The sequence below is a fragment of the Podarcis filfolensis genome, assembly GCF_964270895.1.
Source record: "Podarcis filfolensis genome assembly, chromosome: 13".
Taxonomy (NCBI): domain Eukaryota; kingdom Metazoa; phylum Chordata; class Lepidosauria; order Squamata; family Lacertidae; genus Podarcis; species Podarcis filfolensis.
The window spans coordinates 25731028-25803116 of NC_139615.1; the positions used below are offsets into that span (position 1 = coordinate 25731028).

Sequence of the window (72089 nt, forward strand, 5' to 3'; positions counted from 1 at the left end):
AAGGAGAAGATGATACCCACCCTCATTTCATGTAAAAAAGCAAATTGGACCATTAGTTGAATCTTACTTCTGAATTTTCAATGAAATAGCATTGTCCACTGCACCTGAAGACCAGACCTATTTTATAAGGTGCATGGTGGGCTACATGAGAGAAATAGCCCAAGTTTCAGAAGGAAAAGGCAGGAGTTGCTGACCCAAATTGATAGCTTTTCTGACAGTTCTGTATAGGGCCTCCTTGACATGTCTATTTCTCAAAAGAAACAGTCAATTTCGTTGAGGCCACAGAAAGATAGCTGCAACTCTAGAGAGGTTATGATGGTGTTACTTAGAAAACCACTTATCCAGGAGCTACAAATAGAGCCTACCATTCATGAGAGAAATGTAGCACAGTGGCTTGCAGATTACTAAATATCGATTGTACGACATCACAGCCAGGAGATATAAATATTCATTAATTCATAACAAAAAATTTTTTTTCCTTCCAGTAGCACCTTAAAGACCAACTAAGTTAGTTCTTGGTATGAGCTTTCGTGTGCATGCACACTTCTTCAGATACACTGAACTAACTTAGTTGGTCTTTAAGGTGCTACTGGAAGGGAAAAATTTTTTTTGTTTTGACTATGGCAGACCAACACGGCTACCTATCTGTAACTCATTAATTCATTTGATTCATATATCCTGCTGTTTTGTTAGATCTGTTTTGTATTTTTTGGCAGGGCAGCTACTGCTGCCAGAAAGGAAGAGCTGAAGAAAGACCTTTGCAAGCTTGGGATTCCATATAATGAGGCAGGAATTCATTTTGTGTGTCTGCCTCAAAGGAAGGAGTGCAATGGGGCTTATTTTCAGACAAGTTTGTATACAGTTGCAGATTCAGACTTTTTGCCACCTCTCTCTGGTATTAAGCTGTAAATATGTTAGCATGTAAAGCATCAGATATTGGAAACACTAAATGAAAGGACTGTGAGCTCAGGTCATTTCCAGTATCATAAAAAGTTTCCTACTCTCAGAGGCACCCTGTTCTTTCAATCCTGGGCTCAGAATTCTTTAATTCTAACTGTATTTCTATGTAACTGGCTCTGGTTGGCAGATCTTGGGGATCTAGTAAAAAACAAAGAAGATACGACAAGTCTAAAGTCTGTCTGTGGCTGCATTAGAGAATGGTTCACAGAGAAAAAACTTAAAATGCATTTTAGGCAGAACAAAAGAAAGCAAATCCCCCCAACCTTCCTTCAACAGACATTCCATGCCTGCACTACGGTAACAACAACAACAACAACAACAACAACAACAAATATTTATATGCCACCCATCTGACTGGCTAATCCAGCCACTCTGGACAGCTTCCAACAAATTAAAACAGTAAGACATCAAACACTGAAAACTTCCCTATACAAGGCTGCCTTTTGTTGTCTTGCCATACATCCAGGAAATTCCAGACATGTACAGAAATTGGACGCCTAAAATGGCATCCAGGAGGATTTTTTTTTAAATGTTAAGAGATATCCAGAGTTTCCCAAACATTTGGCAACCCAGGTTTTTATTGGTTTTCTGCCCCCCCCATCCCCCGTTTTTGGGTGTTTTTTAAAAAAAACTTTTCCAGGGGAGGCCATGCCCTGGCAGCTGTGGAAGTGATGAAAGGTCACTTCCCTTGGCTGGAGGAGGGGGAGAGCGAGGAGATGGGGAGAGGGGAAGGTGATGCAGTGGCCTAGCCACCCCTAGCATGTTGAAAAAGAGACCCCGTGCCAGGGGCATCACGCAGGCAGTTCAGTTGTGGCGGCAGTGAGAGAGGGTCTGCAGCTGGGTGCTCAGGAGCTGCCAGTGTGGCCACCTCGCCTGAAGAAGTTGAGGTGGCAGTGTTGGTTCAGCTTGCCCACCAGCTACACCTGCGGGCACTTCCTTGTGTTGCCAGGGTGGGCTGCAGTGGAGATGGGGGGCACGCAGGTAATAGGGGAGGGTGCACAGGAAAGAGTTAAAATGAGACCTGGATAGGCCTGGATAGGGAGGGCAGTTCAACAACTTTGGGGGTGCCAAGAATTTAACTTTTTGAAATATGGTAAGCCTACACAGGGCAGTCAGGACTACAAAGAAGGCCCTCTACCTGGTTCCCTGTAACTTCACTTCACGCAATGAGGGAACTGCCAGAAGGCCTTCAGAGCTGGATCTCGAAGTCCAGACTGAACAATGGGGGTAGAGACACTCCTTCAGGTATGCAGGGCCAAAACCATTTACGGCTTTAAAGATCAGCACCAACACTTTGAATTGTGCTCAGAAACATGCTTGGAGCCAATGTAGATCCTTTAAGACCGGTGTTATATGGTCCAGGCGGCCACATTCAGGATTAAATGGATGTCTGCTGCTTCTGCTGCACCAGCTAAACTCGCCAGTGTAGGAATGGGCTGATTAGAAGGCACTTTGACAAGTCTCTCCACCCCCCCAAAAGGAGATAGCCTTGCACAGAGAAAGCTTTTAGCCCAATCCTAAAACCACAGAGCCTAGGACTTGTCGATCAGCAGGTCAGCGGTTCGAATCCCCGCGACAGGGTGAGCTCCCGTTGCTCGGTCCCTGCTCCTGCCAACCTAGCAGTTCAAAAGCACATCAAAGTGCAAGTAGATAAATAGGTACTGCTCCGGTTGGAATGTAAATGGCGTTTCCATGCGCTGCTCTGGTTCACCAGAAGCGGCTTAGTCATGCTGGCCACATGACCTGGAATCTGTACGCCGGCTCCCTCGGCCAATAAAGCAAGATGAGTGCCGCAACCCCAGAGTCAGTCACGACTGGACCTAATGGTCCCTTTACCTTTAAAGCCCAATCAGAGTAAGAATAATGTTTCCTGCCCTTAGCCTCCTGGTTAAATATAAATTGTGTTCACCATCAGCCAGATCGATGCTAACTTTGCCCCACTGTTGCATCTCCACTGTGAGATATAAAATGCAGGTCCCAAGATTCTGAGTCCTGGGACCCCTTCAAAATAAAACCTGAAGAAAATTGGTGAAGCAACAAAGAGTTTATTGCTTACACATTTTTAAAAGGATAGGTGTCCAAAAGCAGGCACACCCAAGTTCAGTAAAACACAAGCATATATTTCCTTCAACCAAGTGCAAGGTCCCTCCTCTGCCTCCCCGTTGGTTGTGGGCGTACAGGGCTCGCATCTTATCACGACCGCCTTATTAAAATACTAAATTCTCTGCCTCTGTTGATATCTCCCATTCCTCTGAATTCAGGGACCATCAGCCTTAATTACTTTTGGCCAAATAAGGAAGTGTGTTCCTATGCTCTTACACATTTACCCAAGTGATAAAGCCACTTCCCAACGGCCTCTTAGGCGGACATGAGTTCTGTCCTGCTGAAGTATGCTGAAATGTCCAGATAAACCACATTCTAGCAGCAAACCACCCTGTTTCCAGGCATTCTAACCGCATGCCAGTAAAGGTAAGCTTCTAAGCGACGTTGCGGTTACTTAGCTGTCACAACCTTTTCCTTAGCTATTGCAACTTGCAACCTTTGGGCCTTTTATGAAAAAGTGACGTTTTCATTCCTTACATCCACCCACACAAAATTGCTCAAAACCTTACAAAAATGTAAGGAATGCATGTTGTGGACAGGGTGGTGAAGCAGTGTGTGTGTGTGTGTGTGTGTGTGTGTGTGTGTGTGTTGCCTCTTCATTTAGCTTAACAGCCACTGAACTGGTAGTCTGAAACGTACATGAATATCAATGCAGGAGTTAGGTATGCATATATCATTTGCTCAGTCCCTGTCCAATGTGCAAAAATCAGGTGTTTGTAGTTGTGGGAGGAAGGAGTGGCCAAGAGGGTTTTATAAAGAGGGTAAATGAGGCCACTCTGCATTCCTATGCCTGTCAAGCTGCCTTAAAGAACTAATGGTTTCCATTATAACCTGCCTCTTGTACAGCTGGGTTCTCCTACCTTTGATCACAGCAAGCGAAGGTAAGGAATGCTCCGTGTATAATTTCTGATTCGTTCAAGCTGGATTACTATGCAGTATTGGTGATTTCCACTTTCAGCAGATTTTATGTAGACCTGGCTTGCATAAGCTATGTTCCCATCCAAGGCTAGAAACGCAGTGAGTTAATTCCTCCCGCTGCATTTCAAGCCACATTTGTGGCAGAGTTGTTCACATCAGAGAGAGGATGGGGATGTCTGCACCTGACACACATCATCTTTAGCTGTGATTTCTGCATTTCAGGGGGTTGAACTAGATGAGCTTTTGAGTCCCTTCCAATTCTATGATTCTATGGTTGCCCTGTCCCAGCAACCCCACCTGTGCCAGTGTGATGGCTGTTAGGGTATGCAGTGGTACCTCGGGTTAAGAACTTAATTTGTTCCGGAGGTCTGTTCTTAACCTGAAACTGTTCTTAACCTGAAGCACCACTTTAGCTAATGGGCCTCCCGCTGCAGCTGCCACATGATTTCTGTTCTCATCCTGAGGTAAAGTTGTTAACCCAAGGTATTACTTCCAGATTAGCGGAGTCTGTAACCTGAAGCGTTTGTAACCCGAAGTGTTTGTAACCTGAGGTACCACTGTATTCACATTAGGGTAGTGGTAAAACGGGATATCAAGTCCAAGCTTCTCCTCCTCCTCCTCCTCCTCCTCCTCCTCCTCCTCCTCCTCCTCTTCTTCTTCTTCTTCTTCTTCTTCTTCTTCTTCTTCTTCTCTTGCATACCCTCCAACATTTCTCCAATGAAAACATTTCTCCCTGCCAACTGACCCTCCTCAACCACCCATTTATTTCACCCCACAGCATTTCCTATCAGAAGAAGGGCGAGGGCCACCACTAATACACCAATGGGATGCAGCGCATACACCCTCCACTGTCCTGAGAAAACTCCTTAATCCCAATTTTATTTTATTTTATTCTTTTGTAGATTTACAACAAGGAAAACACAAAGCAATAAATAAATTTTAGAAAGAGGCAAGATTAGATGCTGACCCACAAAGCATTTTTTAAAAGAAATATAAAAAATCTAGATTCCTTGTGCTCCGCTCCCCCTTTCTTCCTACCCAGGGCAGCCCTACCTTCTGCCTGCCCCTCAGAGCCAGAGCATTGTATGAGGCTGGGCCTCAGTGGTGGCAGCTTCTCCTCCTCCTTGCCTGCTCTCCAGCAACTGCAATGAGCTGCCCGAGGGAGGAGTCCAGCAACCATGGCCATGGAGAGTCCATGGAGGGGCAACGGGATGCTGTCCTGCAGCTGCCACTGCCTTCATCTTCATCACTCAGGACAAGCACCGGTTCAACTTCCTCCCCAGGGAAAGTGGGATATTCTGGGATCAAATCAGAGCTGGGATGGCTTTTGTGATTCCAGGACTGTCCATGGAAATTCGGAACACTTGAAGGGTATGCATAAAGTGAGCTGTGGGTGTGTGAACTGACTAGTGCCAGCCACCCCTGCTGTTCAGCCAGCAGTGCATGCCAGATCCCTAGAGCACCATATCAACCAGCCTCCCAAGCTGGGAGGAAGGGGTTAGTGAAGGGTCCTTCACCCAGCCTAACCCTCAGGTGCTGACCATGCCCTAAGTCCCTTACCTGCCTCCACTAAATACCAATGAGCTTGGAAGGATCTCTCCCCAGCCCAACCCAGCTGTGCTGCTATTCATCTCCAAGACTGCTGGGTGGTTTTCCATGGTGAGAAGAGAAAGCATGTCCTAAAGGAAAGTACTATCCAAAATAGGTAAATTAAAACTCTTTTTCAATAAAAATGAAATATCTTATAGAAAAGCCACCATAGATTAGGGTTGGATTCTGATATGATTGTAAGAGTAGGTGATTAGCTTTTCCCCATTTGTACAGACAATTACAAACACATTAAACCCTCACATCTGTGTGAGAGGCAATTGCCCTCTAAGGACACCATCCCTATGGTTTCTTTTCCCCTTGAAGGAATGCCAACAGTGCTGCACTTAAAAGAAAACCTTGCCTACACAATACTTTCTTCTTTCAAGTAGCTGACGACATTGCTTAGCTTTAAATACAGATGTGAAGATTTCAGAGAAGGAGAAAAGGAGAGAGAGAGAGAGAGAGAGAGAGAGAGAGAGAGAGAGAGAGAGAGAATGAGAGAGAATGAGAGAGAACGAAATATTTGGGAGATGTTGTTATATGCTATTATTCACTTAAGATTCCCAAGGTCCAGTACAGTCAACGTACAGCTCTTTTGAAGATTACCTGGAGTGTATAAAGGATTGTACATGGTGATCTCCAAACCCAGAAATGGGTGAAGGAAGTACCCACATCACTCACCCTCCAAATGGAATCAACTTTGAGGTAAACCAATTTTGTACAATAGTTCTTCCTCCTCCCCCCATCCAACCTGTGGAGAGTGAGATTCCCTTTTCTATATATTTGAGAGAGTGTGACAATCACACCAATTGACTTGTACCAAAGCTGCCTAATGGGACCTGTTGTTTTGACGGTGACCATCTGAGTCCTGTACCAAAGCATATAATCAAATTGTTTAAACAGCAGCAACTGCGCTTTTAGATGTCTAATTAGCAGCCCATAAAGAAGAGACATCCATTGTGATGCCCTCAATATATTATGGACCATTACGCCGATCAGCCCTAGCCAGTTTGGTCATAGGTCAGGGTGGTGGGATTTGTAGCCCACAACATCTGAAGGGCACTATAAAGGGCTACCCTTGCCACAAATAATTTGTACCAAAAAGAATTTTTAAAAAGAAAGAAAACGCCCACTACTTGCTATCTAAGTTATATGCTGCAATGGAGAAAGAAACCACATTTGTATGGCCGGTCACTCTCTCTTTGATCTTCTGTGTAATACTGTGTTGATAGATAGTTGGACTTCATGAAAGAGCTTGTTCAAATCTGGGACTGATCACGGTTTATTTCAGAATGCATTTCTACCCTGCAAACCTGCAAATCTAGATAATAAGAGTGGCCTTCAAAATCTGTTATGCAATATGGTTTTTAACCTATTCATATGTACTGTAGCTGCAAGCCGCTGCTAGAGAACGGGGGAATTCTGCATACAAATTGCTTGCATGCAATTGAAATGGGTTGGTGGTATCCAAACATATCCATGTTAAGAGTACACCCATTGATATCAATAGGAATTCATTGTTGCTATGATATCCTTACCCAGTTCTTTGTAATGTCTTGCAATAACATAACCTTCAATATTTATGCAATGAAAATAGGGACATCCCATTCCATAATGATAATTTTACTATTTATACCCCACACACTGGTTTTCCCCATCACTCTGGGCAGATTCCAACATATATAAAACCGTAATAAAACATTAAACATTTTAAAGCTTCCCTATATAGGATTACCTTCAGATGGCTTGGGGGTTGGATAACTCCATACCCTCCAACATTTATCCAATGAAAATAGGGACATCCTAAGGAAAAGCGAGACATTCCTGGATCAAATCAGAAACTGGGACGACTTCTCTAAATCAGGGACGTTCCTGGAAAATAGGGCACTTGGAAGGTCTGCAGTAATGGTTGCTCCTGACATAGCAATGCAAGCATGCTAATCTCAGTCAGCTCTGGATACTAGCTCAGTTGCAAAGAATGTGATGTTGCACAACTTCTGCCATTGATGTTGACCTCTCGATTCTCAAGCTAAAGTTCTGCACAGTAAGCTACTTAAATCTCATTGGGACTTTAAGCAATCTGTGTGCAGGGCTGCATCCCCATTCTCTAGCAGTGTGGCTCTCAAGAAGAGCCCATAGGTACAGAATAGAGACCTTCTTGCTAATGGTTGCCTTAAAAAATCCAAAAGTTAATCTCCAACATAGTAAGTTCTACAGAGTTTTCATTTCCAGTGAGAAATTGAGTGGAAGTAACACAAGGAATACCAATAGCTAATAGTTTGGCACACACACCCTGAGGGGGTGGGGTATAATGGCATTCCTATATGAAGCAGAGCCTTTAGTTCATATGAATAAGAATTGCCTTGCTACAGCAGACCAGCTCAACCATCACTTTATTTTCAAGATTGGACAACCAGATGCTTCTTCAAGCTCTCAGAAGGAATCAATATGATGATGACCACCGCCTGTTTATGATGTCTCTAATATCCTGTTACCAGGGCTGTATATATTTTCCACCAAAAGATAATTCTCAGCAAAGAAAAATCCTTGCATTTCAGAGAAAATTATAGTATTTACAGATTCACTATGGAAATAGTAGGTTAAGGCCATGGAAGCAGTAAATACCGGTACATGTTATATTGAAAAAATAGCTAACATAATACCTACCCTTCAGATGTTGGGGACTACAAGTCCTTGGGTACCATCCAAAATTGTCAGTGGCCAGGGATGATGAGTGCCAGATTTCTGTAGCTACCTGCAACATTTAGCTTGACATGAAGTAGGTCCTCTATTATTCTATTGTTACTGCTGCTCTTTTACTTTTGCTGCTGTTTTCCATTTCATTCTTTTGTGTTTTAATTATTGGATTACTGATGCTGTTATATTTACTTTTTATTTGTAAGCTGCTTTGAGCAGAAAAGCAGAATATACAAATCATATGAATCAATGAATAGTTATAAATCTGCTCTTTGTTTCATAACCTCCTTTCTTTTCCTGCAGCAACTGCAAAACAGAACAAATCAAACTACCATTGCCAAATTCATTCTTCTTGGATTGGTTGATCATTACCCAGAACTGCAGCCTCTTCTCTTCCTGGCTTTCCTAGCAATCTACTTTATTACCATGGCTGGGAATCTCCTCCTTGTTGTGCTAGTTCTGGCTGATCTTCACCTCCACACTCCCATGTACTTCTTCCTAGGGAACCTGTCTTGCTTGGAGATCTGTTACACATCAACCATTCTTCCCCGGATGCTTTTCAGTCTTCTAACAGGAGAGAGATCCATTTCTGCTAATGGCTGCATTGCACAATACTATTTCTTTGGTTCCTTAGCATCTACTGAATGCTATCTCCTGGCTGTGATGTCGTACGATCGATATTTAGCCATCTGCAAGCCACTGCGCTACACCTCTCTCATGAATGGTAGGCTCTGCCTATGGCTTATTTGTGGCTCCTGGATAAGTGGTTTTCTAAGTAACACCATCATAACCTCTCTAGAGTTGCAGCTATCATTCTGTGGCCCCAACGAAATTGACCATTTCTTTTGCGATCTGGCCCCAGTGCTGAAGCTTTCCTGTAGTGACACCCATGTGGTGGAACTTGCAACCCTCATCCTGGCATCCATGGATACCATACCCCCATTTCTACTTACCTTGATCTCATACATGCTTATCATCATCAATATCCTCCAGATCCAATCCAAAGGCATGAGGCAAAAAGCCTTCTCCACTTGTTCTTCCCATCTCATTGTAGTGACCCTCTTCTTTGGGTCTCTCATCAGCATCTACATGGCTCCCACAACTGACATACTGAAGGAACTTCATCAATACTTCTCTCTCTTTTATACAGTCTTAACCCCCATGGTCAATCCCCTCATATACAGCCTGAGAAATAGAGATGTCAAGGAGGCCCTATACAGAACTGTCAGAAAAGCTATCGGTTTGGCTCAGTTACCTTAACCTTTACTGGGTGGCTTTTTATGTCTGTTTCCGCTAACAAGGAAGTAAGGAGCTGCAGCAAAATCTTTGCACAGCATGACAGTATTACATAGGAAGCTGCCATATACTGAGTCAAACTACTGGTCTGTTTACTCAATATTTCCTACACTGAGTGGCAGTGACTCTCCAGGATTTCAGACACTACCGAGCTTACCTGGAGATGTCTGGGGTTGAACCTGGGACCACCTGCATGCATTGCATTCCCACCAACCCCTCTTTGTAAGTCACCATGGAAGCTGTTGAAAGTAATGGTATAATTTACTAAAACAAATTTTAAAAAAATAATCTCTTGTTAGTACTTGTGCCACAGCTAGAGAAGCTGAAGAATTCCAATGGAATTCCATTGCCTCTTTCTAAAATTTATGTATTGTTGTGTGCTATCCTTGTTGTAAATCTACAAAAGAATAAAATAAAATTGGGATTAAGGAGTTTTCTCAGGACAGTGGAGGGTGTAGGCAATGTGTCCCATTGGTGTATTGGTGGTGGCCCTTGCCCTTCTTCAGATAGGAAATGCTGGGGGGGGGTAGGCCTCATTCACCACTTCCCTGGAAGGTAAGTGGTTCTTCTAACAGCAAACACATTCTTAAAGTGTGTGACTTTGCTTAGTCAAAATGGCAACTTTCACACACAAGAGGGAGGTAATAGCAGACTTAAGGGAGATTGCAGAGACACAAAAATGTGTTTTTTGGGGGTGGGAATAATTTGTATTAGTTTTCAATTACATTCTAATAATAGCCTCATTATAACAATGCCAAATTATAATACAATTAGTAATACCAATCATTCAAATACCAAATTATATGATTTAAGTGCCCCCCCACATGCTAGAATTGATGGTTGGATGATTTATTTTATTTCTGCATTCCAGAATCTTATTAATTTCAGTTACACTCCCGTCAAAATAACAATCCCTTATACAACAACTGCAATATTAACAACTTCCATTCTTATTGACACATTAAATAATATATAAATCTACAAGTGAGGCATTCAAACTGTATCCTTGTTCTTCCTGTGTGTGGCAATCTTTCTTCCATGATGTTTCTTCCTGTCCTTGTAAAATATTATGTCTGTCTTTTCCTGGGAACCAAGATGGCGACGGAGACAGCAGCCTAATCAGACTCTTCTGCTTTTAGTTAAGCTTTTAAGTAGTTTTTAGCCACTTTTTGGTTTTAAACTCTCAGTTTTAACGTCTTACCAGCTGTTTTATCACCTCCTCGCTTCTCTTTGCTTTTAGTTTATTGTTTTATTGTTTTACTGCTCAATCTGTCCTATTGCAACAACGGATGTCTGATGAAGCCTGCTGATGTGAATGACTTGCTGTTTTCTCTGCTGGCTAAAAACTTGGATTAATACATTGGTGCGGAATTACTTCCCTACCTTGGAAGTAGTCTTGCGGAGAACCCTGCTGCGACCCCCGACGGGCTAATCTAACCGAGGTGAGATTTTTACCAACTTGACTTTTACAAGATAAATAATGGTGACGACCAGGAGCGCCTGTGGAACACCGGGCTTTTATCGGAGTGATCTAAGACCTCTCTCTAAAAGAGCTACCCTAAAGGGAGCACAAACAAAAAGCACTCGGCCCTTTAAGAATAGGGGTAAAGTCAAGCCGAGTGAGAACCAGCAGGAAACTGAAACTCCTCCCTCCTGCACTGAAGGGCCAGCTGTGCAGAGAGAGGATTGTGTAGAAGAATGTCACAACAAAGGGACAATAAAGCCCAAAGTAAATCCAAACATAATTGGTACAGTCACCGAAGTACTCCCAAAACAGAGACTTAAATCTCAAGCTTCTTCTGAACCATCCCTAGTTCGTGAAGTGGAAGAACTAATGTTAAAACAAATTGCAGAGATGTCTTCGGGAAACCCTAAAACATCAAGAGACTCCTGCTTCCAACTTGAGACAAATGAGGATGAGGATTTATCAGTTATCAAATGGCTTGTGCTTTTAACTGAGGATGTTGAAAATATAAAATCTCATCTGGCCACCTGTACAAAAATCCTCACTATAATGATAGACACCTGCAAAACTCTCTGTAGGGAACCCAGCGGGATGACTGTAGAATTGGAAAGTAACAACAACTTCCTTCCTACCACCTGCAAAAACAGATCACCAAGGAAGGCCAAGAGATCTTGTAGGGCTACTGCCTTGAAAAGGAGGCCCAGAAGGGGAAAAAAGCGTAGAAATGTTAAAAAATTTAAGGCAGTGCGTTACAAAAAAATGGACTTTAAAAAGCTCTTTAATCTTCTCAAGAGTATCCCAATAACCGAGACCAGTGGGAACACTGAGAAACTTCTAACCAGGAAATCTTCTAAGCAAGAACGTTCTATAAACCCTTGTCCTGACGCTGCGATGGATTGCTTAGAACCCTTAACACCTACCCCAACACCTAACTCCAAGCAAGACATTTTGATCCAAGATCCATGGTCTTACATTCTATCTGTAGATGAAACCAATCCCTCTAGGAAGAGAAATCTGACAAATCTAACAAATAAAAATTGGAATCTGGTGCTCCAGAGAAAATCTGGAGATGAGTGGTATAAGAATCTCAAGGTACTTTAAAAATGAAGCCCCTCCAATTCCACTTATCCCCCATATTGTAAATTTGCCAAAATCTCAACATGAGATTGACCAACACGTTCTAATTGATATAAACCCTGCGGAGGATATCTCCAAACATCCTACTGGTCTGGCTGCCAAGGACTCTCAAAAGTTGGACTCCCTTGGGCCCAGGTATGTGGAGAATCAGGGAATCGTCCTTGATAGCTTTGATAATAACTTACTTCACTCTTATAGCGTTCTCCCGAAAGAAGTTCAGAAAGAAATACTTCACAAAGTTGATACCCTTTACTTCTGCCTGACAAAAGTGTCGGAGGAACAGCTGAGATTACCTAAACAAAATATGCCTGATAGAGACTGTTTTTCAGATTCTGTTCCATGCTTATACCATAAAGAACTGGACCTGTGGGTTAGGAAGGCACCCACCCCTACCAGCCAACAGGTTGTTGCGGAGATGAATCCACTCTTCCATATTCTGGAGGCGGAAACCCCATCACCAGACCCATCTACCATGCATCCCATCTCTGAGGCAAATATGGCTACAACATCTGCCTGGGACAAAATGAGGGAACTTAACGAATCTGAATTAGGCTCTCCATGTAAAGTGCCAAATATGGGTCCACTTACTTGTAACTTTATTAACCCACTTTCTTCTAACGTGTGCAAGTTGAATAAATCCATAGATACCATCGAACAGGTAACAGAACCAGCTGAACCAGACCAACAAATGAGAGATGACCCCATTTTACTTTCAGCCCCGAAGAGTGATCTGGTTGAAGACCCGACAGGTCGTATTAACAAAACTATCCAAACAATTAATGATCACTCAACTAGTGGCACGATACCTGTTGACTTAATTTCGCTCTCTTTAAGTAATACCCCCCTAATTCTACCATCTGGCTCTGAAAAGTCGACTATCATTGGCCTAACATCTGCCTTTAGCGAGACGAGTGGCACGACTTCACAGCCAAACCACCCCAATAAATCTAAACAGTTGGGTTGTATAGCACAATTGCCACCTTCTCAAAGGAAAATTACTGATTTTTTTTGAAGCTGAAACTCCCTCAAATTTAGAATCCCATTCCCACATGATCTGACTACCTAATGACCAACCCAGCCACTCCTTGATGTCATTTTTATGCTGGAATATTGCGGGATGGAGGGGGAAGAAATCTGATCCAGACTTCTTAAAATTTGTTAATTTATTTCAAGTAATTCTCCTACAAGAAACTTGGGAAGAGGAGGTGATTGATATAAATGGATATGATACCATTTTGCTTCCAGCTAGCCCCTCTCTTAAAGGTGGACGCCCTAGGGGAGGTTTGGTAATAGCAATTTCCCTTAAATTGCAAGCAAAACTTACACTTATTAAATCTTCCTCTCCTTATGCGATTACAGGATTGATTTCAGGAGGGAAATTTGAATTACTGGTAACAAATGTTTATTTCCCCCCTGGGGGGCAGGTAGCGGACCTCCATTCCAAATGGGAAACACTCGGCCGCCGAGACCATATAACACCGGTCTTGAAAGACCTACATTGGCTCCCGGTACGTTTCCGAGCACAATTCAAAGTGTTGGTGCTGACCTTTAAAGCCCTAAACGGCCTCGGTCCAGTATACCTGAAGGAGCGTCTCCACCCCCATCATTCTGCCCGGACGCTGAGGTCCAGCGCCGAGGGCCTTCTGGCGGTTCCCTCATTGCGAGAAGCAAAGCTACAGGGAACCAGGCAGAGGGCCTTCTCGGTAGTGGCACCCGCCCTGTGGAACGCCCTTCCAGCAGATGTCAAAGCGATAAACAACTACCTGACATTCAGAAGACATCTTAAGGCAGCCCTGTTCAGGGAAGTTTTTAACGTGTGATATTTTACTGTGTTTCTGGTTTCTATGGAAGCCGCCCAGAGTGGCTGGGGAGGCCCAGCCAGATGGGCGGTGTATAAATAATAAATTATTATTATTATTATTATTATTATAGAAGAACACCTAGCTTTCTGTTACACTAAGTTCCCAAACATTTCATCAGTCATGGGAGGTGATTTTAATGCTCGTATAGCTGCAAACTGGGAAGCGCTAGGTAAGGCCAAATGGTGGGTCATACCTGATCACCAGAACTTGGATTTCTCCCATATACTTCCCCCATATACAGAGAAAATCGAAAGATAATAGGGTTAACGAAGCGGGAACCCTTCTTTATCAGCTGATTTTACGTTTGAATTTGATAATTTTAAACGGAAATTGTCCCCCGGATATTCCGGGTGAGTTTACTCATTTGAGCACACTTACAAATAGTGTTCTCGATTATTTTATCGTTTCCAGAGATTTATTCCCAAATTTTTCTTACTTTAAAATAGAAAACGTCCAAATGAGCAACCATCTCCCCTTGAGTGCCAAGCTTTCCCTAGACTGGCAGTCTATTAAGTCTAGACACCCCATATATATGGCAATAAATACTGCAGAACAAGTGAGAGGAATAAAATGGTCAGTAACTCAAGCCCAAAAATATATGGAATTTTACCAACAAGAGATAATTCAAACCCATGTTGTCTTAGATTTAGACTTAGATCTGTATGGGCATGAACAAATTATTAATTCATTCTCTCTGCTTACAGAAGATCTTATGTCCTTTTTTACTGTACCAGCTATCCAACTAAATCAGGCCCATTTTAAGACCGGTGCCCCTTGGTTTAACTTAAAATGCAAACAAGCTAGACGACATCTCTGTGCCATTTACAATGAATATAAATCTACTGGTGCTTTAGTATTACCTAGGAATTATCAAGAAGCAAAAATAGCATATAAGGAAGCCCAGAGAATGGCTAAGCAAGAGTGGCAACAAAATCGCTGGCAGGCGCTTATAGTCGCCTCTAGCTCACCTAGCTCACAGCAATTTTGGCAATTGGTTAATAGAAGATCAAGGAGATACCCCTTAACAATAATTCCTGCCCCGGTCTGGGAATCCTTTTTAAGGAAATATTTTGCGTCACCAGATTTCAATACCAACGCTCTTGATGATGTATTTGATCATCTCCCCCATCTGGTCTCCTACTGACCCTGATGAAATCTTGAATTTAATCTCTAAACTTAAAACCGGCAAAGCCCCTGGGCCAGATTTGGTTCTGGCGGAAGCCATAAAACTACATTCCGACTGGTGGGCAAAAATCCTGGCTGTTACTTTTGATGCTATTAATGCAACTGGAAGGGTGCCAAAAATATGGAAGGACGCTATTATAATTCCAATATATAAAAAAGGCTGCCCAGACGATCCGGGGAATTATAGGAATATTAGTCTATTGTCAATAGTTGGAAAGATATATGCACGTTTTCTGCTGAATAGACTTACCCAATGGGCTGAAGAAAAGAAACTGATAGGCCCTGAGCAAGCAGGATTCAGACCGAACCAGTCAACTACTGACCATGTTTTAGTCTTGCACCATCTAGCCCGAAAATATTCATCTTCAAACCAAGGCCAACTTTGTGCTGCTTTTATCGACCTTAAGGCTGCATTTGATAGCATCCCCAGAAGGTTACTCTGGGAAAAGTTGGCCCAATGGGGAATTGATAGAAGACTCTTATGGTTAATAATCCAGCTGCATGAGGGGTCGGCTGCTAGGGTGAGAATAACCCCAGCTGGCGATCTCACAAACTCTGTGCCCATCAACAGAGGAGTCCGGCAAGGATGTATCCTAGCTCCTTTTCTTTTCAATTTATTCATTAGTGACATGAGGACACCATTGGCTGAATCTCAGAAAATTATCCATGCCCCCCGTCTCGCAAATTATCGTTGCCCATTATTACTCTATGCTGATGATGCTGTGATTTTATCCTTCTCAAGAATTGGCCTCAGGAGAGCATTAAAAATCTTTGTTTCATATTGTAAAACAAATTTCCTCACTATAAAACAATCTAAATCAAAAGTACTAATTTTCTCTAAAAGTCGGAAATCCTATAAGTGGCAATTAGATGGAAAACCTATCGAACAGGTCTATAAATTTCAATACCTGGGAGTTTTTCTCCAATATAATCTGGGTTGGAAGGCGCATATTGCACATATTTTAAACAAGGCCAAGGCCCTATCCTTTGCGCTTTTGCGCTTTTTCTTTTCGGACGGGGCTCTTCATGTTCCATCTGCCTTGAAAGTATTCAAAGCTAAAGTAATTGCAACATTGGCATATGCTGTTCCTTTATGGGGGACCGCAGTAAACTTGATGCCCTTGAAGGTAATTCAAAATCAATTTCTAAGACGATTGCTAAAACTTCCTCAGTGCGTTAGCAACGCAGCTATTCGCTTAGAATTAAAAACTACATCCTTAGAAAATACTCTTTGGAGGCGCAGCCTTTGTTACTGGTTGTCCTTAAGGCATAGGCTCCCGAATCTGTATCTGATCCACTGCCTCTGGAGAGATGATTTTCCTGTCCTAGGGGCAAAAGAGATCCATTTTAAAGTAGTGACCTATGGATTGTCTCTATCAGAATTATTGGAATTGGACCTAGCCACAGCAAAAAAAACCCTCACTCAAAAACTTGAGGAGATTGACCTACAACAAAACATCACCTTGGGTAGTGGCACTTGCTCACCATTAAATCTTGGCATAGTGCCCTCACAGCAGATACCATCTTATTTGACTTCTTTGTCTGTAGCGGCCCACAGATATGCCTTTATTAAGGCAAGATTTAATGCCTTTCCTTCCAATGTCTTGAATAATAGATTTTCCAATGGTCAGATCTCAGCGGTGTGTGTATGTGATAATAGATCTATAGAATCTTTACAACATATACTATTCTGTTGTTCACTACATTCAGTTTCTCGGATCAGATTCTTGTCCCCTTTATTATCGGAAATCCCAGGTGACTCCTTGGAAACACAGCTAATATATTTATTGCAAGATTCTGATCCGAGTAGGTCCCTTTCTGTTGCCAGATTTCTGATAACAGTATTAGCTTATAAGAGGAAAAATGGATTACTCTATGATTATTGATTTTGCTCAAATAATATTGATATATATTGATAATTTGATACTTTAAGTGCTATATTGTTCTTATTTTAATGGAATTTAGAAACTTACGGTTTGAGATGTACCTGATTTTAACGTATTTTAATTTATTAATTTTATCTTGTTATACCTGTTTGCTGTATGATGTATTGAATATGGGCCTATGGCCGTAATAAACTAAACTAACATGTCTTTTCCTGGTTGTTGCTGTTCTCTATCATGCCTTGGGTGGAGCTAATATCCCATTGTTGTTTCAGAAATTCTCCATTGCTCCGTCCCATGGTTCACTGTTTTGCAACTTTAACAGCAGCTGCAAAATTCACACTGTCCCAATACATAACCTGTCTTCACCATTTTCCCTCTCAGCCTGGGAAGGAGAGTGGTCGGTCAAACTACAAATAACTCAGTAATGAACCTTATCAGTTCCTTGGCAAGCTTGCAGATTCCTTTCATCCCTCTGTTTGGCCAGAGATAAATGTGCAGTTGTACTTCCAATTAAATTAAATTCCAAGTACTTTTAGCATCATTCAATTCAGTCCGCAAATAATAAAGGATAGGGAAGAGTCAGCTCTAAGTTTCCAGCGTAAACCTTTTGCAAAATAGAGCTTCCCTTCCTTTTTCCTTTTTCTTTACACACACAGTTCCATTCAATGTTATATTCCATATCTGCAATCCACTTTCATCTCTCCTCACCTGTACATACATAATTTGAACTAGCATTCAAAGGAGGGTTACTGAATCATAAATATAGAAAAGAAAACTTTATATAAAGAAGCCATAGGCTCCCCTCCCCCCCACCGTCTTTTGCACCAAATGAAGTCTCTCAATTTCCAATCTTAACGACCTTGCAGCTGGTTTAATTCCACAGTTTATGATCTCATCTCTTCTAGCACGTGCATGTAAAGGTAAAGGTAAAGGGACCATGGACCACTAGGTCCAGCTGTGGCCGACCTTGGGGCTGCGGTGCTCATCTCGCTTTATTGGCCAAGTGAGCCAGCGTACAGCTTCCGGGTCATGTGGCCAGCATGACTAAGCCGCTTCTGGCAAACCAGAGCAGTGCACGGAAACGCCATTTACCTTCCCGCTGGAGTGGTACCTATTTATCTACTTGCACTTTGATGTGCTTTCGAACTGCTCAGTTGGCAGGAGCAGGGACCAAGCAACGGGAGCTCACCCCGTTGTGGGGATTCGAACCACCGACCTTCTGACCAGCAAGTCCTAGGCTCTGTGGTTTAACCCACAGATGATGAAAACAGGGACATCCTAAGGGGAAGTGGGATATTCCAGGATCAAATCAGAAACCAGAAAGGCTTCTGTAAATCGGGACTGTCCCTGGAAAATAGGGACATTTGGAAGGTCTGCTAATCTTATCTATCAAAACATTGTGAACCTATGAAACCCTGTTGCTGAATCTTCTGACAGTTTTGAAAAGCACTTCCTTCACTTCTCTGTTTCTCAAACTGTATATCAGCGGGTTAAGGGTGGGTGTTAGGACGGTGTAGAAAAGGGAGAAGGTTTTGTGTAGTTCACTTGGTGTTACTGATTCAGGAACTATATAGACAAGAAATATTGACCCATAGAAAAGTGTCACAACAATCAGATGGGAAGAGCAGGTGGCAAAGGCTTTCTGCTGAGCAGCTTTGGATTTAATTCGCAGGACAGTGAGAAGAATGCAGATGTAGGAGGTTATAGTTAGTAGAAAAGGAGGACCTGTTCCCATAAGCCCTAGAATAAATGTTACAAGTTTTACTTGGTACGTATTGCTGCATGAGAGGTTTGCCACTGGATATATGTCACAAAAGAAATGATCAATTTCATTGGGTCCACAGAATGTGAGCTCCAACATAAAAGAAGTAATTATAGTATTGGTCACTAGGCCACACATCCAAGACGTGAATGCTAACTGGAGGCAGAGTCTACCATTCATAATGGTTGAATAGTGCAGAGGTTTGCATATTGCCAAATACCGATCATAAGACATCATGGCCAAAAGATAGCATTCTGTGGCTGCACAGAAACCAAAGAAATAGTATTGTGTGATGCACCCCTTAATGGATATGGACCTATCCCCAGTAAGGAAACTAGCCAGCATTCTGGGTACGATGGTTGAAATGTAGCAAGTCTCCAAACAGGACAAGTTCATGAGGAAGAAGTACATGGGAGTATGAAGATGCTGGTCAACTGCAACCAGTAAAACAATTAGGAGGTTTCCAACAAGAGACAAAGCATAGATTGCAAGGAATAATACGGAGAGGAGAATTCTCAATCCAAGGAAATTGCCAAATCCCAGAAGGACGAATGTTGTAGGGCTTGACTGGTTTCCTCCCAATGCTGTTTGCAGATGAATCTCAAAGTCATTCTGAAATGCAATTTGATTAGTGTTAGCTTAGTGACTCTTTCTTTCCCCTCCCATTGACAGTCACAAAGCCAGCCAGCCAGTATGGTCCTACCAGTACTGTTCCACTTAGTAATGGAAGTTGAGTTTTGTATGTTTTGAATGCTCTGACACATTTGTTTGTTCTTGTTTTTAAAACTCAACCCTCCTTTACACGTAGTTGTATAACACCATGATAGGAAGCCTTCTCATAAATATGCTAGTTCCCTCTGTACAAAGCATTTTTTTAAGGGGAGAGGCAAGAAGCCTCCCACTAGCATCACTTTTATCATTGCTACTACTACACATTTATGCAGCATTAATAATGTGCAGTGCTGTATACATTTCACCCATGTCTCAGTCCTTCCCCCAGTCTGACAATTTGCAACAAGTGAAATACAGTGATGAATGGAAGTAACAGGAGGTAGATAATGCAGGACAAGTTTGGATCAGGAAAAAGATGATGATGATGTTGGTGATGATGATATAGCATAAGGACAAAATAAGAGCCCTGCTTCATAAGACCTAAGCTTGATGAACAATCCCAACCCAAACATATCTGCTCCGAGGTCAGTCTCACTGTATTCAACAGAGCTTATTTCCAGGCAAGTAGGCATAGGGCTGCAACCTTAGTCCAGTACCCAAGATTCACCAGCTGCCAACCATTGGGAAGCTGTTAAGCAAGACATAGGAGCAATAGTCATCTCCTGTTGTTGCTCTCCAGCAGCTGACTGTCAGTGGCCTACTTCCTCTTGAAGCCATGAAGACAAGAACATATGAGGATCCTTGCTGGATCAGGCCAAAGACCCATCTAATCCAGCATCCTATTTTCACAGTGTCCAGCCAGATAACCTAGGAGAATTCCACAAGTAGCTCATGAGCACAACTGCACTTTTTTCACTTGTGACTCCCAGGCAGCAACTAACATTCATGATATACATTGCTTCATACATTCTCCTAATTGTCATGACTAGTAGTCACTGATAAATAGAAAATTCTCCATGTCAAATTCCATTTTAAAGCCATTTCATCTAATGGCCATCACCATGTTAACTCAAGACACTGAACTCCTTACATTAAATTTATGTTGTATGACTAAGTACTTTTTTCTGCCTATCCTGAATCTCGTCCCCGTCATTGTTCTGCCCGGACACTGAGGTCCAGCTCCGAGGGCCTTCTGGCAGTTCCTTCACTGTGAGAAACCAAGTTACAGGGAACCAGGCAGAGGGCCTTCTCAGTAGTGGCACCCGTCCTGTGGAACGCCCTTCCACCAGATGTCAAAGAGAGCAACAACTACCAGACTTTCAGAAGACATCTGAAGGCAGCCCTGTTTAGGGAAGTTTTTAATGTTTAACAGACCACTGTATTTTAATATTTTGTTGGCAGCCACCCAGAGTGGCTGGGGAAACCCAGCCAGATGTGCGGGGTATAAATAATAAGTTATTGTTGTTGTTGCTGCTGCTGCTGCTATTGTTGTTATTATATTTCAATAGATGGTGAAACATTATCATTTTAGAAATTGTGCTGTGCTGAATCCTGCCCCCAAATTCCTAGATAGCCTTTGCCAAGTCAAAAGAGGTTGTATGTTTGATTTCTTTCTTCTTTCTCCAGACGCTTGAGAAATTCTTCTGTATTTCATTTTAACAGTTCACATTTACTTACAAGGTGGATGCTGGGTGCATGATCAGTGGAGGCTGGTTTATTAGGGCTAAAGGGCCATTGCCCTTAGTCTAAGAACCTTAGTCTGCCCTAGGCAGTGGCCAGCAACACTCCTCCTAACTTACTTCCTACTTAGTCCATGTAGTGTTGTCTTTGTAACAGCAGGAAGGTGAATGGGAACATAACTAGAATAAGCTGGCGCTCTCAGTTGCTGGCTCTGTCTGCACCTACTCTCTGCTTTCTGCCCTACTGGTCTCACTTGGCAACAGCCACCACTGTGTGTGAGTGAAGGTCCTCTTCCATTCTACAGTCACTTATTGGATGTCTGCAGCCTTTTCAGCCGGCACTTCCTCAAAACCCTAGGATACTCTTGGCTAAGATTTCCTTTAATTGCAGCCACCCTGGAAGTTTGCAAAATGCAGGCCAAGAGATACAGTAGGTGATTTATAGAATGAAATAAAGGACATTCTCAGACACCTCTTGGCCACCTCAAAAACAAATAAGATGATAAAAAGAAAAAGCATCCCACCCATAAGAATTACAATAAAATTCTCAATCCTTTGATAATTATCAAATGAAATTTCTTTTTCTCTATGCAATTTTGAGGTTATAACCCACTATTATAGTTGCTATGTTTGTAAACTAAAAATACCTTGGACACATAAATCATGCCTGCTGACTCTAGAGAGGGAGGCTATTCATGCATTTTTTTATTAAAAAAACCCAAAACATACCAGATTATAGTTGGCTGTGCAACACATTCATTCACATTCTCTGAACTTAACAGAGGCATATCCAGTTTGTTGTGTAAATTGCATCAGATAATAGGCATATTTTACAGTTAAGGGAGTAGGTTTCAAATGCTGATTGCCTTTTCCTCCTGAACGATATCACTGAGGCCACATCCACACAATACATTTAAAGCACAATTACACTGAGGACTTCCCCTCAAAGAATCCTGGGAACTGTAGTTTGTTAAGTATGCTGAGAGTTGCTAGGAGATCTATATTCCCCTCACAGAACTACAGTTCCAGGAATTCTGTGGGAAGAGGGGTTTACTTTTAAACCACTCTGAAATTGTAGCTCTGTGAGGGGGGTGGCATCTCCTAAAAACTCAGCACATTTAACAAACTACAGTACCTAGGATGCATAGGGAAGTCATGACCATTTAAGTAGCATAAGAGTGATTTAAATGCATGGCGTGAGTATTGCCTGAGTTCTACAGAACACTGTTTCCGCCTTGCTTTATAAATTAATCTTAAGCAGCTGTACTTAATCAATGTTTGGCAGACATTACAAGTTTTCAGATGGTCTCAAGCAAGTTAAATGTTTGTCTTTTTAATCCCATTTATATATATAGATATTATAGTCCAGAATAGTTGGAGTTAAAGTGGCTCCTTGATTTCTGAAACCCCTCTGAGATTTCTCAGTTCTGCTGTGCTTCTGAGGAATCCAAAACACTGATACATTTATTGTTGTCCCAGGACATGGTCTGAGGGTAGATGGTGAAGCTAAGCAGATCTGTGTTTGACTGTGCCTGCATGGGACCCCTTCTGCCTTGGGTTACATGGTGGAAGAAGGGTGGGATGTAAAATGTAATAAATAATACATTTTCTCTCTGAACAGCTTGCAAAATCCAAAAACTTGCTCCCAGAATTCTGAACATTGTAAAATTAATCGACCCAGGAAAAGATGTCAGTACGTGTATTGTATGCATTCTTGCCAAATCGAAACCTTCCTCATAAACCATTAGATTGATGTTCCAAATGAAGACAGGACAGATCCTGTGAACATCACAGATCTTATCTGTCTGGAAACAGATCAGATCCCATTTGCAGAGCAGACCTTTCACTTCCAATCAGCCAGTGTCAAGGTTTACTAAGAAAGCAGCAGAGTTCATTTGTGTGCATATGAAACATTTAAAACTCACATGAAATAAAAATGAAATACCCTGCCCCAAATATAGCAGATGGGGATGAAAAGCTACTATGATAGATAACATGAATATTTACCTCTAAAATGATTATATTTCCAGGTGGAATCTCTGATGTGTTCCATCTGGATTCCATCTGTAAAATAAGGGTTTCTTCAGTGCCTTCTCAATACTCTCCGCCTGTTTTAGATTATGGCGTCTTGTCTTGTCTTGCTTTCATTCAGTAGCAAAAGATTCAAAGTATGATTAATTAAAGGGTTTTGCTTCCATTCAATAGCAAAACACCACCGTGCCTACTTATTTAAACTGAAACTGATCAAGGAGGATAACTTCAATTCAGCAGCAAAATATCACTATGTACACTTAGCTAAACAGTAAGTGTTCTGGTGGAAACTATTTCTACAGATGGATATTCACAATGACTGGGGGAGGAGAACTAAGCAGTCTTGCATGCATTTGGCTTTCTATTATTAATAACTGCAGAACTAAGGAAACCCACATTTTCACTATTGGTAGAAGGGGAGGAGTGGGAAAGAAGGCAACCTTTAACCTCAAGGACCCTGTTGCAATCTCAGCTGGCAGTTTTGGGGGTTTTGAGGTACTTATAATACTGACCAGGTCTGAGAGCAAGAATAACAGCAAGAATCATGTGGATTAGGTGGCATTCTAGTTCAGAAATCTGTCCCACTTGGCATCTTTTAGTGCTTATGGTCTGGGGAGCTAGGGCTCTGCAAAGTCATGCCAAATCCGATGCCTATCTTGTTCTTTTAAGATTCAAAATATCACATATTAAAGAAGTGCTGGATCCATGAAATTGATGGCAGTCTTCCAGGTTCAGTCCCCTGATAAGAACAAACTTTTCAAAATGACATAAAGTGTGACTCTGTAGTTTGGAACTCAATGTTTCTACCCCTCCCTGCATCACTCCCCCTTCCCCAGTTTTTTTTTTTTTTTTTTAGCTTAACTCTTTGGTTAGCTTTTATTGTAAAGCAAATCAATTGTGAATGATTTTGAATTATTAAAAACACATACTGTGGGTGGGGGTGGGGAGGAAGGTTTCATTCTTATTTTTAGTGAGTGAGAATAATTTCCCCAAAGGATGGATTTTTTTCCCACAGTTATGGGCTCTGCCTCCTTTCTTTTAGCAAATGTTTTGTGCCACTGGGGAAGTGGTAATTCTGTATTGATTTGTTTTGAATGTTTGTATGTGATGCCAATAAAAGGTTTGATGATGATTATTTGTACTCAAATGCGATAGTGTGAGGCTTGACCAGTGCATTAACTGAAAGGAAAATGCTAAGAATTGTGAAAGGTATAGCATGCATCTTAAACATTTTGCATTGTTGTTATAGTATTGCCAACACAATCAGAGATCAATGATATTATAGAAACAAAGTTCTCAAACAGGAAAATTCACTCACTTCAAGTATCTGTTCCCTTCCTGGCACAGTGAAAACTAAAATAACTTTCCCACGTGGCTAGACTCTTGCAACAAAGGAATCATTTTCTTAGATGTTCCAGCCAGAGTGGGAAGAGGGATATTTTTTTCTGATCATAACCCTCCCCCCACCACAAAGGACTGCATGCCCAGTATATCCCCATGCACACACATGTAAATATGAAAAAAGCTGAATAAAAAATGAAATAATTCTACACTGCACAAGGTCTTTACTAGCAGATGGGGATGCCAAATAGTAAGATAAAATAGCTGCAGATAAGTAAAATACCCCATGGAGGAGCTTTATGTTGATATAAAATTTATTGTGGATGCCTAGAAGCAAAATATATAACCATATAGATATATGCACACACCTGTGTAGCCTGGCTTTTGATACTTGAGATGAATATTTTTGGGACCCACCTTATTTCTGTGGTTGTTGGATGTTTTAAGATGCTTTTAATATTGTGTTTTATTATTGCTTTTCAAAAGAGTTTGCTTTAAAGTGTAGAAGAGTAGCTAGGTGCTGATCTCAAAGACATTTCCTGTAGCCTTGTTAATAGATGATGAAATATCTAATTTAGGAGTAACTTAAACCACTACTTTGGAAACTACTTTGAGGTGTCTTCTACAATCAAACAGTAGATAAACTTTATGAAATAAATAAATAAATAAATAAATAAATAAATAAATAAACAAACAAACAAACAAACAAACATAAGGTAACTTCAGGTAACTTCAAACTTTGGAAAGATGAGATAATAATAGGAATTCATCAGGACTCGGATCCGATTCAAAATTATGAGCTGGCAATGAGAAGAATGAAGACAGCCCCACCTATCTTTCAGAATCTTTACATAAGATCTCACTTGAGTAAACTTGAGCAACAATCTCTAGGTCTGCAGATCTGGCATTTTTACAAGTGCCACGTAATGTTTGTTCTGTATTTGCAGCAGTTTTGAAACACTTCCCTATAAACGGCTGTCTTCAGATGGTTCAGGGGTTGCATAACTCCATACCCTCCAATGTTTCTCTGGTTAAAATAGAGATGTCCTGAGGAAAAACAGAACTGCTAGGTTAGCAGGAGCTGGGACCGAGCAACGGGAGCTCACCCCGTCATGGGGATTTGAACCGCCAACCTTCCTATCAGCAAGTCCTAGCCTCTGTGGTTTAACCCACAGCACCACCCGCATCCTAGCACATGCATGTACATTAGTCCAAATTAAACTCTACTTAACTGAGGGGGGTGACATCCAGCACGCCGCCTGCCGCCAAATCCCAAGCCTTCCCCGAGCCATCGGGGGAAGGGGGTAGCTGCACTGCTTTGCCTTCATTTTGACAGTTCGGGGTAGGCTTGGGAGTCGCGGGGGGGCGGTGCGCCCAGGGGTTGATATTCTGCGCACCGCATGCCCGCAACTCCCAAGCCTACTCTGAGCCATCAATATGGGGGGGTGACAAAAAAAATTCGCACTGGGTACCACCTGACCTTGCTACGCCTCCACAAAACTACAAAGGAATCCTGCAAAATTGACCCCCAATGGATTTCAAAGCAAACTGATCTAAACAGCAGATTGCGACTACTGGTAAATTATCTTCCTAGTCTCACCAGTCTTCATAGCTGGCAATACAAATATGGTTCTTGATTCAAAAAATATACACAAATATATTAAAATGTGTTCGTTTGTTTTTTAATCGTTTTAGAAATGTTTACTTTGAGATAAAATGGTGACTTGGGCTCCTATGGTGGAAGGTGCAGATTTTATTTATATGTCTATATGTAAAAAGCTCCTGCTGCTGTTCCCACAGTATGGAAGGGGAGGCAGAGTATTTATTGAGGATGGGGCTGGCATGGCAGGGCTTTGTGTCCTTGTGAAATGTCCTTTTTTCTTTTCCTCAGCTCATCTAAGCCAGTGCCAATGCAACTCCCAAACTTAATGGAGCCTTGAAAAGAACATTCTTGTTAGGTGACACAGATCATTTTTTAAAAAAATCCTTGCAGGTTTCCGCTTGCTTATTCTTCTTGTTGTTAACGTTATCAGTGCCATTGGCATTTTGAGTATCATCTTAAAGAAAATGGATCCCAGGCCAAAATCATTTCTCAGTGATGAGAGATAGGCAAGTCTGTTTATGGGAAGTTTTACACTTTTGCATGTTTTTTCATCCATACTTCCATTCCATTTTCACATTACTTTGAAAGATGTTTCTTTAAAAAATCATGACACAACAGTTATTTAAATAAATATTGAAAATATATTGTTTCCTGAACATCTGCTTTCATTGATGTACTTTAATCTTTTAACTGCTGAGAACTGCATCACAACTAGAAATAAAAATAATAATAAAGACTTGCTTTAAGAGAAAACCAGAAGCTTACCTCCTGGGGATCACAGATTTGGATATCCCGCAAAAAATGAAGAATATATTTTTAGATGCCACAGTGGCAGCAAAAATTCTTATCGCTACAAAGTGGAAGAGTGATGAAATCCCTTCTATTCATGAATGGATCCAAAAGTTAACAGATTATGCGGAGTTAGATAGTTTATCAGAAAAAATAAAGAACAAACCAAAACAGGAATTCATCTCAAAATGGGAAGTTTTTAAAGTTCTTTTGAAGAACAATTACAGTAGTTTAAACTCTGTTGCAGTGTTTGAATAACTTTAGTGGTAGATTTAAGAAAGATTGAAACCTTAGATAAATCAATAATTAGTTAATTAGTCAATTTAAGACAAAAATGTGTATGGGCAACAAATAATAGATAATGGACAGGAGGTTGGGTCTATAGTCCAAGGACCGCTTTTTGTTTTATTGATTTGTAATTAATATTGTCCATATTGTCCATATTGTCCATATCATGGTTTGGTTTTATTTCTTGTCTTGGTTTTTTTTGGGGGGTGTATCAATTAAAAAAAAGGAAAAATAAAACAGACATAAAAAATGTATATTGTTTCCTGAATATCCGCTTTCATTGAGGTACTTTAATCTTTTAACTGCTGAGAACTGCATCGTAACAACTAGAGCAGTACAACACCCAATGAATACTTAATGCAAAAAAGAACATTAGTCTGAGAAGTTTGGATCAAGTTTTTTCATTGAGGAAAATAAGAAGATTGAATGCAACAAGCAGTTGATGACAAAATCATTCTCAAAACTTAATCACAGCACTTTATGTGACACCATGAAACTATGAAACCATATTTCTGAATTTTATGACAGATTTAAACAGAGCTTCCTTCACCTCTCTGTTTCTCAAACTGTATATGAGGGGGTTCAACATGGGAGTCAAAATGGCGTAGAAGAAAGAGAAGATTTTATGAAGTTCCTTTAAGGTTTCTGTTTCAGGGACTACATAGACTAAGAATAATGAGCCATAGAAAAGTGTCACAACAATCAGATGGGAAGAGCAAGTGGTGAAGGCCTTCTGCTGGGAAGCTTTGGATTTAATTCGCAAGATGTTGAGAATAATGCGAACATAGGAAGCCAAAGTCAGTAGAAAAGGGAAACCTATTGCCATATACCCGAGAATAGAAGTTGCAAGTTTTACTAGGTGGGTATTGCTGCATGAGAGGTTTGCTAATGGATATACATCACAAAACAAATCATCAATTTCATTGGGTCCACAGAAAGTTAGTTGACTCAAAAAAGAAGTTATGATAGTGTTAGTCACCAGGCCACAAATCCAAGAAGTGAATGCTAACTGGAGGCAGAGTCTACCATTCATAATGGATGTGTAGTGCAGAGGTTTGCATATTGCCAAATACCGATCAAAAGACATCATTGCCAAAAGATAACATTCTGTGGCTAAACAGAAACCAAAGAAATAGAATTGTGTGATGCACCCCTTAATGGATATGGACCTATCCCCAGTAAGGAAACTGACCAGCATCCTGGGCAGGATGGTTGAAATGTAGCAAGTCTCCAACCCTGACAAGTTCATGAGGAAGAAATACATGGGCTTATGAAGATGCTGGTCAACTGCAACCAGTAAAAAAATTAGGAGGTTCCCAACAACAGACAAAGCATAGATGGCAAAAAACAATACAAAGAGAAATATTCTCAATCCGAGGAGATTGCCAAATCCCAGAAGGGTGAATGTTGCAGGGCTTGACAGATTTTTCTTCATTTCTGTTTGGTGGTGAATCTCAGCATCATTCTGAAATACAATTTTAAAAACATTACTGAGCTTGGAAATCCATCTCATTATTATTTTTCCTCTGATTGATTTTCAAAGTCACATGGGACATCCATCCTGGGCCTCTGCATTCTATACTACTTAATAATTATACATTATTGGGAATAAGGGCCATATCTCAGTAGTAGAACGCCTTGGTTTTCATCTCCAGATAGAACTGGAGAACCTTGCCTGGATCAGTGGAAAGCCACAGCCGGTCCGTATAAAGGATACGAAGCTAGATAGACTGACTGTGGCTGACCTCATATAAGGCAGCTTTCTATGTCACCAATAAGTGAGGCTCATGTACTTAATTAGGGATATGACCTGGCTTTCTGTAGAGTCTGAATGTGATGCAGATCAGGGTGATGCAGGGGTCTTTAACCCCATGCAGTTCACAGTGTGACAGGGGAGCTGACCCAGGTTATGGGTGCCCAGTGCGCATGATGTCATGATGTCACATTTTTACGTGACGTCATGATGTTATGAATGCACACACACACCCAGCCTCGGAAGCTGACTTCTGGTGGTACTGAAAGTCAGGTTCCGAGACCTTGGAGACCTCAGAAAGCATCTCTGAGGTCTCAGAAGGCCTCAGACACCATCTTCGAGACCTCATAAGCTGCATGGGGCCCTGCAGTGTGGGTGCTGAGCATCCACAGCCCCCTATAGCTGGTGCTCCTGCACTGTGCTGTTCATAAATCTTGTGTTGGATCAGATCTTCCTGTTGTTCTGTTGTTGCTGTACTTTTCAGTTCTACAGAGCTCTATCTTTTCCTAGTTCTCTATGTTTCTTTAGACCCCTGGGCACTGCAACAAATGATACTGTCCCAACTGGGACACTAAGGAGCTCTGGATTTTATTATATTTTTCTTTCATCACAGTTGTTGAGGATTTGTTTGATAAGTTGAAAACTTCCCGTAAGTTTTTTTTAAAAATTAAAAAATCCTACACTGCTCTGCTTTAGCAATAACACTCAAGTCTGCTTCAGAACCCCACAGGCAGAATTCTAGATAGTCTCATGTTATAACCTCAGGCTTGAAAGCTCTGTTGAAGGGCACAAACAAGCACTGAAGAGGCCAATATGAAGCTGTGGAATTTTAAAAATGTAAGAACAAGTATAAATAACCACTCTTAACCAACTTAAGAAAAGTAAGAACATAGGACAACCATTTCCCAACATGTACATCCAATAAGGAAATACGGAGGAAGATTATTCCTTTTTACTCCACAAATAGCTCTTGGACCTATTTGCCTGAAGTTTGGGTAACTTAAATTCATTTGGGTGGGACTTCTGCACCTTTAACATTCATTCAGGTTGACCGAAGGGGGGAAAAGTTAGGGCTGTTTTTTAGATTCCCCTTTGCAGTGAATAGGGAAGGCAGAGCATCTTATTTTACAATGCAGCTTAGAAGCTTCAACACAGATCAAAGTGTAGGAGGCACAGAGCAATTCACAAACAGATTGAAATTTGCAAATAATGCACAGACACAAAATCTAGGCGAATCTTGAGAACAGTGAAGACCACAAATTTAAGCTTCTCCACGTTTGTTTTTAAGCACAGGCTCCTTATACATGGAAACACACAGCACCTATCAAAACTCAAGCCAAGGATCTGGCTAATTAACTGAGGGCAGAAGTAAATTTTTTGTTTGTATTTTTTTCAGAAACACCTGAGTGTTGCTGCTCCCCTGAAAGGGGAATTGGAGAGGGATGATTTGCAGAATAGAAGCAGAAGGAAAGAGGAAGAGTGATTAACCCTTTCTGATTTCTTGGTTTCCAATGCTGCTTACCCCACCCTCCAAGATGTGGTCCCAGACCTGTGTAACTACACAATTCCAAGAATATCTTGCTAGAATTCTGAAGTGGAAGAGTGGGTGTTCCTAGTTTTGTAAAATTTCCAGCTTGCACATATGAAAAAAGCTCAGTACTATTCTAGTTTTCTGCTTTCAATTCATTTTTTTTTAATGAAGTGGTCCCTGACTAGCAGTTAGTTCTGTTCTACCTGCTTACAACTCTACTGCATTAACAAAGACTATTATAACCAAGTCCTGCAATACTTGTACTGCTTCTTTTGTTTGCATTTTTTTTAAGTATTCAAAAAATGTAATTCCCCCACCTGAAGGTTCAAGTAGCGTCCTTGAACCTACCACCTCAGCATCTGACCACCTTATTGAGCTGCACACATCAGGGCTTCTACTCCATACCTAGTAAAAAGTGTTCAATGGTGCCAGGCGCTTGTTCCTGATTATAAAATGTGTGTACATGCACACATGCACACACACATATACCCAGACTGTTGTGAAACTGTGAGAATGATTTTTGTGCAATTTTCTCTCCCACACACACTAATGGACACATTCTCCAATGAGGGACAGAGCTTCATGTAAACATTTATTTTCCTTCCCAAATTATCTCAATAAATCAAAGAGTACAACTTCAGACGAACAGTACAACTTTCCCCCATATTATGTGAAGGGTGCTGTGTATGAAAATAGGCAGCTGAGCTTAGTCAATGCTTGGTACCTTAATAGCATGTGAGTTCTCAGAGGAACTTGTTTTTAAAATGTTTTTAAAATGTTTTGATTTAAGCTGGATCCTTGACATTACTGTTTTCTGAAACCTCTGACAGTTTTCTCAGTTCTATAGTACTTCTAAGAAATCAAAAATATTAATAAATTGGCAGGAGTTTTATGATTGCCTCAAGCCATGATATGAGGGCATATGATGCAGACCACTTGCTAAAGTTAAGCAGGTTAGAAGTCTGAATGAGGGACATATGGGAACCACTTGTACATGAGTGCCTTTAAGTATATGACGGGGGGAAATGGGATAAAGATATAGTACATTCAGTGAATAATAGAATTTTGTCTTTCTGAATGTATTCTGTGAACTCCAAAAAGTTAATTCTAGGATCCCAAATATTCTAAAATAAATTGGCTCAATGAAAAAAAGATGACATTTCTCTCTCTCTCTTTCTTTTTGGTATGCATATCATAAAAAATTAACCAGTTTCCTCATAAAGCTTGAGAGTGACCTATGGAAGGAGGAAGACCAAGATCAGATAGGTTAGATTTATAAAGCCCAATTGCCAATTCCTTTCATCCAGTTTACCAAGAAAGTGGTATTCTTAATTGGCATACAGTGCATACGAATCATTTAAAACCCTCATAAAAATGGAAAATCATGTTTATATGTAGTACATGAAGAGAAAACACTAACAGGATGGATTTATAAACATTTACCTCTAAAATTATAATACTTCCATGTGGAAAATCTGATGTATTCCATTCCAGCTCCATAAACAGGATGCAAGTTTCTCTTCCCTACCCCTGTTCTGTTCCAATCATGTCATTCTAATGTTGGCTCTGGAATCTTCTTTCCAGTTAGTAGCTAACTGTTAGTATGCTCACTTATTTAAAGTACAAATGATGAAGTTGCCATGCTTTTATTCAGCAGCAAAATATCAGCAGGTAACCTTACTTGAACATGACTAAATGATCAAGGACATACTGTTTCTACAAATTAATATTTCATTATGGCTAGGGAAAAGCGCTATATCCCCTGAAAGCTATGTGCTCACTCATGCCTTGGGGAAGTCATTAGACTCTTCCAAAGCCAAGGCTCTTAATTAATACTATCGCTTCAGTGCTATGAAGGTACTCACAGCCTATCCTCAACATCCTGAATGAGAAATGCCACCTCACTTCTACTGAAGTTTTATTTATTAAGTATAGAGACATTAAAATAAAGTAGATAGGGTTTGGACATATTGTAGACTTGGACCCCAGTGGTCATCTAGTCCAACTCCCTGCAATGCAGGAATCTCAACTAGATGACAATCCAACCTCTGCTTAAAAACCTCTGAGGAATGAGACTCCACAACCTCCCGAGAGAGTCTGTTCTACTATCTAATGGCTCTTACTGTCAGAAAGTTCTTCCTGATGTTTAGCTGAATTCTTCATTCTTGCAATTTGAAGGCATTGCTTCAAGTTCTACCCTCCAGAGCAAGAAAAAACAAGCTTGCTCCATCTTCCATGTTAAGATGGTTAGAGAGTTTAGATAGTTGAAGAAGGCTATCATATCTCCTCTCAGTCTCCTCTTCTCTGTGCTAAACATACCCAGCTCCCTCAACCGTTCCTCATAAGACTTGGTTTCCAGACCCTGATCATCTTGGTTGCCCTCCTCTGCACATGTTCCGGCTTGTCAATGTCCTTCTTAAATTGTTGCATCCAGAACTGGGCCTTGTATTCCAGTTGTGGTATGATTTTCAGAAAAATATTTTGTGTCAGGATATCAATCTCAGGGGACTAGATTCAGACTTTATCACGCTTAGACTCATCAAATAGAGTTATTTATGCACCTGAGGAATTGGGTCAAGACAATGCCTGGAACCCTGCACATGCTGTACTTGCCTAGCTGTAAGTTTCAGTGAACTCTACAGGACGTACTTTTTAAATATACATTCCACAAGGTTGTGCTTGCGTATGAATTAATTCATTTACTGCATAATGCCAAAATAGGCTTCTAAGCAGTTTTCAACCAGTTTCACAAACATGTCATAATTTCATAAAATTTCATAAAAACCAGTTTCATAAAACAGTTTCATAAAAACAGTTTCATAAAAACCAGTTTCACAAACATTAAAATATAAGCATTGCTTATTACAATGCACAATAGAAAAATTTCATTTAAACAACATAGCAATTAAAGAGAAGTTTAGGCTAGTTTATCATGACTAAGGCTGCAATCCTAATTCCTCTTACCTGAGGAGTAAGCCTCACTGAATTCAATAGGATTTATTTCTGAGTAAATGAAGTTAGGACTGCACTGCAGGTTTTTGCTTGTTTTATTCTTTGCCTTGTTACATTACCAGTGACAGTGGCAGTTTGAGTATCATTTTGAAAAGACTTGAATCCCAGCCCAAAGGATTGTTATTCAATGGCAAGGGATGAGCCAATCTCTCTGTTTATGGCACATATTAGACAGTTTGTGTGTGTGTGTTTTTCCACACTTCTGTTCCGTTTTCCGATTAATTAGTAAAGTTCTATTTTTTTAAAAAAATCATCACAAAAGAGGTATTGTAATATGTATTGAAAATGTACTATTTTTTCAAAATATGCTTTATTGATGCACTTTAATGACTATGTGAAAACTTAATGCCTCAAGCAGCCCAGTCAATGACAAAACCAATCTTTATCTTCCTGTATACTTCACATGATCCAACCCACTATGAAGTTATGGAACTCAATCACAAAAAAATTCTGACAAATTTGAACAAAGCTTCCTTGACCTCTCTATTTCTCAAACTGTAAATGAGAGGATTTAACATGGGAGTAAAGATGGTGTAGAAGAAAGAGAAGATTTTATGTAATTCCTTTAATTTTTCTGTTTCTGGAACCACATAAACTAAGAATAACGAAAGGAAGAAAAGTGTCACAACAATCAGATGGGAAGAGCAAGTGGCGAAGGCCTTCTGCTGAGCAGCTCTGGATTTAATTCGCAAGATGGTACAAATAATGCAGACATAAGAAGCTAAGGTTAGGAGAAAAGGGGACCCTATTCCCATAAACCCCAAAATAAAAGTTGCAAGTTTTACTAGGCGGGTATTGCTGCATGAGAGGTTTGCTAATGGATAAACATCACAAAAGAAATCATCAATTTCATTAGGTCCACAGAAAGTTAGTTGACTCAAAAAAGAAGTTATGATAGTGTTGGTCACCAGGCCACACATCCAAGAAGTGAATGCTAACTGGAGGCAGAGTCTACCACTCATTATAGTTGGGTAGTGCAGAGGTTTGCATATTGCCAAATACCTATCATAAGACATCATTGCCAGAAGGTAACATTCTGTGCATGCCAAGAAACCAAAGAAATAGTATTGTGTGATGCAACCCTTAATAGATATGGACCTATTCCCAGTAAGGAAACTGACCAGCATCCTGGGCAAGATGGTTGAAATGTAGCAGGTCTCCAAGCCTGACAAGTTCACGAGGAAGAAATACATGGGCTTGTGAAGATGCTGGTCAACTGCAACAAGTAAAACAATTAAGAGGTTCCCAACAAGTGATAAAGCATAGATGGCAAGGAACAAGGCAAAGAGGAGGATTCGCAGTTCAAAGTCATTGCCAAATCCCAGAAGGATGAATGTTGAAGGGGTTGACAGATTTCCTCCCATTGCTTTTTGCTGTTGAATCTCAAATTCATTCTGAAATATAATTTGAAAAATGTTAGTGAGCTCAGCAACCCACCCCATTCCTGTTTTCCCTCCCATGGAAGTTTGTGACTAATGTGGACAGTCGCAGGAGACTGCGAGGGACGATTTGCAGAGGAAAAGCAGGAAGAGAGGCAAAGAGCTCACGATTCTTACCAACCTTTTGGTTCGTCCCTGCTCTTTACCCCACTTCACCCACCAATTTGTGGTTCCAAACCTGTGTAACCGCAAAATCCATGACATCACACAAATGTAGAACTGCAGATGCTGAAGAATTGAAAGTGTTGGAGTGGAATTTAGTACTTCTGACTGTAGTAGATGTTCCCTATTTTGTAAAAAATAAAATAAAAAATAAAAATCCCAGGTTATATATAAAAATAAATTATGACTTTACTATCCTAGTTTTCTGTTTGCAAGGAGGTGTTTTATGAAGATGTGGTCCTTGATTGGCTGTTAGTTTTCTGCTAGTAGTTTAGGACTCTGCTATATTTTACTGCTAGATAAATAGATGTGCTCAATGGCTATATTTGGAGCAGAATTATGTGGGAAGGAAGCGGTAGAATTCTGAGAAATGAAGGCAGCTCTTCAAAATTATAGGTGGGAAATACCACATTGAATGCTTCCTTATAAATGAAATCTCCTTGCCTGCAGAAATCTAGCACAATGGGGGGTAATATGGGCTAAGGTCTTCCATGCATGTGCATTTTTTCTTATTTCAAATAATTTATTTAAAAAACAATGTGATTCCTCCACATGCAGACTGAAGTGGCATCCTTTATTCAACCACCTCAGCCCTTGAGCACCTTACTGAGCTGCCTATGTACACACCAGGGCTTCTAATCTATAACTAGAATTAAATTCTGTCAGGTATTTTATATGAAACTTATGAAACTGTGAAAATGATTTTTGTGTATCTTATTTCTCCTGATAGTTAAGCGGCATGTTAAAAATGCAGGAGGGAGTGTCATATAAGCTTCAATTTTCACTCCAGAACTATCTCAGTGAGTCAAACAGGACAACGTCAGACTAGGAAGCGGACATTATGAAAATAGGCAGCTGCGCTTAGTCAGTGCTGGGTACCTAATAGGCACACCATCCCTTGCTCCTTGACATTGCTGTTTGCTGAAATCAGCTTTCTCAGTTCTATAGTACATCAAATTAATCCAAAATATTAATAAATGGACAACAGTGTTATTTTTGCCCCAGAGCATGCACTGAGGGCAGATGAGGCAGGTTTAGGTCTGGTGAGTGCCTGGATATGGAATGTCAAGGAACCCCATGTATGCCACCTTGAAGTCCACGATGAAATGAAGATGGGCTGTTAATGCACTAACTTAAATCAATGATAGCACTGAATATGTTTCCCTGAACATATTCTGTGAAATCCAAAAAAGGTTGACCCTGCAATGCCAAAGATCCTAAAAAAATTGGCCCAGTGATAAAATATATTGTTTAATTTATTCTGTGCCTACAAGCTAACAACCTACCTTTTCTCCCACAAAACATGAGACTGACCTACAGAAAGAGGCAGACTGAGATCAGATTGGTTAGATTGACAAAACCCAACTTTCCCTTCTTATCAGCCACTATCAGTGTATATAAACCATTTTAAACCTTTATAAGAATGAAATACTATATCACAAATATAGTACTTGGAGACAAAAGGTTAATAGCATGATTGATAAATATTTACCTCTGAAACTGTTATATTCCTTGGTACGTTCCATTCAGTTTCCATATGTAGGATGGAAGCTTCTCTTCTCTATCCCTGCTCTGGTCCAAACATTTCATTCCAGTGGTGACTCTGGTGTCTGATGCTTCTTTTGTAGCAAAATATTACTGTACTCACTTATTTAATGTACAAATGATCAAGTTGCCTTGCTGTTATTCAGCAGCAAAATATGAGAATGTAAACTTATTTAACAGACTATTTCTACAAAAGGATATTAACTATGGTTAGGAAAAAGAACTCAGCAGTTTGCCAGGGTTTGCCTTTCTATGTTTTGAATTCTAGGAGTTATAGCGAGCTATTACCATAGTCAGGCTTACATAGCAGGACATCAATGACCCTGGAAACTACATGTTGACTCATGCCTTGGGGAAGCCATTAGGCTCTTGCAAAGCCAAGGTTCTTAATTAAGGTACTCACAGGCTGCCCTCAACAGCCTGAACAAGGAATGGCATTCATTCTGATGACATTTTATTGCTTAATTATTGAAGTAACAAAATGAAAGAGATGGAGTTTATTCACAATGGTCTTGTGGATTATCAGAAAAATGTTTTGTGCCAGAATATCATACTCAAAGGGCTGGGTCCAGACTTCATCATTCTTTGTGTATCATAATAGAGTTATATATGGACCGAGGAATATATAGACCTGCAACCCAGCACATACTTGCCTAGCTGTAAGTTTCACTGAACTCTATGGTGATAACTTCTTAGATACTCAATCCACAGGGTTGTGCTTGAATATGAATTAATTTACCAGAAAGAAAGCCTCATGGGTTTAATTTTGAATAGATGTATTTAGGATTGCACTGTATGGCTGCAATTTGATGCAAACACCTGTATGAATAAGGTTAATTGAACAAAACATGACGTACATCTCCATAAACATCCACAGGGTTCGATTGTAAATGAAAACAACTGAAAGGGTTGCAACTGAGATTTGAGCAATTTATTTATTTGAGCAATTTATTTCAGGGCTTTATTGAGACGTTATTTTTCTTACTGTGGTGGAATACATAATCATTATGTTATTCCAAAATATTCATTTTCAATGCAAAGGCAATAATGCAAATTGGAAGGGAAGGAATCAATTGCATATTGTTTGCAGACTGAAAACAAGAACAGCTGCATTTTGGCACTAGGGCCTGAGATTCTCCACTTGTTTTAAATCATTTATATTCCAGAGTTACATTTTCAAAACTTTGCTTTTTAGCCAGTGGATCCCATGCTGTGGAACAGAAACCTGGGATATAAACATCTCAACATATCAACGAACTTTTCCAACTGCTTCTAGTACAATACCTTATACTTCCACAATATTGATTAAGAAAGTACTACTGATTGTTGGCTCCACAACTCCTTTCATGGGAAACTTGTATCCTTCCAGAGGCTGTTGGACTCCAACTCCATGCCATTCAGGTAGAGCTGATGTGCTAGAGAAGGATTTGGGTGTAGAGTCTCAGGGGCACTGCATGAGAGGCAGAAGGGGCGCCAAATTTTGGCATCACACAGGGAGCTGCTGAAAATTGAGACCCCAAGATCCGCCACTGGATTTGCGATGGAGTTCAACAACCTCTGGAAGACCATTGGTTCCCTATCCCTCCTGTATTCTCTTGAAGGAAATATATTACAGTTAAGAGCATCACACACTGTAGAAATGGTTAGGCAAAGCAGGGATCCATTTATTGAAACCAGTTATGACAGTACATTTTTCGGCATCCTTGCAAAATGCGTCACCTTGCTGCAAACGCTTCTTAGGGCTCTATGTACTTCTTTATTTCTCAAACTGTAGATTAAAGGATTGACGAGAGGTGTCAAGACTGTATAGAAGACAGAGAAGACTTTATTGAGGTCTCTCAGAGTTGGTGTATCTGGCAGCATGTAGACAATGATTATTGTGCCATAAAAAATGCAGACAACAATCAGATGAGAGGAGCAGGTGGAAAAGGCCTTTTGCTGTCCAGTGGTGGATGGTATCTTTTTTTTTTTAAATAAGATTTTTATTAAGATTTTTACATTACAAAAAATAAAAACAAACAGAAAAAGAAAAAGAAATCTTTCCATCACATTATTTTTCATTTACTTGTTTCTTGGACCTCCTCATACCTCTCTTTTTTGTATTCCAATTCAATTTAATAGCTCAGCAATTTGTTTCCCTCTTTATTCTACCCAAATCTTTATTCTTAAATTGTTGTGATCTTGAAATTTTACTTTTATAAACCCATTTTTTTCATATTCTTTTAACCCATTACAGCTAGAAACCTCTCAATTTTAATCCAACATTATTCTAAAGTTCATTAATTTTACAATATCTCTGTAAATAATCTTTAAATTTCTTCCAATCTTCTTCCACTGACTCTTCCCCCTGATCTCGGATCCTGCCGGTCATTTCCACCAATTCCATATAGTCCATCACCTTCATCTGCCATTCTTCCAAAGTGGGTAGATCTTGTGTCTTCCAATATTTTGCAATAAGTATTCTTGCTGCTGTTGTGGCATACATAAAGAAAGTTCTATCCTTCTTTAACACCGATTGGTCAGCTATGCCCAGAAGAAAGGCCTCTGGTTTCTTCAAGAAGGTATATTTAAATACCTTTTTCAGTTCATTATATATCGTCTCCCAGAAAGCCTTAATCCTTGGGCACGTCCACCAAAGGTGAAAGAATGTGCCTTCATTTTCTTTACATTTCCAACATTTATTATCAGGCAAATGATAAATTTTCGCAAGCTTGACCGGGGTCATGTACCACCTATAAATCATTTTCATAATATTCTCTCTTAAGGCATTACATGCCCTGAATTTCATACCTGTGGTCCACAACTGTTCCCAGTCAGCAAACATTATGTTATGTCCAACATCTTGTGCCCATTTAATCATTGCAGATTTAACCGTTTCATCCTGCGTATTCCATTTTAACAGCAAGTTATACATTCTTGAAAGTATCTTAGTTTTGGGATCTAGCAGTTCTGTTTCTAATTTTGATTTTTCCACATGGAAGCCTATTTTCTTGTCCAGATTATATGCCTCCATTATCTGATAATAATGGAGCCAATCTCGCACTTTATTCTTTAGTTTCTCAAAACTCTGCAATTTTAATCTATCTCCATCTTGTTCCAAAATTTCCCAATATTTTGGCCATTTAGCCTCCATATTGAGCTTTTTCTGAGCTTTCGCTTCCATCGGTGACAACCACCTTGGGCTTTTATTTTCCAATAGATCTTTGTACCTTATCCAAACATTAAACAATGCTTTCCTAACAATATGGTTTTTAAATGCTTTATGCACTTTGACCTTATCATACCACAGATATGCATGCCATCCAAATACATTATTGAAACCTTCCAAATCCAAAATGTCTGTGTTTTCAAGAAGTAGCCATTCTTTCAACCAGCAGAAAGCTGCTGATTCATAATAAAGTTTAAGGTCCGGCAGGGCAAATCTGCCTCTTTCCTTTGCATCCGTTAATATTTTAAATTTTATTCTAGGCTTCTTGCCCTGCCAGACAAATCTTGAAATATCTCTCTGCCACTTCTTGAAGCAATCCATCTTGTCCACAATTTGCAATGCCTGAAACAAAAACAGCATTCTCGGCAATACATTCATTTTTATAGCTGCGATACGGCCCAGCAAAGAAAGTTTCAAATTTGACCATATTTCTAGATCTTTTTTCACTTCGCCCCAACATTTTTCATAGTTATCTTTAAATAAATTCCCATTTTTTGCTGTCATATTGATCCCCAGGTATTTAACTTTCTTGACCACTGTTAAACCTGTCATATTCTGAAACCTCTCTCTCTCGGTTTGTGTTAAATTTTTCTCTAAAACCTTGGTTTTTGACTTGTTCAGTTTAAACCCAGCGACCTGACCAAATTCTTGAATCAGTTCTAAAACCCTTTTAGCACTAGATTCTGGCTCCTGTAGAGTCAATACTAAGTCATCTGCGAATGCTCTCAGTTTGTACTGTCTAACTCCGACCTGTATACCTTTAACCAACTGGTCCCTTCTGATCATATTCAGCAAAACCTCCAGAACCGATATAAAAAGCAATGGGGAAATTGGGCAACCTTGTCGTGTCCCTTTTTCTATTTTAAATTCTTCCGTCACCACATTGTTCACAATTAATTTTGCCTTTTGTTCTGAATATATTGCACTTATACCATTTTCAAAACCTTGGCCTACCCCCATACCCTGTAAGTTCTTTTTCATAAAAGTCCAAGAAATATTGTCAAAGGCTTTCTCCGCATCCACAAATATCAAAACTGCCTTAGTGTTTATATTCTCTTGCAGTTTCTCTATAATGTTAATTATATTTCTCACATTATCAGAAAGATGTCTTCCTGGGAGAAAACCTGCTTGGTCTTTATGTATCACTTCCACTAACACCTTTTTTAGTCTTTTTGCTAAAATGTCTGCAAATATTTTATAATCCACATTAAGCAGTGATATGGGACGGTAGTTCTTGAGCTGAGTCTTTTCAGTCTCTGTTTTCAGTACAAGTGTAATATATGCTTCTTTCCACGACTCTGGTGCTATTTTCCCCTGCATTATTTCATTACAGACTTCTTTCAGAGGTTGCACTAACCATTCCTTTAAAGATCTGTAGTATCTAGAAGTCAGTCCATCCGGTCCTGGAGATTTACCCAATTGCATATTCTGAATGGCACCTTCTATCTCCTGTTCAGTTATTTTATCACTCAACATTAATTTGTTTTCTTGAGAGATTTTTTGTAGTCCATTTTTCATCAAAAATTGGTCTAAATCAATTTCTCTCTGTGGCCCTTGTGTATATAGTTGTTTAAAATACCTCTGGAAGCAATTTCTAATTTCTGCTGGGTTCTGTATATTCCTTCCTTCCACTTCTAGGTTTGTAATTGTGTTTTGTTTTTGTCTTTTTTCATTTGCCAAGCCAAGAGTTTCCCACACTTATTGGCTGACTCGAATGTCTTTTGTCTCATTTGTTTAATTTTCCATTCAATCTCTTGATTCATCATTTTCATGAATTCCACTTGGTATAACTTTATTTCTCTCAAAATCTCCTGCGACTTGGGTTTAACTCTCAATTTTTTTCGCCTTCATTTATTTTCTCCAAAAATGTTTCCCTCTTCTCATTCTGGATTCTCTTTTTTAGTGCATTCTGTTGTATCAAGAACCCTCTCATAACCGCCTTACTAGCATCCCAGATTACTCTTTTTTCCACATCAGTATTCATATTTATCTCAAAATAGTCTCTCAAGGTTTTTTGGGCCTTCTTTAAAACTTCTTCATCTCTAAACAAGGTGTCATTCATCCTCCATCTGAAGGAGCCAGTTAATATTAATTTCATCTCCATCTTAACAGCATTATGGTCAGAGCAGGTTTTAGGGCAGATTTCCACTTTCTTAATCTTCGGTGCCATTCCTCTAGTTACCCATATTTGGTCAAATCTAGTCCATGTCATTTTGGCTTCAGAAAAGAAGGTTCCCTCCTTAGCCAAGGGGTTCTTTATTCTCCAAATGTCCACTAAATCCAAGTTGTCTGTCATCTCAAAAAAGGTCTTCGGTAGTCTACCATCCTTGGTGACTACCTGTTTTTGTGCTTTATCCATATGTGTAGATACCACTCCATTCATGTCTCGCAGCAAAACGACATTGTAATCCACATAGTCCATCAGGGTCTCATGCAGCCTTTTAAAAAATTCAGATTTCCCCTCATTTGGAGCATAAACACCTACTATCAAGAATTTCTCTCCCTGTATTTGAATTTCGACTGCCACAATTCTTCCTTGGTCGTCTTTAAATATAAATTTCGGTTGCAATCTTTCTTTTACATATATAACAACTCCTCTTTTTTTCACTTTGTCCGATGAAATAAACTCCTGACCAAGTCTTTTGTTAACCAATAATTTCCTATGTGATCTTGTTATATGGGTTTCTTGTAGACAAATCAAATCCAATTGCTCCTTTTTTAATAAATGAAACACAGATCTCCTCTTCTGAGGGGAGTTTAGACCATTACAATTCCAACTTAGTAGTTGCAGAGCCATGATGTAGGTACTATGCTTCTCCTCCAACTGCACCCAGTGCCTGTTCCTGTTCTGTTGGTGGTATCACCTTCTTCAACCGCTCTTTTAATTCAGGAGGGAGATCTGGTATATCCAAGGTTTCGCTTACAAGTGTTCTTAGCTCTCCTTCAGCTTTCTTCTGCAGGTCTTCTCCGTGGTCTCTCCAAAATTTTGTTTTGTCGTCCTCTGATTTTATTCTTATCTTCTTGCCTTTATAACTGAAAGACAGACCTTGAGGGAATTCCCACCTAAAGAGGATTCCGTTACTTCTCAGCAGAGCAGTCAAGTCTTTATAATTGGACCTAAGGTCCAGAAGATGTTTCGGAATATCCTTGAATAATTCCACTCTTGACTGATGTATTACCAAGGTTTTCTGAAAGTGCAAACTCAAAATTTTATCTCTCTCCTCTTTTGTTCGAAGGGTAATCAGACAGTCTCTTACTTTGTTCTTTCTCCCTCCTTTCCCAAGTCTGAAAGCACTCACTATCTTGAAACTGTCCTTCTCTAAATCTGGATTCCAAAAGTCTGCAAATTCCTTTGTAAGGAATTCAATCAAATTATTCTTCTCCAATTCAGGGACCGCCCTGACCCTTAAATTTGTCTGTTTCTCTCTCAGTTCAAACATAGAAAGAGTTGATTTGTGATCCTGTAGTTGTCTATGTATTGGTGGTATCTTCTCTTCTACCACAGTGGCTGTGTAGGTTGCAATTTCTTTTGCTTCATCAGCTGTCTTTCGTATTGAAGATGATTCCTGAACTAATCTCTGGATAGTCTCAGTATTAATATTTACTTTCTGACCCAAATTATTGATACTTGTGGTGTTTTGATTAATACTTGTGGTGTTCTGATCAATTTTATTCGATGCCTCGGCAAGTTGCCTACTTATTTTGTCCAAAGACTCATTTATTTTACTCAGAGCCTGAGCCAAGGCATCAGCAGCAGCCATACCTTTAGGTTTAGATTGTGCCAATGGGGTTGTTGTTGGCAAACCAGAGGAGCTGGGTACCGAACCTCTCCTTTGCAGTCCAATATCTGTACGCAATACTTTCCCAGATCTGGTTGCTTGTTGAGACTCTAATTTGTCTTTCCCATCAGCCATAACCTCCAAATAAAAGCCAAGGTCAGTTACACATTCAAAATCAGAGTCAGAGTCTGTCAAGGTCAGTCACACACTCAGAGACAAGCCAGGAAGAAGTACATGGGGGTGTGGAGGTGTTGATCAGACACAACTAGCAAAAGGATAAGGAGATTCCCAGTTATTGTCACAATGTAAATCACTAGGAACAGTACAAAAAGATGGGGCTGAAGCTCAGGGAGATCCCCAAATCCCAAGAGAATGAATTCTGTGATAACTGTCTGGTTTTCCTTCTCTGTGTTCCACATTGATTTAATCAACTGCAGGTCACATCAACCCTAGAAAATAAAAGCAGAAGAAGATGAATTTTGATATAAAGACTTCCATCAAGTTTTAACCACCACCCCCCCTTAATATCAGCAGCACTCGGAAGCTGTTTTGTAATAGGAGTAGCTCAAGCAAAGTTTAGTGGATTATAGTATGTGAGACAGATTTTGCATACCATCTCTGTTGCAGCTTTCAATATGATTACAATCCTCATATTACAGTCCAACCTATTAAAACCTGTCCCGAAGTACCACCACGTAGCTGTTGGGAAATTCAAGCCCTTCTCATGAGAAGCTGGCAGCAGTCCCAGGCACCCGGCTTGATTCCCTGTTGACCTCCCTGGCTGCATTCCCCAGCAGGCGCAGGCAAGGTCTCGATCGGCGATTCTTCTCAAACGTGAGAAGAACACACCCCCTCTTCCCCTGCCCCCCCCAGGCAGGGGAAAGAGATAGACAGAAACGTATCTACATGCTTTTATTTCTGCCTTTGCAGCGTTACAAAAAACATGACTGCTCTCTCCAAACTCCAGCAGTGTTGTTTCAAACACTTCCTGTACATCCCGGACAGGAATAAACGGAAGAGCTCATATTTCACTCTGAGCTAATTCCGGTGCTTCGCACTGTGAAATGACTGTCCCTCTTTTTCCCACGAACAGTCCCAACATTCCCATCATGTTTACATTTCAAGCTAGGACTTTGCAGCAGCATTGCTTCATTATCGTAACAGTAGCATCATCATAACGGCAATTCAGAACGAGGGTGGTGCTTCTTGCTATCACTATGGCACCTTGTGGTTAAGCATCTGGATGCTCAGAAAGCAGCTGTGGTCTTTTCTTGTCCTAGGTTCATGCACCAGCTCTGCACATTCCTGAGAAAATGAGACCTGGCCACTGCAAGCTATGCCTTTGTGACATGCATGAACAACTGTGTTTTTATTATTCATGGTTTCTTATCTGAGTAACACTCATTTTAGAATTTGCAGTGCAGAGTCTGCTTCTATTTTTACTGCTGTTGCTTTAAAGTGGTGTAAGCCCCCCACCCCACCCCCCAGGCAATGCAAATGCTTTGGAAGGGTGGAGTATAGTTTTTCTAAAATCAATCAGTTAATAAATGCCAAGCATGCTTAGTCAGACATTCACCCCACTGTTATCACTGGAACAAAGCACTTTCCCAAGCAAGTGTGTGCAGGATTTCAGCCTAAGGCAATATGAATGCTGCAATGCTAAGCAAAAACACATCACAAGTATCTTTGTCCAAAAATGAGCTGAGCTTTGTTTTTCCAGTTGGAGTAGTGAATGAAAAGGGGAGTTTGATATAGAAATATTTTGATGAACTGGGTGGATTTGGGAAGGCAGTTGCCATTTCTCCCCATTTGTCTTCCTGACTAAATGTAGAGGTGGGAGAGCAATTCAATTCAGATTGCATTTCAAGGTGATTCTACCTTGCTGTCAGGCATGGAGAGTCCTCTCCTCCCTTCTGTAACTTCACAGATAAGAATTAACAAGCAGTTGATATATTTATATCATGTTGCAAGCACAAATACACAGCTCTCCGCAAGGAGGGCAGTTGGCTATTCTAAATCCTCCTTCGGAGGATCCAGTATACCTGAAGGAGCGTCTCCACCCCCATCATTCTGCCCGGACACTGAGGTCCAGCGCTGAGGGCCTTCTGGCAGTTCCCTCATTGCGAGAAGCAAAGCTACAGGGAACCAGGCAGAGGGCCTTCTCGGTAGTGGCGCCCGCCCTGTGGAATGCCCTTCCAGCAGATGTCAAAGCGATAAACAACTACCTGACATTCAGAAGACATCTTAAGGCAGCCCTGTTCAGGGAAGTTTTTAACGTGTGATATTTTACTGTATTTTTGGTTTCTATGGAAGCCGCCCAGAGTGGCTGGGGAGGCCCAGCCAGATGGGCGGGGTATAAATAATAAATTATTATTATTATTATTATTATTATTATTATTATTATTATTATTATTATTCCAACTTCCGCAGCATTTTAGGTGCCAAAGGGAAGTTCCTCCCTCCTTCTGACTCCTTTGCTCTCTAATACGTTTGGACCTCTGAGTCCGTGGTGAGGGGGGAGTCCCCCACACTCTCCAGTGATGTCTTGACTAGCTGTCCCCTCCCTTCTGTTTCTCTTGTCATTATCTCGCAACTGGGTAACCCCTCCCTAAGCTGTTCAGCTTCTCTCTCTCTCTGCTTCTGAACACACTGTGGACAATGGGGACCACTCTTCCCCATCCAACTCTCCATTGGAGAGAAGCTGGTCTGCCATAGAATGCATTCCCCAGTCGTCATCTTCAGACCATTCCCTGACACTGTCTTACACATTCCAGAATGATACGTGAGCCAAAATAAAGCCATTCCCCAGAATCTTATTTCAGCATTCCTGATGGGGCATCCTCCAATGTACCAAAGGACAGGAGGCTAACTAGGGGAACTCAGGGGGAACGGGGAGTGCCCCCCACAGCATCTGCCACCAGAGTCAACTCCCTCAAGATAGGATCCTCTGTATGTATTTCTTCCTCGAACTTTACATTGATCTAATGGGTGAGAGAAAGCCGTGAAGGATTAGTAAAATAAATTAATTATTTAACTTGTCATGGTCTTTCCAGAAACATCCACAAAGGTAGTTTGAACCATGCGTTTGCATTAACAGAACTTCACATACAACTGGAAAGAAGAGAAACCAAAACTGACCTATCCTAACACTGGTAAAAACAAACTATTGTTTAGAAAAACTCTTGAAATATGGTACCTCACTAACAAAAGAATAGCATCATATGGGATGAGCACTTGCCTTCAACCAATCTCTTTGATGCACAGTGATATTCCAGGATTCAAAACCTGTAGTAAAAAAATTAAGGAAACACAATAGGCTCTGAGCAAGCTGGAACAGCCACATTTACACAGAACTGTTAGTGATAATATTTATGGGTGTAGATGCTTCTCTCTTAAAATAAGTGATCCTGTGGGACTTTGCTGCAGATTGGCTATCTGGGGGCGGGGACCATTTATCTTGCAACTGACTTCCTAAACCCTAAGGGGATTCTTGTATTAATTATTGCTTCATGGAATTGCTTTACTGTCTGGATGAAACATATGACTGGAATTTTACAGCCTTCTGGTTTCAAGTTCAGTTGTGTGGGGCAGGGACGGAGGAAGGGGGTGCGGTGGGGATGGATTGCCCCGGGTGTCTTCGCTGAGGGGGTGACATTTGGCGCGCCACCAGCCCGCGACTCCCAGGCCTACCCCGAGCAGTCAGGGTAAGGGAGGGAGCTGCGCCGCTTTGTGCCCCTTCATTTTGACAGCTTGGGGGAGGCTTGGGAGTCGCAGGCCGGCGGTGCGCTGAATGTCTAACATCAGCAGCTGGCTCTGCCCCCGTGGGCGGCTTGCTCCGCCCCCGGCTACAGAATGTGCATGCCACTCCATGCACCCAAGTGGATATCCCGCACCTGGGAGGGCACCCTCCACACCTCATGCCCCTCGGGAGCGCACTGTGCCCCCCTCAGGAGCGTGCCCCACCCCCCTTGGGAGCACGCCCATCCTGGGTAGCACAGCCATATGCTCTGCCACTGGTGTGGGGTGTATGTTTTAAAAACAAAATCATAACAAAATACCTGTTTTAAGACATTTGATTTATATACATAAATTGATTGCCTTTAGCTGCCCTCTAGTGTTCAAACTTCCTGCTTGACAGCAGCAGCTTCATATAGTGTTCAGTTTATGCCCGGATTGATTTTATAAACAATAATGGAAAAATAGCAGGCTTTTTGCTGTGATGTTTATTTTCAAAAGTATATTGGCAGTGCCACATTTATGATTTCGCAAAATGAGAATCTGGGTTAAAATCATGCATTTCTCATTTTGTTTGCTTGTTTGTTTGTTTGTTTGTTTGTTTGTTTGTTTGTTTGTTTGTTTTAGTGATAGACAATGCCCCATGACTTGATTTGAAATCAGCTCAGTATTTATGAACTTCGTCATAGTACTCTCAAGGCAATGAAAGCTCACCTAGGAATGCTCTGAGACAGTTTGGAATGTCATCACACATGCACAGGGTATTATTATTTCCCCAGTTCTGCTCCAACTGTCTACCAATGACATTAGATCAAGGCTTCCATTTGCTCCGGGAAAAGGTGAATAAACTGAGGCTCAGTCCAGAGAAGAGACAGGTGGTGATTGGGGGGAACTACTCAGCAGGGGTGCCAAATTGAATAAAATATGGGAGCGGGATCCAGGTAAGCCCTGGCCCACATGATCGATGACATGATGCAGCACACACACACTATTTGAGTGGCAATACCCATTTATTTGGGTGGCCTGGGCCCCTCAAATATTTTAGGGGAGGTGAAGGGACCTCGGCACTTAGGAGCTGGTTCCTGTGCTACTCAGTGTGTACCCTTGATGAGATCACAATTCCTCTTTAAAAGGCAGAGGATTACACAACGATAGCTCTATCCTGGAGTAACTTTAATCAACGCTACTTCATCTGCTAGCTGTGTATACTGCTGGGGGAAAGGGAACTGATTATGACTACTCATACCCTGACAGCTTCTATACTACTGTCATTCATTAATTTGGTACCTTCCAGTTTAGATTAATTTAACATGCTTCATTTAGAAATGTCCTTAAAAGTTCACTTAATTCAGAATGCAGAGAATGCATTAGTCATGATTAGAATAGACCCATTCAGTAATGTTAAGAAATCCAGTCTTTTCTCATGCCTAATGCCTGTTAGAGTTTGCTCTCAATAAAGCAGTTTGGGCACAATCCTTAGTGTAAAGATTATAAGATCAGTAAATAAGTTCCGTTGATTCCAATGGGACTACTCTAAATATGGCAATGGATCCAGCTCTCAGGTATGATATCTTTTTCCACAAGGACATCATGATCCAACTTTATTTCTTTTATTTGTTTATTTTTACTCCTACACTTGAAAATTAAAGTCTCGGTGGGTATAGCTTGGCTATTCTTGTTCATCCTGTTGAGACAGTGTGTGTGTATGTTAATATCAGTTTGGTGCCATTAATTAAATAGACATGGGTTTGGAAGAGGGTAGAGAATCCTGAGAATCCTCTGGAAAAATAATCTCTCAAAGGACCTGTTGATGGCATTTTACCATTGCACTGTGGAGAGTGTATTAACTTATGGTCTGTGTGTGTGGTTTGGGAGCTGCACGGCCAGGGAAAAAACAATGCTGTCCAGGGTTGTAAAGACTGCAGAGAGAATAATTGGGTGCACTCTTCCCACCCTAGATCAAATCTATGCTCTCAGGTGCCATAAGAAGGTGGCAGAGATAGCACAGGATAGTACGCACCCCAGAAATGATCTCTTTCAGCTTCTGCCTTCTGGAAGAAGGTATAGGGTTATAAAGGCCAGGACTAGCCGCCTGAGAAACAATTTCTATGCAAATGCAATTCAGGTTCTAAACGCAGCATAAAGGGTCTCTATAGTATAGTGTATTTTAAAATGGGGTTTCAGAGTTTTTAGGGGTTTTTGAATATTTTATGTAGTTTTTCAATTTCATTGTTCTGCATGAGACAATGACAATAAAGATATCTGTCAGGGAACTGCCATCGGGAGAACAGGAGGTGAAGGGACTCCCAGAGGTTGAGAGAGACTTATCAGCTGAGGAAGGAACCAGCAGGGGGAGGGAAGGAGCTCCTAGGGAAAGTGAGTCGGGGGGATGGCTCAGAGACACTTCCAGCGAAAACAGTGGGGAGGCTTCAGGACCTCCTATAGGGACACCCACTCCTCGCCGGAAACTGTCACGCCGAGAGTCCAGAAGGCGGGTTTCCGTTAAGGAGCTTTTATGCTGGAAGAAATTCCGTAAACGCCCACTGTCGGATCCTACCAGCGACTGACGGAGCCATGCTTAGGAGCTCCGTTACAGACAGAGGTTTGCGTACATAGCCAAACTCTGAGGGACTAGGGATTTCACGCACAAGCAGCTCATCATCCCATCACAATATCATATCGTATAGAATTCTCATTGACATGAGTGAGCATCTAACTTTCCCTGTTTGAGAACTCCCCCCCCCCTTTGTCTGCAGTATTGACATCCCATTATGTGAGATAGTAGTTTAACAGCTAATGCTAATAGTTTAAGACACTTGGCATAACTCCCAGAATAACAAATATAGGTAGCCAAACACAGGCAGAAACTGCTTAGTGATTTCTCCCAGTCACTGCAAACATCTAGTGACAGAAGACTTGTATTTGATTATTTAACTGTGTCTAAATAAGTGTACCTACTGATATTTTGCTACTAAATGGAAGCCAGACTTCTTGAACATTTGAACTTTAATAAGTGCACGTTGATATTTTGTTAGTGGATGGGAGCAAGATTGGAGCAAGACTCCACAGCATCTACCTGGAACAAAACTTGGGAGCACCATAAGGAATCAGAAGAGAGCTGTGCGTCCTAAGAATGGAAACTGAGCTGAACACATCAGAGATTCCATCTAGAAACACAATAATTTTGGAGGTAAATATACATAGTTTCTCATCCCCATGTGCTATCCTTGGAACAGGGTGTTTCTTTTTTATTTCATGAGAATTTAATATGGTTTATAGGCACCATATTTCTATCAGGTATGTACAGAAACCATTTCAAACTCATATGGCAACTCTTATCAATTTCATGGTGAACTGTGGAAGGTGGGTTGAGTAAGTCTGATCTGATTTCTGTTTAGATTCTTCCAAAATAGAGTGCTATTTTTTCTAGAAAAATAGGTGCCGGTACTCACCCTGAAATTGTTACTGTAAGTTTCACACTTTTTTATCAACAACAAAAGAGGTGCTGGTACAGCATCCCCTTGAGTGCCCCCTGAAAAAGCACTGGTTCAGATCAATTGCATTTACTTAATTTGCCTTCCTCTTTATAGGTCAGTCACAAGGTTTATTAGGAAAATGTGCATACAATGTATGAAAAGCCATCTTTTACTGGACAGATAAATTTTAGACTCTTTAGACAACCGGGGATAGCATGTTGGATTTCTCAATCCAATGCTAGGTACTCATAGTTTAAATAATATTTCATGACATTTGAATATTTTGAATGTACTTCAGTTCTGGCTCAACTGAGTTTGTAGTTTTGGCAGTTACGTTCTTCATCTTCATTTGGAATCTCACAATCAATGATGTTTCCAAGCTGCTGATTTTTACCCAGAATTCTGTTCACTTAATATAGGTAATAAGGATCTGGAGTTACCTTGTTTGATTCAGTGAGACTGTTCTGGAAGAAAAATCAAAATCTATATGTAGTTTACTTCAGGGTTGGAGAATGTTTCCTAAGCTAGTGTAATAAAAATATTGATAATTTTTACAACAATCAAGGTATTTGGTTCAGCTACTTTTCTCTCTCCCTTCCCCATTTCATTCATTAATCACTTGAAATATCCTGAAGAATTAAGCATAAAACTCCAGAGAGGGATGAGATTGTGTGGATCATTTTTTTAAAAGGCATATTTTTGTTCTCTGTAAAGAGGAAAGGGAGGAGGCAAATGTCCAGTCACCAGTAAATACACACACACACACACATCCTCCCTGTATCGCCTTCAACTGTATCCAGTAATCTCACTTTCAGGTCCTTTCATCCTTCATATTTTCCTGTAGTGTAGGAATAGCTCATGTAGGGCTCTCCAGATATTGTGGACAACTCCCATTATCCCTGACCCTTGGCCATATGTACAGGGGGGAGGGATGCATGAGTCTTTCCATTTCAGTTTCTCTCAGTTTTTCATTTTTATACTCTTAAATTTAGTTCTCAACATTTCCATAGCAATTTGTGAATTTTAATCATGACATTTCTTTATTATTTTTCTAGAAACATATTTTTTTTGGGGGGATGAATGCAGTTTTAATGAAGATGCTCATTTTTGCATTTCCATGACACTTTCCTTTTAATATACTGTATTACTTGGTATAAGAACCATATTGCAAAATATGGAGAAGTGTGAACTTTGAAGGACAGTTGTGTTTTTGTCATGTGTGTCTGTGTGTGTATGTGTTTTTAAAAAATTGAATTAGGTAGTTTCTCATTAAAATCAATTTTCTCCTCCATCTCTAAATAGGGCTGATAAGAATTGTAGCCCCAAACCTCTGTTGGACATCACATTGTCTGCGCCAGATTTTTGCTATGATGTCCTTTGGAACAGCCTCCCTTTCTATGGCCAGCAAGCTCTTTTCATGTGATCAGGTTCTTGGAGTGTTTAACCTATACCAGTGCCCTTCATCTGGGCTTCAGTATAGCTGAAACAAGACACTGGACTAGGGCTACAATTGTATGTCCTCTAACCCATTTAGTTCCATTTTAGACTACAGCTGTAGAAATCATATTAGGAGGAATCGCATTGAACACCAATAATAGAATCAGCACAGCACAAAAAGGGCATGTATGGAAATAGAGATGGGTGTCTTCAAACATCAGAACGGTTATATCACAGAAGTTAGTCCAGTATTCTGTACTGTTATGGGTGTGGAATTATTGTTATTATTATTATTTGATGAAGTAATAATCATAAATGAATAAGAATAAAAATGTGCACCCCACCACCAAGACCATTCCATTGTAACTATCCAACCTCCCAAAAATTCAACACCTCTTGCAATGGCTTGACCCCTTTCTGTTCTAACAGTACAAATTATACAAACACCCTCCATATCTCCTTAAAATCATTTCTCCTGCATATTCCCTGTCTTTCCTTAATGGCACATTCATCATTAATAGCTATACAGTGGTACCTCTGGTTACGTACTTAATTCGTTCCGGTGGTCCGTTCTTAACCTGAAACTGTTCTTAACCTGAAGCACCACTTTAGCTAATGGGGCCTCCCGCTGCTGCCGCACCGTGCGATTTCTGTTCTCAACCTGAAGCAAAGTTCTTAATCTGAAGCACTATTTCTGGGTTAGCGGAGTCTGTAACCTGAAGCATATGTAACCTGAAGTGTATGTAACCTGAGGTACCACTGTATCCCACACCTCTTTATACCATTCTTCCATTTTATATTCAGTTTGCTCATGCAGCTGTCAATAAATCTGTGAACAAGTCCTTCATAGCCTGTGAACCTTCCGCCCCATCGTAAATTGATAATAATGCTACCTCTGGACTTTTGGTCAGCTTTAACACAGTGATTTCTGTTATCTCCTTAAACACCCTTTGCAAAATAATAAATAAATCCATTATTCCATACTAGTTAGGGGTGTGGACTTTAAGGTAACTCCCAACTCTACAGTTCTGAGATTCTCTGTTGTGTTATATTTCTTTATTGGGGAACATACAAAGCAATATCCCATTCATATAATATGTATGGAATTCCCCGATCTTATTCTCAGGATTCCATTCCTGTCACTATTGGGAAGAGAAATGGCATGGGTTTCAAATACAAGATGCTGCGATCATGATTGGGTTGGGGGAGGAAACATGAGAAAGGAGCAGGTAGGAAAAGGTCCAGCAACCTTCTTTCTAGCTGCTTCTCCACCACAAATCTTCCCTTCCCAAAGCCATTGTGGAGGAGCAGATATCTCTTAAAATACAAATACAAATGTGACAACATTAGTTTGCTAAATTTTTTTTTAAAAAAATGTGTTTTAGAATGATGCTGACAGTCATCACCAACAAACAGCAGTGGGAGGAAATCAATCAAGTCCTTCAGCATTCATCCTTCTGGGATTTGGCAACCTACTTGAACTGCGAATTCTCCTGTTCATATTGTTGCTTGCAATCTATGTTTTATCTCTAGTCATGAACTTCCTGGTTGTTTTTCTGGTTGTGGTTGACCAGCATCTTCAAACCCCCATGTATTTCTTCATCATGAACCTGTCCTTCTTGGAGACTTGCTACATTTCAACCATTCTCCCCAGGATGCTGGCCAGTTTTCTTACTGGGGATAGGTCCATATCCATTAAAGGATGTATCACACAATACTATCTCTTTGGTTTCTTGGCAGCCACAGAATGCTACCTTCTGGCAATGATGTCCTATGACCGGTATTTATCAATATGCAAACCTCTGCGCTACATATCCATTATGAATGGTAGACTCTGCATCCGACTGGTGATCACTTCTTTGATGTGTGGCCTGTTGACCAACACTATCATCACTTTGCTTATGCTAAAGCTCACATTCTGTGGGCCCAATGAAATTGATCATTTCTTTTGTGATGTATATCCAGTGGCAAACCTCTCCTGTAACAATACTCAGCTCGTAAAACTTGCAACATTTATTTTAGGAGTGATAGGGACAGGTCCCCCTTTCCTACTAACTTTGGCATCTTATGCCTTTATTATTTTCACTGTCTTACAAATTAAGTGTAAAGCTGCCCAGTGGAAGACCTTCACCACTTGCTCTTCTCATCTAATTGTGGTGACACTTTTCTATGGATCATTATTCCTTGTCTATATAGTCCCTGAAGCAGAAACACTGAAAAGACTACGCAAAACCCTTTCTCTGTTCTATACCATCCTGACTCCCTTGCTCAACCCCCTCATATACGGTTTGAGAAACAGAGAGATGAAGGAAGCTCTGCTTAAATCTGTCAGAAAATTCAGCAATAGAGTTTCATAGCTCCAAAATGACTTGATAGAGAAATTGAAGGATACAGAAACGTGGGGGAAGTCCTGAGAAAGAATTTGACATTATCAAGGATGTTTGATGATGTCTGAGGAAACTATATATGCCAAATTCATCATTAAGATTTCCTGATCCAAAACTTTCAGTTCTAATATGTCAATTGCAGTTTAGCTGTTTACCAGTTTTTCCACTTCTTCAGTTGTTGTGTCATTATTCCGGGTAGATGGATTTGATGGATGTCTTCATGGATCTGGTGAAGCATACAGAAAGATTTTGTAATTGTGATACACTTGTAGCTTATTGTGAGATGGACACATAATTTTTACAAATTTAAACTCTGTATTGCACAATGATTGCTTTCGACAGCAAATGACTGGGACAAAGCAATGGGAGTTAACCCATTGCACGGATTTGAAATGCCAACCTTATGACTGGCAAGCCCAAGAGGCTCAGTAGTTTAGACCACAGTACCACCAGCGTCCCTGGGGAGAGGATGCAAGTGGACAGCAGAAGTAGATTCTGGAAACTCTTATGCTGGATCAGAGATGTATATTTCAAGGTTGGAAGGACAAACATCCACCATCTACTACACAGTGGTCTGAAGACCTCATTGTCCCTCTTAGGATTAAGCACAAAGCTCTTAATTGTCAGTCTTGTTTAGATACCTTTCTGGATACATGGACTGTGTATGTTAATCTATATATATTAGGATTGGTGTAATATGCTTATTGTCAATGTCAGGTGCTGCTATTTTTTCCTTCTAGTCATATTGTTATATTTGCAAATATATATTTTTTAAAGGAAACAAATCTGTTTCGTTATATCAAGACCAGGCTTTGGGAGAGTAACATGTAATCAGTAAAATGAATTTCCCCTGATATGAGTGAACCTGTAACTTTCTAAATCTGAGAACATTTTTCCAGTTCATTTGGCTGGAGTATCATTGATATCCTATAATGTGAGCCTTACCATGCTAATAGTTTAATATGTTTGGCATAGCTCCCAGAATTACTGATACATAGAGCCAAGCATAGAAGAAAAAATTGATCAGTGCCATCCCCCCAGTAACTGCAAGTATCCATCTACAGAAACATTTGTGCTTGATAATTTAAGCATATTTGAATAAGTGCATCTGCTGATACTTTCCTAATAAATAGAAGCAAGACAAATGAGGAGCTTTTAGAAGAGCACACTGATATTCTGCTACTGTAAGGAAGCATGACTCCACAACATCCACCTGAAGAAAAGATTGTTAGGATAGAGAAGCAGCTAAACAGAGACATGTCTTCTAGTGATGGAACCTGAATCTAACACATCAGAAATTCCACCTAGAAATATAATCATTTTTGAGGTAAATATTTATGCATTAGCTTTTCATCCCTATGTGCTGTATTTGGAACTGTGGGGTTGTTTGATGGGAAGTGAAGGATGTGCTGCATAAATCTGTTTCTTCTCATTTTTGTTCAGATTGACAGTTACTTAATGTACCTTCCCCTTTCTTTCTTTCTTTCTTTCTTTCTTTCTTTCTTTCTTTCTTTCTCTCTCTCTCTCTCTTTATTATTTTACAAAATAATAGTGTTGCTCAGTCCTCAAGTTTATTAAGAAAGTCATAGAGTTGGCAAGCATATGAAATGAGATATGTTACTGAAGCAATTAAACTCTTTGGAATATTGGAGGCAACACTTTGAATTTCACAGAAAACAACTCCAGGACTAGGTACTCAGAGTTAAAGTAATGAAAATAATGTCAATGTTAATACAATAACGATTGTATTAATAGAGATGACAGCAGTGGGACACGGGACTTCATTGTTTACCAGAGTTTCTTCTAATTCCGCCATTTTACATCACACCAGGCACATTTTCTTTCTTTCTCCAATTCCAGCCAAAAAAGAAAAGGTTGGCTATTGCCTGTTCAGCACTCACTCCAAGTGATTGACTAGAAGTCCTGTGGTACACATGTGGTTGAATGCTGCCTGTAAAAAAAAGCAGGGAAGATGTAATAGCACTCTTCAAATGTTTAAAGGTATAACACAGAAACGAGGGAGCAGACTTGCTCTGCGTTGTTCCCAAATGCAGCACCAGAAAAAATTACAGGGAAGAAGATTTCAGCTAAACATGAAAAGAAACTGTGAAATAAGAGCTGTTTCATAGTGGAACATATGTACCAACTTGAACATTTAGCTTTGTGGAATGTGCACTGTTGAAGGAGCTAAAGAACATGTGTTCCACATTTGTAAGAAATCAATAGTGTAAGAAATCTAGAGCAGTGGCTATACTTTGGAATGCCCAACCTACTGATATCTGACATATATCTGCGCTATACTCTTTTCAATGCCTGCCTAAAATTTCTTTCTTTAGCCAAGCCTCGCCAGATATGTAGCAAAAACAAATGTGTCTTCTTTTTTAGCTATTGATGATTCCAGTCATCTTTTCACTGTTTTTAAATACCTGCTTTGAGCTGTTTTACAGATAATCTTAATGTTTTGTTTCATGCTTTTGTAAACTGCTAAGAGGTTTTCTTACAATCAAGCAAAGTATGCAAAGCCATTTATTTATGTACAAATTTTAAAAAAAACCAGACTGCCATGGGAATCCTGGTCTATCCTCTATTATTTACGCACAGACCAGGCACACATCTGTCGTCAGTGCTGTGCTTACATTCTGTGTAACAGTGTGTGTCCTAATACTGTGAATATCAGCACACAGCACACTGTGTCACCAGCAAAGTTTGATTACAGCATCCTGTAGGAAAGTATGGTGTTCCACACAGAAAACATTCCCTTATTCTAAGGTAAACTTTTGATTCAGGGAACAAGTGAGTCATTTCTCACTAAGGTCATGTCCTTTCAACTACCAGCTGGGCCAGGTAAATTAATGAAACTGTCCCTTTCATTTCATGCAATAAACCAACCTTTCTTCCTTCCTCTGGTGCATGAACATCTTGGGGCATACGGTTAAGTGTAGAAACACATATTCACAGCAAAAGCACATTTTAACTTCAACAGAAGATCCTAAACCTGTTTGGAGTGTATGTTGCAAAACATATGAGTGCTGGACACACACATGAGTTTGTAACATCTGCATTGCAGATATTTTCCTGATTGAAGGGGAGGTGGTGGACTAGGTGATCAGCAAAGCAATCTTTACAACAGGCATGGCCAAATGTGGAGGGCCAAGTTTGGCCATGCCTGCTTTACAATCTGGTGATTTTCCATTGTGCAAGTTTTCTGCTTCCAGGGAAAATATTTTGTATTACCTGGAAGCCCCCAAAACAGTATCCCCCTCCCTCATACTTTTGAAGGAGATAGAATCCCGTTTCAGGATTGTACAGTCTTACTTTCTCATTACATCACTATCCCAAGTGGGAAGGGCAGCAACATAGTTCTGGAATCCCAGCTTTAGGAATATTGCCTAGTTTCAGGGAGGAAACAGGGTAAAGCCACAGGTAGGAAATGGTTAAGCACTATCCTTCTCTCCAAATGCCTCACCTCTGCAAATCAGCCCTTCTCACTGGCCCTAACTCTAACCCTTTCTATGCGAGAAGTGCTTCAAAGTAAAAGACGTAGGGTCGTGGCAGAGCTTTTAAAACACATGATACTCCATGACCATTATTTTTAAATAATACACAATGTGAAAACCGTATTGGATACCTGGATCCTGCCAACTTTAGCTTCGAACATCAGTGGATGGCGAAACAGGAGGGGATGGTGTCTAAGCTCACTAAAACATGTCAAATTGTATTTCAGGATGATGTTGAGATTCATCATCAAACAGAAATAAAGAAAAATATGTCAAGCCCTACAACATTCATCCTTCTGGGATTTGGTAATCTCCTTGAACTGCGAATCTTCCTCTTTGTATTCTTTTTTGCCATCTATGCTTTGTCGCTTGTTGCAAACCTCCTAATTGTTTTTCTGGTTGTGGTTGACCAGCATCTTCAAACCCCCATGTACTTTTTCATCATGAATCTGTCCTTCTTGGAGACTTGCTACATTTCCACCATCCTCCCCAGGATGCTGGTCAGTTTCCTTACTGGGGATAGGTCCATATCCATTATGGGATGCATCACACAATATTATTTCTTTGGTTTTTTAGCAGCTACGGAATGTTATCTTCTGGCCATGATGTCCTATGACCGGTATTTGGCAATATGCAAACCTCTGCACTATTCAACCATTATGAATGGTAGTCTCTGCTTCCAGTTAGCATTCACTTCTTGGATGAGTGGTCTGTTAACCAACACTATCATAACATCTCTCATGGTAGAGCTCACATTCTGTGGGCCCAATGAAATTGATGATTTCTTTTGTGATGTATATCCTGTGGCAAACCTTTCTTGTAGCAATACTCACATAGTAAGAACTGCAGTTTTTATACTAGGGCTGATGGTGACATTACCCCCTTTTCTACTAACTTTGGCCTCCTATAGCTGCATTATTTCCACTGTCTTGCAAATTAAATCCAAGGTAGCACAGCAAAAGGCCTTCTCCACCTGCTCTTCTCATCTGATTGTTGTGTCACTTTTCTATGGGTCAATATTCCTTGTCTATATAGTCCCTGAAACAGAAACACTGAAGAGACTACACAAAATGTTTTCTCTGTTCTACACCATCCTGACTCCCATGCTGAACCCCCTCATATACAGCTTGAGAAATAGGGAGGTGAAGGAAGCTCTGTTCAGATCTGTCAGTAAATTCAGCAGCAGAGTTTTGTAGCTTCACTATGTTGTGCTGGATCTGGTGAAGTATGCAGAAATACACATAGATGAAGGGTTGAGAAAGGATTTGCCATTAATGGGATATGAGGATCACACATTTGCAAATACCTCAGTAAAGCAGCCTGAGCCAAACCCCTCACATTAATGTGCATATTGCAATTCAGTTCTTCAGCATATTTTTTGACTTCTGAAGTTGTTGTGGCAAACTTTTCAGCAGGTGGATCTGATTGGTATTTTCATGGATCTGTTAATCCATAATCACAATTATTACGGATAATTGTAGTTGATGAAGATATGAAATAAAGCATGATTTTTAAAATTGTAAAATGTGTATTTGCCATGGCTATTGAAAGAACAACAACAATTACTTGCATTTACCTCCTGAATTGGCCTCCATTTCTATAATGCTAAAGGACAGAGGGTCTCTAGATATTGTTGGCCAAAATGGTCTCAGATGGTAAGGGTTTTAGCCCAACAATATCTAATGGGCCATTCATTCCCTACCACTGAACTAAACGAATATGAAAATTTTTAATGGGATTTCAAATGCCAGCCTAAATGGCCATATCGCTGTGCCATTTCAATCTCTCGTTCAACTCTTATTCATCACCACTATGTGGTTATGTTCTGTGTCATCAAGATTTCAATCTTATGCCAATTTACTTCAGAGTAATCTCCACTGAATTCAATAGAAATTCCTTTTCTATACACATGCATAGGATTGTTCTGGAAGGATCCAATCCTGTGCACACTTCTCTGGAAGTAAGTCCTGTTAAAGTCATTGGGGATTTTGATTATACATGTACAGGATTGCATGTTAGTTACATCAATATATTAATAATATTTTTAGTATATTTATTTATTTATATCCTGCCTTTCCCCTGACAAAGACTCAAGGCGTCTTACAGATAAAATAATAACAGCTAAAAACATAGGGGAGGGAAAACAATATTTAAATAAAATAAAGTAATAAAATTAAAATTGTATCTGGCATGTCTGTGCTCATGTCTGTTCATGTGTGTGTATTTTAATCGACACATATTGGGACATTTCTATGGAAAGCCAGAGTAATGTTTGCTTTTTACAAGAAGACAGAGAGATTTGACATGCAGAGTTTGATTTTGCAGGATGTCCTCCAATATTTCCTGAGTATTCTCAGGTAGAAGCAAGAAATTTCACATGGTTCAAGGACATTGACTAATTGGAATACACTGAATGGATGGGATTTAATCTGAAAGGGAGGGTGAAAGCTGAATTGCAATTGGTGCTAGTCAAGTTACTTGATTGTGTAGGTCTAGGTGGTCCTCCATCTGCACTTCACACCTTTCTCTGAAACTTGTCTCTTTGAAATATGTTGCTGTGTATTGAATGCTGCAATGGACATAGTGATCTAATCCTTCTCCCTTCTATTTAAGGCTGTTGCTTGTCCCAATTTATAGTCATCAGCACAGGAAATATTGCTGGGCTCCAGCTCACCTACAGAAAATTAATAGGTTTCCCAATTAATTAATTAATTAAATTTGTATACCACCCTATACCCATAGATCTCAGGGCAGTTCACAACAACATTTCAACAAAAGTATGACTCTGAAAGGCAAAGATGGAATGTCTAATGAGTGCAAGCTTGTTTGTCCTCTAATTGCAGGCAACATGTGCTGCAGTTCTGGGGCAGTCTACCCCCGCACACCTCTGCTGCTTTTAGAGCAATGTCAGGTTCCTGTCTTACCTAAACTATAAAGGGACCTCTTTAGAAGAAGGGGCTTGGGCCCCATGGAGACCCTTGTTCCAGCTGAAGATCTAAAGGTGACCTGAAATATCCTTTCTAGGGCTCCCGCCAATAACTCCTCCTACCCTATACTGCTTTGATCTCCAGTTCTCTTTGTCAATTGGCCTCAGGAGCAAAGGGAGCAGGAGACCACATGGGAAGCCAAGTGTTTCAATAGAAGCCTCCATTTGCCTACCAAATGCTTCTATTGCTCATGATCTACTAGGGTGGGAGGGTCTATTCAGTGGCAGGAGGGAAATCTAGCTGCAACAATGACTCGGCTTCAATAAATGAGAAAATAAAGGAGGAGCTGTCAGTGACTATACAACTCTCTCCATATCCTCTGGACCATTGTTAATGCCCACATTTCCATCTCTGCTCTGGAACTCACTGCCTTGGCTCCTGCCTCCACACCTAGAGCTTGACACAGGCACTCAACTTTAAAATACTTGGAAGTGGGCTATGAAACTTCAAGAACCTCCAAGTCTTAGCTGAAATGGCACGAGCCTAGGATACCTCCTCTCATACCAACTTGTTCACTCCCTGGGATCTTCTGGGGATCCACTTGTGCCACAAGGGTGGCTGAGGAATGGCTGGTTGAGATGTGAGAGAGGCCTTTCTCCATGATCATGCCAATCTCTACTTCAGGATGTTCAGTGCCTTCTACCCTCCATTCTTTTCCATGCCTAAGACTTTTATTACTGTTCCAGTTGGCATCTGCCATTTGACATTCCAAGTTGAGGATTTTTCTGTGGGCTGGATTTTGAAACTGGTTGGACACAGTGCTGTCTTTCTAGAAAAAGAGGTCCTGGTACTCACCATGGATACCTCCCTTGTTCTCTTACAGTGGCAATGGTGCCCACCTGAGAGGTGCCAAAAAGATTCCAGCTGAAAAAAGCTCTGTACCTGTTACACCCATCTCTGTTTTTCCAAATGTTTGCTTTTACAGTTGATTATTTAATTTTTGTTTTTTTCCTTCCTTAATGGAAGCTGGCTGCGCACGAAAAAGGCAGTGGTACAGAAGAATATTTTTTTAAATAAATCATACATCAATGACAATCCATCATTCTTTATTATGATGAGCATAGTTCAGCCACTAAGTTACAGTCAAACAAATACAGTTTGCAATTTGCAGTTAGCAAGACAGTAGCAGTCTATTAGGAATTAATAGTTACAGATAGGTAGCCGTGTTGGTCTGCCATAGTCAAAACAAAAAAAATTTTTTCCTTCCAGTAGCACCTTATCTGAAGAAGTATCTGAAGAAGTGTGCATGCACACGAAAGCTCATACCAAGAACAAACTTAGTTGGTCTTTAAGGTGCTACTGGAAGGAATTAATAGACAGAGGTTAGACTACATCCCACTTTTATTAACCAGTTTGGCTCTGTTTTGTTTGTGGGGCAGTTATAAGGCAATGCACATTCATCCTGATTTGCTTCCAAGGTATTTACACATCTTCCTGTTAATCATTCATTCCTCCCACACTTTTCAGTTTCTTTCCCCATCACTGCAGAGTCTGTGGGTGTATTTTATGTGGATTGCTTATGCTAGGGCATGGGCACTAGGACACTTTATTCCGCTTGAATTATGCAAGACTACACTTAGTTTTCTGATAAGGGCTACAATCCGACTTGCAAAATAGTGACAGTATGTGGGACAGGCTGCATGGCACAGAGATAACTGTCCTCGGTGTCTTGCTGATGCTTGCTCACTACCCTTCTAGCTCTCTGCCAACCCAAACAAATGCATTGGTGGTGTCACTATGCATCACATAAGGAGACTCATGAATGTTCATGCATGAGTGTATAGCCTGGGCTGTTTGCCTCACTGCCTGATCACTTGGTCAGAGTGAGTTGCCTGCCTTAAGCAGCAAATGCTGCAGATGAGAAAGCCATATCAAAGCACTAAATCAAAAGCTCTCCATGCCCCCAAAGCTGAATTGCCTTCAGGGGTAACTCCAGCATCGAAGGTTAAGATGCCAATCCAGTCTCTATTTGGAATGAAGGGACACCATATTGTCTTTTGCCTCAGGTAGCAAGATATTTTGGACTGGCCCATGAATGTGTTGCCTTGTGTTTCACTTTTGTGGAAGTAGGAAACAGTAGGAATAAAAGATACACATCATTTGCCACTATGGCCGTTGCCTTTCAAGTACTCTTTTTGCAACCTTCTTAATCATTTGCATGTTTAAGCATGTCAACAAACTAATGGGAGGGGAAATGATGCTAAGCTTGATGCAAAATGGTGGTCAAGCTGCCGGTACACTGGCAGCAAAAACCATTCAGAAAGAAGGTTTGCTACTGCCACAACAAAGGTGAGACCTACTCTGGAGGAACATTTTCTTCTAACCCTGAAGAAACTTGATGATTTCCCAATAGCATGGGAAATTCTGAGGGGCCACTTGCAAAGAACTCTAAAAATTATGCAGTTCACCTGGCTGTGGTTTATGTTGAAACATCCACTGCATTCATTGTGGCAGTAGGGTGGACCAGAGAATGAGAACAGGGAAGACAAATGTTTGAGAGCCAGTGTGGTGTAGTGGTTAAGAGCAGTAGTCTCGTAATCTGAGGAACCGGGTTCGCGTCTCCACTCCTCCACATGCAGCTGCTGGGTGACCTTGGGCCAGTCACACTTCTTTGAAGTCTCTCAGCCCCACTCACCTCACAGAGTGTTTGTTGTGGGGGAGGAAGGGAAAGGAGAATGTTAGCCGCTTTGAGACTCCTGAAGGGGAGTGAAAGGTGGGATATCAAATCCAAACTCTTCTTGTTGTTGTTGTGTCATAGTTCAGCTGTATAGAAACATTCTCAAAACTGGTTTGTAAGCGTAATTAAACTAGAAACAATAAAAACAATTATAAATCCATAATAAATAAAAAGCAAGATTAGAGTAGAAATCAGAAAGGGCTTCCTTCACAGATTAAAAGTGTGATATTTTCTTTTAAAAATATTATGTATTTGTCTGGCAGTGGAAGGTAGAGTGATCTAACATGAGGCAGAAGATTGAACCGCTGGGTCATAACATTATGTTTGCTGACTGGGAAAAGTTGTGGACCACCGGTATGAAATTTACAGCTTGTAATGCCTTAAGAGAGAATATTATGAAAATGATTTACAGGTGGTACATGACCCCAGTCAAGCTTGCAAAAATTTACCACTTGCCTGATAATAAATGTCGGAAATGTAAAGAAAATGAAGGTACATTTTTTCACCTTTGGTGGACGTGCCCAAAGATTAAGGCGTTCTGGGAAATGATTTATAATGAAATGAAAAAGGTATTTAAATATACCTTCCTGAAGAAACCAGAGGCCTTTCTCTTGGGTATTGTCGGCCAACTGGTGACAAAGAAGGATAGAACTTTTTTTATGTACGCTACAACAGCAGCAAGAATACTCATCGCAAAGTATTGGAAGACACAAGATCTACCCACCTTGGAAGAATGGCAGATGAAGGTGATAGACTAAATGGGACTGGCAGAAATGACGGGCAGAATCCGAGACCAGGGGAGAGAGACAGTGGAAGAAGATTGGAAGAAATTTAAGGACTATCTTAAGAAATAGTGGTGCTGTGAGTCGTCTGCTTCTCCTGTGGAGTGAAGCCGCATGCCATGGCCGGAGAGCGCTGACTTCTTCTTGTGATTTGGACTCCAAAATAAGAACCCGTGAGTAGTACGGAAATTGGACTTTTAAAGGAAATTTTTTGAAGAATCAGGTACGATCGGGGGAGGTGTAAACAGGAAGTCAGCCTCCTCCTCCTGTAAATAATCTAAAGCAAGGACCTGCTAACTAAGGTCGAGTGAAGTTTTTCTTTCATTATTTGGCAAAAGACATTAATTTCACGATTTGGCACTAGAAGAAATCTTACTGGAGGATAAGAGCTAATTTTGGGAGTTGAAGTACCACCCCCCGGACCCGGGAGCGATCCGCGAGAGAGCCTGCTGAAGGTATTGTAAGAGTTTGACAGCTGTCAAATTAGCTGTCAGACGGAAAGAGAACTTTGTTTCTGTTGCTTCTGCTGGCTATATTTGTTACAATTTGTCTATATTATGTTGAAAACAAGGAAGAACTGATACAAACTAAACTGATTTTTGGATCTGAACTGGAAAGAACACTAAGTAACCAAAATCCCTCTAGAGGGGGTTTTGGGACATTACAAGAATGGCCGAAGGAGGGGAAATCCAAGTTGAACTGGACAGAGTCTTTGTTCTCTTGGGAAAGTTACAAGGCCAAATTGATGTTTTGGCTACAAATGTTACAACTCTGGACTTAACAGTAAACAAATTCATTGAATCTGACAAGGAATTAATTCAGGAAGCTCATGCAGCTGAACAAGAGGAGAAAATGGAGAGCTTAGAGAGTGGGAAGAAAGAGATATATGGTGTTCCTGAGAAAAAGGAAGGAGGAGCTGTAATTTTACAGATGGTAAAGGAGAGCCAGAGGCCTGGCATGATGGCTGTAAAGGAAAATAAGAACTTGATGGTGAAAATTTGGTTTGAATTGGAGATTGAAGAATGGAAAGATCTTCTTGTGTGGAGATCTGAAGACCTATGGATTACAAATCTGATTAAGATGGAAGTTGGAGCTTTCGGGACATTTGGATTTAAAAAGAGTAAGAAACAAGACTTAGGCTCCACTTTTGAGTATGGAGGTCTGGCTGGAAGAAAAATGGACTTTATTGGACTTGAGCTTCTCCGAGATTTGGTGTTTAATATTAAGGACTATCTAAAAAGCCGGCAGAGAGGAACTGAGAGAGAATTGAGAGCCTCGGACGTGAGATCCCCAGGCTGAGAGTAGATTGACTGATGGACAATTATTGGGATTGGAACCGGGAAAGGGGGGGTGGAGTTTGGGAATCCAAGGGGGGGCATAATTATAATTTGTTTTGTTTTTATCTTGTTTTGTTATTTGTATGAGAATTGGGGAAATCGTGGAAGGGAACTTAGGTCGACTTTAGAAAAAAGGCTTTAAGTATCAGAACAGATGTGCAATTATTGATGTTTATAAGTTATAAGTTATAAATTTATAAGTCAAAAGTTTAAAAGTTAAAATTGGCTTTTCTAAAATTACTGAAATGTAAAAAGGTTAAAAATTGGGGATAAGAACTTGTTGAGCCAACAATTTGAACTGGAATACAAGAGGGGGAGGTGGGGGGAAGTCAGGAAAATATGTTATTGAAAGTGAGGACTTTGAATTTTATGTGTTTTTAAATTTCTTTTTTTTGTTTTGTTTTCTTAATTGTGTTTTTGTGATTTTCTTTGATTTTTTTGGATAATGGAAAAATCTTAATAAATGTCATTTTAAAAAAAATAAGGGATTGAAAGTATACTGTTTTTCATTTTTGTCTGTTTGTATTTTTGTTTTGTTTTGTTTTTATATAAATTTTTGAAACTCTAATAAAAATCTTTTTAAAAAAAATAAAAAAAGAAGAAGATTGAACCGCTGAATGAAGCTCCAATGTCAGTGTGGGTGTTGGGATGTACAAGCCCAAACAGACCTTCCTTTTGTTCATTTACACATCTTACAGCAATCTAGTCAGGGCTATGAAGATAAGGTGGGATCCAGGTTTTGTTCCTTATTATGCAGATGACCTACATTCTATTGGTTTTATACATAAAACCAAGACTTTGTTGCTCAGCCAAAAACCATAACATAAGAGCTAGTAAGAAATAAGAAATGAAGGTACAGTCTGATAAACTAGCTGACTCACAACAAGCGATAATGCTAGCAACCCATATAGAATCAAAGGAACTGAATGGAGTAATTCAGCAGCTATGCCTCACAACTTTTGATCAGCTTTTAAATGTAAGGAAAGGGATTGAGTCAGGTGAATCCTTGCAATAAATAGTAATCTGCAAGAAACAGCTCTTAGGTTTTTATGAGGGGATTGTTCAAGAGAGTCGGGACAGTGCAGAATACTTTACTAAGATGTCTCAGAATTTAGGTGTTGGGAAACATCTGGAGAATTATTATGGTGCCACAAAAAATACAAGCCATAGCGGGATGAGAAGAGCAGTACAAAAAAGGGTTTAGAAGATGAGTATTTTTTTAGGATGGTGGAACTTTTCTTCTGTAAACGGCCTTCTTGTAAACACTCTATTACAAAGCCTCTCACATTTTACTCCCGTAAGCCATGACCAAGGATCTTCAACGGTTGATAAGGTTAAAGGATGGAGGGGAGCAAAGTCTTGCATGAACTGTCCATCTACCACATAGAGTCTTTAAGGCTTTGTGAACTTCTTTGTTTCTCAAACTGTAGATGAGAGGATTGATCAAGGGATTCAGGATGGTGTAGAAGAGTGAAAATACTTTATTGAGATCTCTCAGAGTCGGGGTGTCTGGCAACATGTAGACAATGATTATTGAACCATAAAAAGTGCAGACCACAATGAGATGAGAGGAGCAGGTCAAAAATGCTTTTTTCCTCCCAACAGCAGAATCTTCAGGATAGTACTGATAATACAAACGTAGGATATGAGAATCAACAAGAATGGGGTGACGGTGATAAAGAAGGCCGAGAAAAGGGTAATCAAATCAAATTTATTAAAAACGGTCACAGACCAGATTAACTCGTACAGCTAGTCAGCAAAGCATAACACCGGAAAAAACAAAGGACAATTTCAATACAGATTAGGCCATAACAACAATTTAAAATTAGACAGCATAAATAAAATTAAGTATTTGCCTTTGCCTGCATATTGGCATTGGAAAGCTCTTGTTTCCTGCGCCTAATAGCGGCTACACAGAATTTGGCAACATTGATTGTAATTTCAGGAACCTTATCTTCTACCAAGGCTCTCATACGTTGGAGTTCTGGTTCATTTTTAAGCTTTTGTAGAACTGGGGCAATAAAGGTCAGGCGTAGATCCTCGTAGTAACTACAGTGCAGCAATACATGCAGACTTGTTTCCACTTCTGATGAGCCACATGGGCAAACACGTGACTCATATGGTTTGCCCTCATATCTGCCTAGCAGCAGAGCAGAGGGCAGAACGTTAAATCTGGCCAGGGTAAAGGAGTGTCTGTACTTAGGTATTTGTAAATCAGCCAGATAATTTGCGGGTGAGAACCCTCTCCCAAAGTCTCTAATTGTGGCATGTTTCTCCATTTTGCCCATATGACATTGCAGCTCTATGTCCCTAATGCGTTGAAGCACTTGACTTCTGGCTCTCTCATATCCTGCCGCTATCAAGATCTGCGGGGAGAATCCCAAGCTTCTTATCTTTTCAAACAGGGAAGCTTTCCAGGTAGAATGAAAGGTGTCTAAGAGTGTTAAAGGAGCCAAACCGGCCGGGAAAAAAATAAGTTTTAACCAGTAGTGTATCTTTAGAATCCACAACCGCGCGTTAATGAGTAGTTGTCCAACTTCTAAGCGGACAGCTATATTAGATACACAGGGGGGGATCCCCAATAAACACCGATAGAATTTTCTTTGAAATGCCTCCATAGGCGCAAAATTTTTAAAACTGCAAACCTGGGATCCATAAGTGAGTTGTGGGAGTATTTTTGCAGCAAAAACCTGGGAGGCCGCTGGAATGTATTTACCCCCTTTCCCGTGAAAAAATCTTATAAGGGCTTTATTGGCCCTTCCTGCGTTGGCAATGGCGTTTTTCATCTGTTGGTGCCACGAGACCCTTTCCTGAAAAGTTATTCCCAGGTATTTGAAAGTTGCTACCTGGTCAATAGGTTGACCATTAATTCTCCATTTGTGTTTCCTTCTTTTTTTTGAAAACACCATAATTTTAGATTTGCTGTAATTTATTGATAGTTGTTCCGCTTGACAATAGTCAGCAAGTGATCTCAAAAGCTTCCTCAAGCCAACGCAGGAAAAGGAGAGTAGGACTGCGTCGTCCGCATACAGAAGCACCGGGAGGGGCATACCTGCCAGACTGGGAGGGTGGGCATTTTCTTTCGCCATATTTACTGCTAGAGAGTTGATATAAAAATTAAACAGTGTTGGCGCGAGGACACATCCTTGTTTAACCCCATAGTGCGTTTGAATTTCTTTAGTTAGATGGCCTGACCGATCGCATCTTACCCTCATCCTGGTGTTTTCGTATAGACCACGGATAAGGCGTAATAAGCGTTTATCTATGTTTGTAGCGCCAAGCTTTTCCCAGAGTCTGTCCCTTGGTATTAGATCAAAAGCCGATTTAAAATCCACAAAAGCTGCATATAAAGACCCCCCTTTTCTAGAGTATTTGTCTGCCAGGTGTTGAAGGATAAGGGCCTGGTCTATAGTTGAACACTTTGCTCTAAAGCCAGCTTGAGCTTCTGATAGAATATGCTCTCTTTCCATCCACTCCACTAATTTATCACATAAATGAGCAGCGTACAGTTTACTAATAATACTTAATAGACTGATTGGTCTGTAGTTAGCTGGCTCAGTTCTGCTTCCTTTCTTGAATATTGGAATGATGATGGCTAAACCCCAGTCCTCGGGGATAATAGCCGCTTGATTTATACTAGTGAACAAGGCGGCTAGCACAGGGGCCCACCATTCAACATTTGCCTTAAGAATTTCTGGTGGGATATTGTCAGCACCCGGGGCTTTCCCTGATTTAAGAGATTGAATAAGGCCAGTAATTTCTTCTGTGGTTACAGGGGGCCATTCCTTGCCAAATTCACTTGAAGCAGGAAGCAGAGCTGGGACCAGCTGATTTGATGAATATAATGAGAGGAAATAGGCCTCCCATGCTCCAGCGGGTATAGAGTATTCGACTTCGATCGGGGAGTCTCTCCAGCCCTTTGCGATTGTTTTCCAAAACGTGGCAGAATCTTTCCTTCGGGAGGCCTCCACTAGGCACTGCCATTCCTCCCTTTGTGCCTGGAGCTTTTTCTTGTTAATCAAAGCTTTATAACTGCGTTTTAACTCAAACCAGTCTAATGGAAGCGAAGGTAAGTTCGCTGATCTATAGTTCCTATACTTGTCCAGCAGGAGGCGTTTCATAGCCATGCATTCTTGGTCAAACCAAGGTTTGGATTTATTAGAGTGCAGAGGTTGCCGTGGCGTTTTTTTGTTGGTCAGATAAGGTTGTAGAGACGAAATCAGTTCCCGGAACATATCTAATCTAGCCTCAGGAGTTGGGGAATTAACAAGGTTCTCCTTTCTAGCAAGAAAAGTATCTGAGTGAAGTCTTTCCGATATTTCATCACTCAATTTGCTGGACCATTTAATACGTGAATATCTTAGCTCCATGTTTTCGAAACATGGGGCTACAAGTTTATCAGAGCAGAATAGATCTTTTCTTACATCCAGTATTAAACAGAGCAGTAGATGGTCGCTGTCAACCCTCTCCACCACTTTACATTCCCGTGCTCTGCTCAAAAGGTTAGATGACACCAGGACGTAATCGATAGTGGAGGCTCCCATGTTGGATATAAATGTAAATTCCCCACTGGGTTCTCTGTCGACACGACCATTTAATACAGTCAGATCCAGATTGTTGGAAAAACGTAGAAGGCATAGGCCTGCGTAGTTGCAGCCCTTGTCTTTTGAGAGCCTTGGGGGAATAGAAAGGGCTTCTTCAGAAATGGGAGGTACATCATGGAAATGAGCATATAACGCTTCATCTGACTGGCCAATTCTGGCATTTAAATCCCCAGCCAGCAGCACTGCTGCTGCAGGAGTTTGATTCATTAGCTCATCGACATATGATTCTAGCCTATGCCAGATATTTTTGATAAGCTGCTTGCCTCTTTGGGGAGGGGCATATATATTAATCAATAGAAGTGTGCAATATCTGCATTTCATTAATAATGCCATGGCCACACTGCTCAGAGGCTCCAGCTCGACGAAAGATGCTCTCAGCCTTGTGGATATTAGAATGCCTAACCCACCCTTAACTCGTCCCCCTTTGTTGCTTGGTGAACCTGCGAGCGAAAATGAGGCAAAACCATTTACATCTAAATCCCCTGTTAGCCATGTCTCTTGCAGGAAGACTATATCATGATCTTGAATAAAATTGACAAATGATTGGTCAGTCGCCTTGTTGAGCCAACCAGCAATGTTCCATGATAAGAATTTAAGATTGGCTTTATCACGGTCGAGTCTTTGTCAATTATTAGCTAACGTACTTTTAGGGTTTATCGCTTTATGTATCGGTCGCCTATCATCTTTGTATGGTGGGCTATCCAGCCGCTCTATGATTTCAATAGGTGGATGCAAAGTGCTCACGTTTGTGAACACCGGATCTTTATTATGCATAAATTCCTTCTGTGGATATTCTGTTGCGGCTTGATTTTGGCCCAATTCTGTTTCATCTAGGTATCTCATTTTGTCCCATACATCTGGTGGGGTCACCTTAGGGATATTTCTCCTTCGAGGGGGTGATGGAGTGCTCTCCTTGAAGGGTGGCACATTCTCTCTTGGTGGAAAGTTAATCTCCGCTTTGATCTGAAGGTTATGTGTTGTGGTCTTTTTTTGGTCCCCCTTAATAACCTCGTTGCCAGAAGCTCTCTCGGCCAGCTTATCTCTTAGCTTGTCTAGTCTTCCCAAGATGTCAGTTTGTATTAATGGTGGGAACATCCAGAATTGGTCAATTAGGATATTTTCTTCCATAGTAAAGAAATCCTCACCTTTGCTCACAAGGCTTTGCGGATTCTGTTTGTCAGGCCAGAATTTTGAGAGTTGTTTCCCCTTTCTAAGATTTGCCTGCTTAGTTCTCAAAAGGGGGCTCAAAGGAGCCTTATTTTCAAAGAGCCTAAGTATTGTTATCCGTGCTTTTAAAAAGGCAGGTCTTGACCTAAAAATAAACTTGGCCAGGTTCTGATCCCTAAAAGTGGTCAGTGCTCTCACTGAGTGACCATCATAATGTAGATATTCCACCGAGATGATATCATTAGAATTAACCATTCCTGGCAGTATGTCATTTAGGCTAGATACAAAGTTCATTATTCGCTGTTTCCCTGTAAGGAAGCCCTTAGGCTTCGGGAAGTTCGTGAGTACCAATTTTTGGGGATTTAGAATC

General features: G+C 40.5%; 5 protein-coding genes across 5 annotated transcripts; 3 read left to right on the plus strand and 2 right to left on the minus strand.

Moving 5' to 3' along the window:
• Positions 1-6222: 6222 nt before the first annotated feature.
• On the plus strand, positions 6223-9528 carry LOC310747451 (olfactory receptor 5AP2-like; the record flags this gene model as incomplete). The annotated part of the gene is made up of 2 exons (XM_083581819.1): positions 6223-6276; positions 8572-9528. The coding sequence occupies 2 exons, from the start codon at positions 6223-6225 to the stop codon at positions 9526-9528; spliced, it is 1011 nt and encodes a 336-aa protein (XP_083437945.1).
• Positions 9529-10397: 869 nt separating this feature from the next.
• On the minus strand, positions 10398-23486 carry LOC310746638 (olfactory receptor 10A7-like). The gene is made up of 3 exons (XM_083580618.1): positions 23160-23486; positions 17302-19473; positions 10398-10637 (listed from the first exon to the last, which is right to left on the minus strand). Exons 1-2 carry the CDS (start codon positions 23214-23216, stop codon positions 18505-18507), a joined length of 1026 nt encoding a protein of 341 aa, XP_083436744.1. The 5' UTR covers positions 23217-23486; the 3' UTR covers positions 10398-10637; positions 17302-18504.
• A 4214-nt stretch (positions 23487-27700) lies between these two features.
• LOC310746630 (olfactory receptor 11A1-like) lies at positions 27701-36887 on the minus strand (the record flags this gene model as incomplete). Its single annotated transcript, XM_083580602.1, has 4 exons — positions 36594-36887; positions 35118-35225; positions 34622-34894; positions 27701-28669 (listed from the first exon to the last, which is right to left on the minus strand). Exons 1-4 carry the CDS (start codon positions 36636-36638, stop codon positions 27701-27703), a joined length of 1395 nt encoding a protein of 464 aa, XP_083436728.1. The 5' UTR covers positions 36639-36887.
• A 13614-nt stretch (positions 36888-50501) lies between these two features.
• LOC310747452 (olfactory receptor 6C4-like) lies at positions 50502-54638 on the plus strand (the record flags this gene model as incomplete). The annotated part of the gene is made up of 2 exons (XM_083581820.1): positions 50502-50558; positions 53667-54638. 2 exons carry the CDS (start codon positions 50502-50504, stop codon positions 54636-54638), a joined length of 1029 nt encoding a protein of 342 aa, XP_083437946.1.
• A 3694-nt stretch (positions 54639-58332) lies between these two features.
• On the plus strand, positions 58333-59361 carry LOC310747453 (olfactory receptor 10A7-like; the record flags this gene model as incomplete). The annotated part of the gene is made up of 1 exon (XM_083581821.1): positions 58333-59361. One exon carries the CDS (start codon positions 58333-58335, stop codon positions 59359-59361), a length of 1029 nt encoding a protein of 342 aa, XP_083437947.1.
• Between the last annotated feature and the right edge of the window lie 12728 nt (positions 59362-72089).

Coding starts and splice junctions, on each gene's coding strand:
- LOC310746638 (XM_083580618.1), bottom strand. CDS start 23,216: ATGGAATCCAGATGGAACACATCAGAGATTCCACCTGGAAATATAATC. Junction 19,474..23,159: donor GAAATATAATCATTTTAGAG/GTAAATATTCAT, acceptor ATTGCATTTCAG/AATGACTTTGAGATTCATCT.